Genomic DNA, 70,543 nt, shown 5'->3' with positions numbered 1-70,543 from the left:
GCCCTCACCCCCCACTGCCCCCACCACCCCACTCCTGCCCCCACCCCCCACTGCCCCCACCCCCCATCACTCCTGCCCTCACCCCCCCACTGCCCCCACCACCCCACTCCTGCCCCCACCCCCCACTGCCCCCACCCCCCATCACTCCTGCCCTCACCCCCCACTGCCCCCACCCCCCATCACTACTGCCCCCACCACCCCACTCCTGCCCTCACCCCCCACTGCCCCCACCACCCCACTCCTGCCCCCACCCCCCATCACTCCTGCCCTCACCCCCCACTGCCCCCACCCCCCATCACTCCTGCCCTCACCCCACTCCTGCCCTCACCCCACTCCTGCCCTCACCCCCCACTCCTGCCCCCACCCCCCACTGCCCCCACTGCCCTCACCCCCCACTGCCCCCACTGCCCTCACCCCCCACTCCTGCCCCCACCCCCCCACTCCTGCCCTCACCCCCCACTGCCCCCACCCCCCATCACTCCTGCCCCTTCGTCCATCGTCATCTCCTCTGAGCCGGCTGTGAGAAGCAGGGGAGTGGACGGAGCAGCGGCTGCCTATAATGCCCCATGCCTGCATATTCCCTGGGCTGATGGGAGGACTAAATGGGAGAGGCGGCCGGTGACAGCAGTAATCTGTTTAAAGCGCCGGTCAGCCACTGCCCACATCATTCCAGGCGAAGGGGCCCTGGCTGATATTTAATGCTGGCCTAAGGCTGGGGAGTTTGGAGACAGACAAAACTGTGCAGACACATACATACACACACACACACACACACACACACACAAACAAACACACACACACACACACACACACACACACACACACACACACACACACACACACACACACACACAAACACATACACAAACACACTCACACATGCACACTCAGAAATAAAGACAGGCACATCTGCAATGTAGTCCCCTCTTTCCAGGCCATACTTCCTCAAACCTGTCAAGTCAGTCAAACTGTATTTGTGTAAACATAGCTCTACCCCCCCCCCCCCCCCCCCCACACACACACACACACCAGGAAAAGCACCCAAATCCACTTAAAAAAATCAAACAGGAATAAATGGCTTGCTATTCCGTTCAAAAATTAATGTGATTAATAGTTAAATGTGAGCAAAGACACAACCTTTCCCACCTGTCCTAGTGTGAACTATCCTGTCTTTGCCAGTGCTCCTTCCCAGAGGTAGCTTCAATCTCAACTGCACCTGCTGCATCTTTATCAGCAATATGGACTGAAAATAAATAAATAAATAAAATAAAATAAAATATTACACTAAAACTGCACATGTTCTATGATTACCTATTTCCTTACCATATTTATCCATTTTATAATGGACAGTGATTTGGCTATAGAACATTTTTTAAGGGTGGACATAAGTGTAAAAAAATAGTTATGTCAAAAACATTATGACAATTTATCTTTACAGCTAGGATTTACAGAACTACTAATGGCCTACAATAGCTATCCTTAAAAATCCATGGGGCATTTGGCAGCTTTGCAAGATAACATTTGTAAAGCATTCAGCCGTTGCAACTTACAGGGTATTAATCAATTAGTGGTCTGCTCTTTTTATATACATGCGGCTCAATTAACACACACACACACACACATGTGGCTCAATTAACCATACATGATGACTGCCTTAACTAGCACTGGCAAGAGGCTGCCATTCCATCTGTTCTATCAAAACAGGAATATTTCCTGTTCCATGAATTTCATGACTTTCATGTTGTCTTCCTCGCTCTCTTTCTCTCAATGTCTTAAGGGTCTTATATGACAAACATGTTTTCACTTTCTGGGTCTATGCCTCACCCACTTCTGTCTCTTTTGTAGGGTCTTGCATACCCTGCACATTTTCTCTTTCTCTCCTCTCTCTCTCTCTCTCTCTCTCTCTCTTTTTGGGGGCTTGAAATGAGCAAGCCCACTAGGTTGGAAAATGACATATGAGGGGGAGGCCCTTGTTTGGGCACAATTCAAAAGAGGCAGATTTACACTTATTTGATTGCCTTTCAATAGCTGATGGCTTTGGGCACAGATGACCGGCTGCCATGGTCCGATGAGCGGGCCTGAATCGCTACGGCCCGCAATCCCCTTTACAGCAAACAATTCTCAGGGCCCTTTTCCATCAACCGGGGGCAGACGACACACAGACACACACACACACACACACACACACACACACACACACACACACAGACTGAGAGAGGGATGAATGAGTAGTGCAATATTTCTGAAGCGGCTGTTAAAAACGAGAAAAAGCACGGATCAATAGAGAGAGACAGAGGCTCCAGAGACTCTAGGACGGCAGCCCATTGGACGCCACTCAACATGGAGACTATTGCTTGGATATTGAGACCTGGACAGTGATACTTCACCTTGAGACAGCGTAGCACTCCTAGCTAAAACCCAGCCAAGCGAGGCTTTAATTCTGCCACTCATATTAACTCATGCAAGCTCTTCATGTGATAATAGCCATGTTTGGCGTATCGCTAATATGTTGCTGTTAATATGAAATACATGTATCCATTTCACAGAGACCCACAGCACTGTAGACATACTGTAGTATACAGAGCTTTTGATAAATGTATGTGGCCTTGGTATTTTACCTGTTTTTGAACTACTTTTCTTGAAAGAGACCACTAACAGTCTGTTAATTGTCCCACTAAGTGTCAGTCTATTTTATCCTCCTCCAATCTTATCTTTTTTTAAGAAGAAACACATACACACACACACACAAACACACACACACACACACACACACACACACACACACACGCAAATCACTTGAAGAGTGGACCCTATGATATTTGCATGTGGTACTTATCCCTGTGGTTGAGTGCCACTGTCAGGTTTCATACTAATGTGCAGCACATCTCCCATGCAGAGTGATTCATGCTGCACTCTCACAAGCCTCTGCTTTTAGTGGGTGTTCTCCAGCAATCAATCATGCCAGGGCAGTCATCCACAAATCCTTCATTTGTACATCGTCGGGAGTCAGTCAATATCCGGTTTGAAATGGGGGAGGTTAAGGATCTGATTGTTCTTCAGTCGACCTTTCCTTTGATGAGAATCAGCTTGCTTTGCAGCATTTGAGACGGGAGTCACCAGATGCCTGTGACTTGCCACAAGACCAGAATGTTTGATGATCAATACAGCGATTAGCAGATCAGACGACGCAATTACCGCCGGCACTCAATCAATGTATGGCACTTTAATGTGCCTCGCTCTCTAGCCTCTCCAGCACAATGGCAGCAATTGCTTACTCTGTCGGTGGAAGCGTCGAGTTATTTGAGAGTGCGCACTGTTTAATTACATCACTAATTATGCACACTACGATAATGGATGACACCCTGGCAAAATTTTCACATGAAATGTCTCCTCTCTACACACACATATATTTACCATGAATTCCTAACAAAGGTGGTAAACGATTATGAGGAGGAGGCTATTAACAAAGCGTCTAATGCCTTTGCACCGCCACGCTAATGCAGAATGTGATCATTCTGCACAAATGGCTTCCTCGGTTTTGAGGATTTAATGTTGCTGCATTTTGACAGCTGTGAACGCTCAAAACGAAGTCTCCAATCTATCTTGGTGCTGGTTATTTCATAAACCACAACCTAAAGTCCTTCCTTTTCCTCCGTGTCTGATTGGACATTGCCAAGCCCTAAAAAAACAACATCCATTCCATTCAACAGAAGGCTGTTTGTCTTTACTTTGGCTGGATGATCTTACACTGAGACAGTCATTAGAAGACCGTCTGCAGTCCTGTGAATTTATAATCCTCTGTGCAGTGAAACACAAGCTTGGGAGATCACAGTTGAGAGTGTGACCGATTTTGATTCATCGCAATGGGTTGTGATTGGTGTATGTGTGTGTGTGTGTGTGTGTTTGTGTGTGTGTGTGTGTGCGTGCGTGCGTGCGAATGTGTGTGTGTGTGTGTGTGCATTTTCACTATTGCTCACTATTCTCTATCACATAGCCAAAACCAAGTAGCCCTTTGAACAGAGATGTCAGATACCAGCTGAATACTTAACCCTGGCCCAAGTCTGGTGTGGCACAGAGCCTGTCTCTGGCTCTATTGGTTGCTATGGCCAGGCTCTATAAGTTCCTATGACCAGGCTCTATTGGTTGCTATGGCCAGGCTCTATAAGTTCCTATGACCAGGCTCTATTGGTTGCTATGGCCTGGCCAGGCTCTATTGGTTGCTATGGCCAGGCTCTATAAGTTCCTATGGCCAGGCTCTATTGGTTGCTATGGCCAGGCTCTATTGGTTGCTATGGCCAGGCTCTGTAAGTTCCTATGACCAGGCTCTATTGGATGATATGGCCTGGCCAGGCTCTTTTGGTTGCTATGGCCAGGCTCTATAAGTTCCTATGGCCAGGCTCTATTGGTTGCTATGGCCAGGCTCTATAAGTTCCTATGGCCAGGCTCTATTGGTTGGCCAGGCTCTATTGGTTGCTATGGCCAGGCTCTATTGGTTGCTATGGCCAGGCTGTGGCAAGGCATGGAGGGCAAAGCTCTGAGCAGGGGAAATGTGGACTCTGTGACAAAATTCTTTTAAAGCACTTCCTGCTCTCCTGAAGACAGCTGAGGATTACCAAGAGACTGAGAGGAATATATCCCAAAGGATGAGCAACTGTGTGTGTAGTGTGTGTTTGGGTGTGTATGCTTGTGTGTGTGTGGGTAGTGTGTGTGCATGTGTGTGTGTGAAGTGTGTGTTTGTGTGTGTGTGTGAAGTGTGTGTTTGAGTGTGTGTGTGTGAAGTGTGTGTGTGTGTGTGTGTGTGTGTGTGTGTGTGTGTGTGTGTGTGTGTGTGTGTGTGTGAAGTGTGTGTGTGTGTGTGTGTGTGCGTGTGGTGATTAAGTTCAGAGGAGTTGTGAGGTGAGGTACCAAAGCCGTGATGTGTGTGTGTATAAGAGAGCAAGAGAGGTGATTGGCCGAGATGTAGTGGAGTGGGTTACGTTTTGGAAATATATCATAGCAGAAGTATAGTGGCGTTTTCCATTCAGATTCCATTTTTTCCATTCCATCTATTAACCCCTTTTGAATGATACACCAGTCTTTTCTATGATGGCAGGGTGCTGGTGCGGTTGTGTGTGTGTGAGTGTGTGTGTGTGTGTAAGAGAGAGGGTGTGTGTTTGTGTTGAATGACAGTCTTTTCTATGATGACATTAACTAGGCGCCATTTCACTGAAGTTGTCAAACTCGATCCAATATCACACCCAATAACAAATAAGTATATTTTTTAACTGCCCCACAGGCTCCAATTAAAGAAGACACTTCAGTATAAATGCAGCATGGCACCAATAAACCTACCCCTGGGGACATTTCATCTCCTGCTTTTATTTATTTGTTATTAATTCAGGATGACAAGAGCAAGCACATAGCAGTAACTCACAATAATGTATATTTCACATGCATCAGGAGAGAGACGCAGTGGCACCTTGGCTAAATTGCGTTTTTGTTGTGTTTTGGCTAAATTGCGTTTTTGTTGTTGTTTTGGCTAAATTGTGTTTGTTGTTGTTTTGGCTAAATTGTGTTTTGTTTCCCAATTCCCTACTCTGCCACCTTCCCTGATTTTGACAATTCTAAGTGGAAAAGTGGGTATTTGAACTTAGGTTTGCAAAGTGTAAAACAGTAAAATGAATAAATAAATAAATAAATAAATAAATAAATAAATAAATAAATAAATAAATAGCTATGGAGGTTGCAAGTAACCAAAGCAGACTTGACAGGAACACCCTGGGCATTTTTAAAATAGTGCTTTCATTAAGAAAATGATACAGTGTTACCATGGCATCAGTGGTTATTAAGGCTCTATTTCATGCTACTCTGGTTGGAGAAGAGATCTGCAGACCGCTGAAGTTCAGCTGCATTCTGTTGACTTACACAAACTAATTCTAGTTCTTGCATTCGTCAGCACCATTAGCTATTGTGGCTGTGCGTTTTATTTCAACAATCAACCCATTTATATACATTATAGTCCACATCCTGTGGTACCAGGATGTATCTGTAGTACATCACATTAACACACACACAAAAATATCTGTCTGACATGTATACCTTTAGGGCATGAATAATGCCTCAACAATCATGCACAAACCAATGCTTGAGAAAATATACACTGATGTGCTTGTTCAAACACAGCTTAACTTGTTCTATGCACTCTGACAGCCGTAGCAATGCAAGCACTGCTCTGGTTTGTTTGTTCACCGTGTTACGTTTTGCTTTAGATAATATTCTCTGGTGCATGACTAATGGTGTATGTTACAATGTATCAGCCCACAGTGGCTGCATCAAAGATACACACTCTTTTTGGAACACTATATTCTTCTTCAACAGCATCATTCTCATCATCAGCAGCAGCAATGTCATTTGTTGTTGTTGTTGTTGTTCTTCCTCTTGTTCTTCTTCCACCACTCCTCTCCTCCACCACATACAGCGGAGGAAATAATTATTTGATCCCTCTCTGATGTACGATTGCCAGATCCCCAAGCTGGAGTGATTCAGGTCCTCTGTATTTGGAAGCAAGGTAAATATCAGGGCTGTATGTTCAGGCAGTGCATATGGAAGCAAGGTAAATATCAGGGCTGTGTGTTCAGGCAGCGCATACAGTATGTAATGTTGAGCTTGGGGCTGGTGTAAATAAGAAAAGAGGGACAGTCTTGCTACTGAATATGTGTGTACAGTGGAGGAAATACTTATTTGATCCCTCACTCATTTTGTACTGTAAGTTTGCCCACTGACAAAAAAATCTACATGTAATGGTAATCTAATTGTAATGGTAGGTTTATTTTAACAGTGTATCAAAAAGAAAATAAAGATAAAAAATATTTTGTATTTCATTGAGTCAAATAAGGATTTGATCCCCTATCAAAACATTACTTAGTACTTGGTGGAGGTCAGAACAGAGGTCAGATGTTTCTTGTAGTTGATTACCAGGTTTGTACACATCTCACAAGGAATTTTGGACCTCTCCTCTTTGCAGACCCTCTCCAAATCAAAGATTTTGAGGCTGTCACTTGGCAATTCAAAGCTTCAGCTCCCTCCACAGATATTCTATAGGATTAAGGCCCAGAGACTGCATGGCTAGGCCACTCCATGACCTTCATGTGCTTCTTCTTGAGCCACTCCTTTGTTGCCTTGGCTCTAACATTATGTTTTGGGTCATTGTCGAGCTGGAAGACCCATCCATGACCCATTTTTAGTGTCCTGGCTGAGAGAAAGAGGTTGTCACCTAGGATTTCACGGTACATGGCCACATCCATCTTTCCCTCGATCCCTCGTTTCCCTGAAATCAACCTGTCCCTTTAGCAGAGAAACACCCCTAAAGCATAATGCTTCCATCTCCATGCTTGGGGTGGTGTTCTTGGGGTCATAGTCAGAATTCCTCTTCTTCCAAACACGGCGAGTCACATTGATACCAAAGAGCTCGATTTTGGTCTCATCTGACCACATCGCCTTCTCCCAAGCATTCTCTGAATCATTCTGGTGTTCATTGGCAAACTTCTGACAAGTCTATACATGGGCCTACTTGAGCAGAGGGATCCGGCGCTGCTGGATTTTAAGCCATTACGGTCTAGTGTGTTACCAATGGTTTTCTTGGTGACTGTGGTCCCAGCTGCCTTGAGATTATTAACAAGCTCCTCCCGTGTAGTTCTGGGCTGATCACTCACCTTTCTCCTGATCATTGATACCCCACGAGGTGAGATCTTGCCTGGAGCCCCAGATAGAGGGAGATTGACAGTCATTTTGTGTTTCTTCCATTTTCGAATAATAGCACTAACTCACCCAGCTTCTTACCAATGGTCTTCTAGCCCATTCCGGCTGTATGCCACCTTGTCCCTGATGTCCGTAGACAGCTCTTTGGTCTTGTCCATGATGGAAGTTGGAGTCTGATTGATTGATTCTGTGGACAGGTGTCTTTTATAAAGGTAACAAGTTGAGACAGGTGTCTTTTATAAAGGAAACAAGTTGAGATTAGGTGTAAAGTGAGTAAAACTTTCTTAAAGCAAGAGGACTCATCTGTGGGAGCCAGAATGCTTTATGGTTAGTAGGGGATCAAATACTTATTTCAATCAATGAAATGCAAAATAATTTATCTTTTTTAAATGTGATTTTCTGGATTTTCTTTTTGATACACTGTTAAAATAAACCTACCATTAAAGTTATAGACTGTAAATGTCTTTGTCAGTGGGCAAACTTACAGTACAAAATGAGTGAGGGATCAAATAAGTATTTCCTCCACTGTACACACATATTCAGTAGCAAGACTGTCCCTCTTTTCTTATTTACACCAGCCCCAAGCTCAATATTACATATGCACTGCCTGAACACACAGCCCTGATATTTACCTTGCTTCCGTATGCACTGCCTGAACACACAGCCCTGATATTTACCTTGCTTCCGTATGCACTGCCTGAACACACAGCCCTGATATTTACCTTGCTTCCATATGCACTGCCTGAACACACAGCCCTGATATTTACCTTGCTTCCGTATGCACTGCCTGAACACACAGCCCTGATATTTACCTTGCTTCCATATGCACTGCCTGAACATACAGCCCTGATATTTACCTTGCTTCCAAATACACTGCCTGAACATACAGCCCTGATATTTACCAAGTTCAATATTACATATGCACTGCCTGAACATACAGCCCTGATATTTACCAAGCTCAATATTACATACAGTATGCACTGCCTGAACATACAGCCCTGATATTTACCAAGCTCAATATTACATATGCACTGCCTGAACATACAGCCCTGATATTTACCTTGCTTCCAAATACAGAGGACCTGAGTCACTCCAGCTTGGGGATCAGATTAATATCTAATGTCTAACCAGTCCTGACCAAGAGTTGACTCAATCTGCATCGCTGAGTACCAATGCAAAGAGTCGAGATTGAGCTCTGAACAGCAAGACTGGCATAAAATGAGACTCGGCTGTTAGTTTTGTGTGTAGCTGTCAGGAAGCACCCCCACCCCCAACACCTCAAAATCGGCTTGCCTCTGTTGAGTTATTTAATCGGAGGAGGGGGTTATGTAATACCTCTTCCCCATGCATACATAAACAGAGGCTTCTGTGCCAGGGTTTAGAGCACATGGCTTTGACAGATATCTTCGTTAGCTGCACCAATTTCTCACACCCCTCCTCCCTTTTCTCTTAATCCACTCGTTCGAGACAGGAGGAGGGGAAACCATTTTGAGGGAATATGCCCCCCCCCCCCCATCTCTCCACTCTGATGACTACCGTTTTTAAGGAGTTTTGTTTGTTGCCTTAACACTCCGCATTTAGGGCTTGGAGCCTGGTGAAGCCGCACGGGAGAGTGTCAACACTGGGAAGCTTTAGGAACCCATGTGCCTCGTTTGTCTCATCTCTCCCGTGTGTTCCCCTCCCTCCCTCTGTCTGTTTCCTCCCGTTTGTGTGCTTATTCCCGGGGGCCCGATGCTCATTACTAGGAAGGCCCCCTTCCTTGTGTCTTGCATAGAGGGGGAGAGAGAGAGAGCATGAGAGAGAGAGAGGCAGTTTGGATAGGGTTTAAAAAATTCATTAAGAGTCTATTGATGAGGCCTCTGTCATGTGGAACTCTGTTTACCCAGCGCTGTGGCCTTTAGTCGGCAGCGGGGCGCCACACGCTGCCACTGTGCTAAAGTAGGATAAATGACATCACAATGGTTGCCGTGTTACGAGCTTGGTTGAGGGGGGCAGGGGGCAGGGGTCAGAAGGGGAGAACGGGGCTTTGTGGTCTGGAGCTGGGTAGAGGGATGGAGTCAGGGGTGTGTCAGGGCTCTGGAACGCTGATGGACTAGAAGTTGAGTTTGCGGGTAACGTTAGCTTTCTCCAGATAGTGTCCATGACAGTGTGGTTCATCTGCAGTCACTTCACATAATGTGAATGCATGTGTCTCAAGGGGATTTTTCAAAATTTACATCAACAGGCACCAGCCCATCTGTTGTGATGCCAGTACAGGGAGAAATAATATGTTCCATATATTAAAAAATGCTTAAGACGTTTAGCAAGGTTTCAATTCAATCTCAGCATCACTGTACATGATTACAAACATATATCACGCTGTGATAAATGGCTTTGATAAGACTCTGAGGGTTTGAAATAGTCTGTGCAAATAATCAGAGAAGCTCATTTCCCATGCCAGATGTATAATCCACTTCCTCCTGCCTTTGACATACTAGATATTGTGGACCGGTTGTATGGACTATACAGCACAGAGTCTTTGCCGTTGTGTTTCCTTGGAGACAAGCCTTTGATGTCATGAAGGGTCAGAGTTTGGGCAGTCTCTGGCAGAGTTTACAGAGGTTACGCAAAATCTTGGACTTGTGACTAGAGCACTTGGGCTGAAAGTGTGATGCCTTAAATAATTAGAGAATACATTTGTTGGAATAAATAGGCAAAATTCCCACCCGGTTTGGAATAACAAAACAATTACATTTTGACATTGTTGCTTTGGAATATTTTAACAGAAAATATGAATTTCTGGTAACACTTTACGGTAAGGGTACATGAATTATCATGAATTCATGCATGAATTAATTCATGATTTACGTATTACTTCATTCCTTAATATCTCATGAATCATCAGCAATTTACATGAGTTCATAGTCTGTCATTCATGACCTCATACATGAACAACACATTAACTAAAGCATTAAAGGAAAATTCCGGATTTTAGCACTTTAAGGCCCTGGTTTGTTTCTGGTTTGTTTTGGATGAACTAAAGTGGTGGACACCGAAATTTAGACGATTGGTCCTGTCTCGACTTTTCTGACTCGTTTTGAATCGCCTTTGACTGCTCAGGGTGGCTGCCAACAGGCATACTGTAGTAGGCTACTCAAACACCACTCAAACTCCACTAACCACTCGGTGAGTTGCACAGTTTTGAAAAACGAACATTAAGGGTTGTTTTAGGACATGTTTGAGTAAGCTACAGTATGCCTGTTGGCAGCCACCCTGAGCAGTCAAAGGCGATTCAAAACGACAGAAAAGTCGAGACAGGACCAATTGTCAAAATTTCGGTGTCCACCACTCTAGTTCATCCAAAACAAACCAGAAAAGGGCTAAAAACCGTAATTTTCCTTAAAGTATGGTGAGCACATCATTATGACTTATGATTTATTAAGAATGATCATGATGATTTATTTTTCAAAAATGTTGTCATCACTACTCAAATTCTGATTTGAACACAACTTGTGCAGTTCTCTAAACACATGCCATTGTTCACACTTTAGTTGAGGGGCCACAAACATGATGAACTCATGAGTAATTAACCTGACATACATGTAATCATGATGATCATGCTTAAGACATCATAAATCATAATGATGGACCCACTGTACCTAATGCTTTAGTTGATGTGTTGTTCATGCATGAGGTCATTAATGAGAGACTATGAACTCATGTAAATTGCTGATGATTCAAAACATATAATGGAATGAAGTAATGCATAAATCATGAATTAATTAATGCATGAATTCATGATAATTCATGTACCCTTACCGTACAATGTTACCGAATTTCCTTCACTTCTTGTGTCAGTGTCTTGTAATGTGTCTACATTTTTTTACCATCCAATAGAGAGTAAAATTACAACAATTTTAAATAACAAAGCAGCTGTTTCAACCGCATCCCTCCTTGACAAAAAATACAAGACAGCAAGAAGACTCCTTCCTAACCTCATCGTCTAAGTGCTAATTCACTACCTACAGTACTGCCTTAAACATCTAGTCAGAAACACAGTCCACTTCACTACTGTATGTGGAAAAAGGCATTAGTAGACATAAACTCCAAACACAACCAACACCATGACATTGTTAAATGATAGCATGCACCACTGGTCTCTATATACACACGGTCATTAGTGGGAGTAAATGGAGTATGACTGGCTTTGACGGATGATGCTGAACTGTGAAGCAGGTGAGAAAATATTGGTTATTGATTGCAAGCTCATCAGTAGGCTTGCCCGTGTACAGTTTGATATTTAGACAGAGACAAGGCATTTTGATAGCAAATATTTCTCCCAGTTATGGAGCTACTCTCAACAGCACATAGCGCAGCATGAGAGAGTAGATCAGAGGTGAGAAGGTGTTATGCAGAGAGACATCGGTGGGGGAAACTACACACTTGATGTGCAACACATTTCCCCAATATTACTTTTTTTCAATAGGCAGTGAAAACATAGCTCTCCTAGCATTATTAAATCAACATATTCACAAGCCTTAGGCATAAAGTAAAATGATGTTATCACCTGGTGAAAAGAAACAATATAAGATATTAAACAATATCAGTAGTGACGTTGAGCATGTTGCCCAAAATTCATATAATTCTTTGTTAAGGTTATTGAATTTGGGTAAAACCAGAGGATTGCTCCAGCACCCTTCTGACACTTTGTCAGCCACAACCTTGTCATCGATAATATCATTCTCAAGCCATTAGAAGGGTCAAAGGTCAAAGGTCAAATCTCACTTTAAGCCAATCCATTGGTGCCTGTAAATTCGTCTAGTGACAAGCCTGGCTAATCAGGATAATCTTGACTTGCAATTAAAATGATTTGTGTCTCCTATGGTAACAATAGCCATTGGCTTGACTAATCCAAATTGCACCAGTAGTGTGGAGTTCCAGTCAATAGAAAATTAAGAGTCAATTAAGGTGATGTGGATAAATGCACGGGTCATTTTGTTCACCACGTCCATTGGCCACTGAGAGAGGAAGAGAGGAGACTATCCATCAGTTTGGGGGCAGCTGCATTAGCAGCTTTACAGTCACTGCCACAGGCATTAAGTTCCCTCTAGCCGATTTAAAGACACTCAGGATAGGGTTTCATCTGCGAGGATTATTCATTGGTATGTGTTTGTGTGTGTGTGTGTGTGTGTGTGTGTGTGTAGGGCTAAATACTTTGGTGTAAAAGGATTGTGAGGTTAGAGCTCAATTTCATTCTGGGATACAAGCCCAGATGCGCTGAATACCTTGTGCAAAAGGAATTTGCAATAACAGTAAAACAATACCAACTTTCCCAGAAACGACGCAATAAGAAGTCGCCGGTTTGATCACCACCGCAGGTGAAATATTTTTAGGTCCTCTCATCAGCATAATTATGAGAGGCTTGGAATAAACATGATCCACATGAATGATAAACGATGAAAACAGGCTATTTATGTAATTTCATTCCAGTGGTGCAAAACAAAATCAAATGCATTCAAATGACATCCAGAGAAACACAGACTGAGAGGGAGGAAATGTGACGCGACTTAAATGGATGCCGGCAGGCGTGGCCCAACCTCATGAGTTAAGTCAATGCAATTAATTTCCATCTTTGGTGTTTCATCCTGTAATGTGCTTTCACATTTGCCCGGCTGTACTGATATGTGCTTGCAAAATGACTTAAAGCTAATTTTATAGCTTGTCAGGATTGTTCTCTTATTTTGCACATTACGTTTGATGAAACAAGAAGCGCAAGTGAATTCAGCATGCAAACATGAAGCCCCTACTTAGTGGGTGGCACTCAGCTAATGTAAGAAAGCAAAAAAACAAATAACCTAACCACTGAGACAAAGGCTCCTAAATGGCTTTGACAGCTGCACATATCTTCAATCTTGAGGCTTTATATTTTCAATGCTGGGTCCATGCTGAATGTTGATTGTGTACTAGGTGGTGTTATGTTGGCACACTGGAAGCCTTTGGAAGGATTTTTCTTATTTTTTTTCTGGGTACGTTCACTTAAAAACATCAAAGAGTGACTAGATGTAATGGTACATTAATTTTGAAAGACATGGTAATGAAAGGATCTGTACTGGTTATGTGTGAAACAGTGAAGTTAGTGTGATGTGATACTTAAAAATAATGTATTGGCTGACAATTACTGAGTAAGGTCACATACCTGAATGACCTTTCTAATAAAGACATACAAGTAGGTAACTATCCATTATAATTGTTGTTAAGTGAGTCATTAGTACATCTATACTCAACTCTAATATCTCCACAGGATCAAATGTGGTGGAGCTTTATGGTTCAATCCCAATTGAGAATAATTGTCCATAAATTAACTAATCAATGTGAGTCTAAGCTCTCAGGGTCCTAAATTAAGTAATTGCACGCATAATTTGATGCATTGTAGTTAAACCCTTTTGAGTAAATCATGTAGATGACCAGAGATACACAGGCAGAATTATGCAGCATCTTTCCATTACTGTAATACACACCTCTGTCTTTGTTAATAGGTGTTTTGGCATTGTACTGCTCTGGGGTGCGTTTCTGCAGAAGTTAGCAACAACGTTGCTGAACCACCATGGTACGACACAATTTGCGCTCAAACACCTTTGTAACACCTGTTTCTAGAAAGCATCACACTTGTGTCGCAATTAGCTACTTCCGGCGTTCAAACACCGTAGTTCCAACAACGTTGTTGATGATGCAGTGATACATATCATTGGTGGAAACAGTGGCAACATGTGCAATACCCCACAATACCCCATCCCCAAATTCTCTGCCAACGCCTATGTCTGTGTCGACATTGTTCTAGACCAAAATGCTGGCATTGTCTTTACCATCAGCAAAAATCTAAACCTATTATTTACTTAAGCCGGCCAATATTTGTCATTTTTTGTGTTAAATATCTGTGATGGAGCACTGAGACAGGTGACCTTATTATGATACATAAACTACATACATGTACTCTATATGTACCTGTATATGAGGACTTTTAGTTAACTAATTTTGTCTTGTAAACTACTTTTCAGATTATTCTACATTCAACTGCTGCCATTAGAGCTGCAGCCAGCCAGAAGCAGATGGGCGCCCCCTATTAAGTCAGGTTCTGCTCAAGGTTTCTTCTATTCCGGGAATATGGGAGTTTTTCCTTGCCACTGTTGCCATATGGTGTGCTTGTAGGGGGTTAAGGGTTAAGGCTGCCAATCTTCCGGTCCTTGTATTAAGAACATACGGTTACACTTTACTTGACAGTGTCAACATAGTGACATGACACTGTCATAAACATGTCATAAACAAGTTATAAACGTTTATGACATAACACTTCTGTTATTAAGTGACATTTGTTTTTTGTCATAACAAGTTAGGATTAGGGTTAGGGTTAGGTTTAGAGTTAGGATTAGGGTTAAGATTAGGGTTAAGGTTAGGTGTCATGTGTCATGTCACTCTTATGTCAATACTGTCAAGTAAAGTGTTACCGAACATACTAAGGCTAGGCAAATACTAAGAACATACTAAGGCTAACCGCTTAGAGTCCACATGAACAGGGCTTAAGCATTTGTTAGCCTAAGTATTTGTTAGCAAAACCTATACTACCGCAACAACTTGCTGTGTTAGCCTCAAAATGTATTATTGTTATTATTATTTTCTTCTCTATTATAGTGTTATAAGTAAGGTTGGGTTCATGCTGGGGAATTCTCACAAGCCTGTAGAGGTAGTTGTGAAGACGAGGATGCTGCCATAGCTGTTAAATATCTCGGGGAACTCATGACACCCTCAGCGGCCTTCAGATGAAACACAGAGCCTGCAGGAGTGCTCTACAGGAGGCCTCCGCAACGCTTCTGTCATAAATACAGAACCCTGGAGAGAGATTTTTTGGTGTATACAGAAAATGTGTGCTCATTTTACTGCATTGTGTGCCCTTTTTACTAAATGTGCTCTCATTTTAATTTTTGTGAAATTAATATACCGGTAGTAAAATGTGTGCACGATTTACTAAATGGAGTGCACAATCGAATTAAATGGACCACAATTCAGTAAAACGAGAGCACTATAGTAAAATGAGCACACAATAATCTAAATTGTGCACACAATCTGGTAAAATGAGACCACTCTCGATATAAACAAATATCTTTTAATGACACCTCCCAGGCTGCGTAAATCTAAAGGATGCTAGAGGAAGTCATCCTGCCAGCTGCCATCTCCTTGTAGAACAACTCTCCTCTGTGACAGCAGGCGAGACTCGTATATATTTCTCACAGATTAAGCGGTCTCTTTAGTCTCAAACTCTATTTCCATTATGTTTGTATGCTGCGTAATTTTACATGCTGTAGTATGTTTAGTATACAGTTTATTTTGTAGCTGGCTTTAGCTGTACAGCATTGTGCTAGCAGTACCATTTCCATTTGGGGATTGATAAATCTCTCTCTCTCTCTCTCACTCTCCCCCTCTCTCTTTATCCATCTATCTATCTACCTGTGTAGACAGCTGGTCTCCCTGATTTGGCCCTCTGTACATAATGAATTCCATGAGGCAACAGGGACACAGGAGAAGGCGCGATGACAGTGTGTCTGTGCTGATGGCATTTCATTTCTCCAGGCGTGCCGCATCACCGTGTGAGTGGACCTTGTTTCCTCGTCAGTCCATGGGGCCTCCTCATTAATTATTTCAGTGATATTTAAAATGTGAGTACTCCCTCTGAAGATGTCTGCAAAACAAAAATAACATTTTAATGAACAGTCTGTTCATCTAACTCTGAAATCTCCAAATAACTGCTAATTAATTACTGTCTGAGAGAGAGAGAGAGAGAGAGAGAATCATTCTATTCTGGGATCTTGCAAATCCCTGCATTATGGGTTTCAATTGTCTTCAATTGTTTCCCCACAGCAAAATTTAAAAAAAAATAATACAAATAAAAATTACAACTTACTAACTTGGCCATTCACAACACCCAGTGCTTTAACAGACACTTTGTTTACTGTCACATAGCTAATAAATAAAAGAAGTACTGCATAAGACTTCCCCATTTAAAAACAAGCAGTGCCAGTGAGTGAATATTCTCTATGGGCCTAGGTCACTTCAGCAGGTTGTCTGATATGATTCAAACTAGCATAGCGTGGCTACACACAGTCGAACAGGGAACCCACCTGTCAGAAGGGATATTGTAATTGCAAACCTCCTGTACTTGGAGAACTTGCATCTCTCCTGTAACAAAAATAATTCATGGAGCCCTATGAGGTTATTATACCAGAGGAGATTGTGTTCAACAAATGTGAGTCGATGTTTGGAGTGTCTCTTTGGGGGAAACACCAACTAATGTGGATGACATTACAAAGCAAAGATTTTTAAAGTACAAAGTCATAAACATAGTTAATTGAGAAAGTGTCAGGTAAACTGTGAAAGTGTCTGTTGTTTTGAATAATTTTGATCCAATTTTAGAATTGAATATGCCTATTTCACCATTATGTTTTTCACCAAAGTAAACAAATAAAGTTTTATCACAATGTCATTTCATGCTGAAAACACAGTAGCCTGTGTCTGAAAATGTCTTGAATTTCCCCTTGGGGATCAATAAAGTATCTATCTATCTATCTATCTATCTATCTGTAAGCTTGTGTAATTACTACAATTCCTGAATATGTATAAAGAATTAATATCTTAAGAAATAATTTAGAAAATATAAGGATTTTATAATGTTAGTAAATGGGGAAGTTCATGTCTGTGATTAAATGTTTACATCACGTGAGGGAACTAGGAAGTGACAGGCTGTGTGGAAGGAGACACGTGTAGAAACTGAGTCGGAATTAAACAGAACTGTTCCTGAGCATATCCATCTCTTTCTTGTGTCTATAACGTGAGGATTCCACCTGTAGACGAACCCAGGAGTCAGGATTTAGTTTACATATCTATCTATCTATCTATCTATCTATCTATGTATGTGTTGTAGAAGGTCAGAATGCCTATATACCTCCTAAACACTGCCTGTCACATGCTAAACAATGTTCTTGTGTATGTGTGTGTATGCATATGAGTGTGTGTGTGCATGTGTGTGTGATTGTGAGGTGGTGGCTTTATGTGACGTGCACGCATTGCGGTGTAGTGTCAGCACAGCTGTCATACTGCTATCAGTCCATGAGCTCCGTGATCTGTGGCGTCCCGTCACCTGTCAGATGGGCTGGCTGACAGCATTGCTGAACGCGCTGCTCAACCTCTTCTACGCGTCTATGCAAGACAGGGCTTCCACTGGAGGTACTGTCAATCCCGGTGCAAGATGCATGGACCGGATGAAGTGTCTGTGCCACAGGCCTCTGAAGTGTGTGTGTGTGCGTTTGTTTGTTTGTTTGTTTTTTACGAGGGATGTGGTTGTCCAGCACCTGTGCTGCGATGTGTCATTATATTATATTATGTTATATTGCATCAGTATTGAATAAGCATCCGCTCACATGGTGCACATGACAACAGCACTGACAGACACAAAATAAACAACAGTGTAAACATAACCATCTGTTTTTATTTTCTTTATGGACTATTTTTGTTCGCGGCCGGTGGGGACAATGCTGTCATTCATTTGAGTTGCTATCAGAGACTATTCATAAAAAAAGCTGTTTTGTTGGTCTAATTCTTCTCGACATGAGAGGTTTGATCAAAGAGCCCGTCAATGTCATATTTGTGCTGAACATTTGAAAGAGACAGCTTTGGGAGACGGCTGTGAAGGCAGGAAATAGGCTCATATTACTGACTTCATCGTTCCATTCACGACTTAGCCTAGTCAGACACAACAGCATGAGACTGTAGAGGATCAAAACTAAAATGGAGTCAAAGCTACTGATTTCAAACCAGTTGTTTGTTTAAGCCGCTATAAGATGCTGTGGGAGGGAAGGGTATCAGATTCACTTCCAAATGCTTTCCCTGAAAGGCCGTGGAAAGTTCGCCACATCCAGCGAGGAGGGATTTCTTTCTGAGGTTTCAGGCCCCGGTTAATGGAGCAATACCTTTTTTTTTCCCATGGTTTACTTTCCTCACTCTTTGACTCTCCATTTCTCCGGAGCCATTCATCACAAAAGGGCATGATAACAAACAAAGATTGATTGACTCAGCATGCTCAGAGGCCAGGTGCCAGTACAAATACTTCAAACACGGAATTTAAATGCTAATGCCCCAGCCAGCCAAGCAGCCAGTGCTGAGGTAGAGGCAGAGGCAAAGCTCGCCTAAAATCCAAAGTTAAAGATAGAGAAAGGAAGTGAATTGTGAATGGACGGAGAGCGATAAATAGATTAAAAGGGAGAAAGAGAGAGAGAGAGTATGACTAAATAAGAGTGAGTCCATGATAATTCTTGAATTATGCTGTATGTAGAACATCTCTCTCAAGGCACCTAAGGATTACACATACAGACAAAAAAGTACACTTCCTACATGAGGGCAGTGCAAGTGGAGACTGTGCTGATTATTGTAGTGATCATAAGCCGGTCACAATAGATGATTCATTTGCTGTAGAGTTGCAGCAGACCTCAGGGTTATCATGTTTCCCCGGGGCCTTGACACAGGCCAGGCTGACACGCAGTCAGTGACCGATCCAGAGAGACGTTATTGTTCATTGTGAAGTGTGGAGGGGCAATCAGCAGGCTTGTCATCAACCTTGCTACTGGACAAAATGTGTCACCAATATGTCTGAGAGGGTCCAGCTTTCACATTTGAAGCACTATCTACAAACTGCATCTAGCACAATGCTGTTATTATCTTTATTATGTCACAAAGTATAAGCAAGTAAGGATATATATACTCTTTTGATCCCATGAGGGAAATTTGGTCTCTGCATTTATCCCAATCCGTGAATTAGTGAAAGACACTCAGCACACACTAATCCCGGCGCAGTGAGCTGCCTGCAACAACAGCGGCGCTCGGGGAGCAGTGAGGGGTTAGGTGCCTTGCTCAAAGGCACTTCAGCTGTTCCTACTGGTCGGGGTTCGAAGCGGCAACACTCCGGTTACAAGTCCTAAGTGCTAACCAGTAGGCCAAGGCTACTCCGTATGTGGATGTTTGTCTAGTGACTGACAAGGTTGCTGTTGGTTTATTTGTTTGAAACATAGTACCTGCTGTGTACATTGGTTGTATTAACATCGACTGTGTAAACTGGGTGTACAACTAAAATGTTGAATTAAGTATTTGTTGAACTAAAACAATATTGAATCAGTATTGAATATTTATATTCAAAACATCAATTTAATTAAATTCTCTAAGCCATGGTAATATCTGCGTTGGTCCATTCAGATTTCTTCCCATATGTATGGGGTATGCCGATCATTTAGAACGCTAAGCTTATGTGTCTCAGAACTCCAGCCATGTTGTTTCACACCTGACGTATGATGTTTTGGTGGAGTCTCTTCCCGGCAACTCTGAAAAGCATAGCCCCTGTCTTCTGTCTCTTCACAAAGCAGCCTATGCTAGCGTGGCACATTGAAGCGCAATTAGCCGCGAGGCCTGCTGTGCTAGCATCCACCAACAGCTTCATCCTGTGAGAAAGGCACATTAACGGCACTCAGGAGGGACTCCTCCAGGCAGAGTGGAGTGGAATGCATACGGCTGCCTGCCTGCACTCTTCTGTGAGGAGAGGGAGGGAGGGAGAGAGAGAGAGAGAGAGAGAGAGATAAAGAATGCAATCTGCAGTGTGTGATGCCCCTTTGCTGTTTCCTTTCTGAAGGCTTGCTGGACAATCTTCCTCTTTGTGATTGTGTCTAAGAGAGGGCTCTCCTGAAGGCCAGTGGCTAATTAATCTGAGGTTTGGCATATGGTGCATTACCCCCTCAGGCCATCCTTTATTTAAAGATGGACAGAATAAGAGAGAGAGAGAGTCAGAAATAATATCCCTCTATGTTTTTATGCAGACATTTCTACCTAATCTTCCATTCCTCACTGTAGTAATATCTTTCCTTCGGTTTTCCTTCCAGCCCTCCTGTTGTGCCCTTTTTTATGACGGTGAGAGGACTGAGGTGGGGACAAGAAAGGGGGGAAAGGCTCATTTGTAAACAGAGTTTGCAGGAATGCTTTCCTTAACATATGGTAATGCTCCTCAAATTCATTCCCTGCTACATTGCACCTATTGCTCATGTGTAGACAGACGCATTAAAGCCCAGGAGGCATGACATTGTGAATGCATCTAGGAGGGATGTGTGTTTTCACACTTTCATGAAAACAAAAGCAAAATGACTCTATTAGGGCATCTGATAACCTGACACAACTAGGAGCAATTGACACTCACACACGCTTTCTCACAGGCATGTAGATAAAAGGCTGACGACACATGCAATCACTCAGGAGGGGTGCTGTTATTTATGAGCCACTGTTTACATGTTTATCCTTTTAATGACGTGTGAATCGACTGATAGTTTACCGCCAGCTTGTCTTGTGAGGCTATTTCCCCCACCGCCGCCGTGTCGTGATTGATGGCTACTCGGTGGACAGGAAACATGCTTATTACAGTCTCACTCCTGTCTCACGGCAAAAAGAAAAAAAATGGCTCAACCACATCAACTTGGTAGAAGATTAGGAGACAACACCAATGAGGCAGGCAGACAGACAGACAGACAGACAGACATGTGCTGGGTTCATCATTTCATGGAGGCGAAAAAGAGAAGATCCAAACACACGAGAGGGAAGACTGTAAACTTCATCTGCTGAAGTGCCCTTGTGTTGGAGGGCATGCTCGTAGCCATCTATCAGTGCTAATGCTATTGATCAGGATGATCATTTCAGCGAGTCGCAGTAAGACTAGAGTGAGGGGGTGGTGTTGGACAGGGGATGTTTTTCAGTAAGCAGACATTTACGATCCTGCGTGGAGTTGCTGGATGAGGGGCGGGGGTGTGGGGGCGGTGATAGTGAACTGATCGTTCCCATTAGCCCACAGATGAAAAGGAGTCTGCGGACAAGCAGACAGCTGCTTTCTGGTGAAGGGGAGGCTGCCGTACTGTTACGATGCAAATGGGTGGCAGAGCAGAGTAGCAGTGCTGCGATGCTGAAGGTGATGAAGCGCCTGTCTCACCTGCAAGGCAACGCGACTAGCAGCCTGCAATTAGGATGGAGAGACAAGCCTTCTGCTCTCCAGAAGGGAGAGCCATCTTCAAAGATCTAACCATCAAACACTGCTTTTCTTTTTTTTTAAAACACCCACTGTTTAGTGTATGTACACACACAACTGCTCATAATACACACACAAACACACACAGATGCACACACACACACACCTACCCTTAATGCCTTTGTTTAACAAAAACCCACTGTGAAACAAATTGTGTTTTGACAGCACTTTTCGGCCTTGCAGGAGGCAACCTGAGACATTTCCTCATCAAAGACCTGTTGATAACTTGTTATCAAAGACATGTTTTTTCCTGCTCGTACGCCAGCGGCACTCCGGGGTTCCGATCGCTCGCACACCCTCTTTTCGGACCGATAATTTGATGCTCTTACATCTTTTCCAGTTCCCTGGCTGCTTATGTAATATGGATTGTAGGAGCCGCATTTGAGTTTATTTTTGGTTTCATAATTTACTTATAGTTGTCTTTTTTGTTGCATTGGAGAGTGCTCCTTCTATAGGTGGAGAGGGTGCTACCCTATAAATTGGGGCGTGTAGCGCATGATGAGGAGAAGGCGTGCCAGCAGATACGGTCTTTGACCTTTGACCTCGGCCTGGATCTGCATTACCGGAGCTTGGCCTATACGGAGAAAGCTGAACTCCGCTCTAAAGACATATTTAAGGACATTTAAAACAATTTGCAACTTTATTTTGTTCTTTATGTTTATTTGCAATAAATTCCGACAAACTTTCAACGACAACATTCTTGGATTTTCTTGGATTCGGGCCGCGAGTCTGACCCTGTACCCGCATTCTCAGTAAGAAAACGGGGTTACAGGAAAAACCTAAACATTGTTTTTTGCCACTACATGGATTGTAGTAAACAGGGAGGGATTTGATCCTCTTTTCCGATTTCCTGTCTCACCATATACGGCTAACAGAGAATGTGTGTCCCTTGCAGGCCAAGTTCTCCCCCATGCTGACTCTCTAGTATAGTCATTAATGATAAATAATGCAAAATGCACCTCAGTAGTGTTCTGACAATCGGTCGATCCGGGTTCAAATCAACAGCGCTTTGGATTAAAGGGTGCTAATAGTCAGGGGGCCTATGTGGTTTCTGTGGGTTTGAAATGTTAATTTTTGGAGAGTGGTTGGACTGTCTTTAGGGGTCATTGAACATGGAGAAAAATTATGTCTCAACCCATGTTGTCTCAACCTATGTTTCAACCCTATTTTTATGAAATTGTATATTTCACTGTAATTAACACCATACATTTCGCCTAAATCATTGGCTATGTTGAATAAAGTTCACAAAACAGTTATTTTCAACAATGTGATTGTATGTCAATACTATGATTGTATGTCAAACAATTAGAGATAAGATCAATAACCAATCAGAATTCACCAAATAGACATACTCCATTGCTGAAAGATAGTGAAAACATAACAGAATCACAGATGAGACCTCAAACAACATTTAATTAATTTACATATACAAAACATATTAGATCTCACCTCCACAACCTCCTCATCAAAATCTACAACTAGCCTACTAGACCCTATTCCTACTCACCTTCTTAAGACTGCTCTCCCCTTCCTGGATAATGTTTTGCTCCAGATTATAAATAATTCAATGCTATCAGGGCATGTACCGCAGTCGTTTAAGACATCTGTTATTAAGCCATCAATCAAAAAATCTAGCCTTGTATCGATACTGGTCCTCCTGGACCTCAGCGCTGCCTTTGACACCATAGACCATGACATGCTACTTAGGCTTGAAAATTTGATAGGCATCAAATACTCAGCACTCGCTTGGTTTACATACCTTCCTAACCGTCAACAATTTGTACAGGTCCATAATAAACCATCTACCCAGATTATGGTAAAATATGGAGGGCCTCAAGGCTCAGTATACTGGGGCCCCTGTTGTTTTTATTATTCGTATGCAGATGATACACAACTATACCTCTCCATAAAACCTGATGAATTAACCCCGTTAGCCCGTTACACATGTATAAGAGATATAAAGACATGGATGACGAATAATTTCCTGCTTTTGAACTCAGATAAAACAGAAGTCATGGTTTTAGGTTCTAAAAAGATGAGGGATATCCTATCCACATCACAGGCTATATAGTGATCTTCCACTGACCTCATCCACAAGTGTTATAATTGACCAGGACCTAGCACTAAATAATCACATAAAACAGATCACCAAAACGTCATTTTACCATTTAAGGAACATTTCCAAGATAAGGAAGTCCTTATCCTTACCAAATGCTGAGAAATTAATCCATGCTTTTGTCACCTCAAGGACAGACTATTGCAATGCTCTATACGCTGGCTGTAATAATACCTGTCTAAAGAGCTTACAGCTTATACAAAATGCAGCTGCTCACACACATAAAAAATATGAACATATTATTTCCCCCATCCTAGCATCTTTACACTGGCTACCTGTAAAAAGTTATTGACTTCAAAATATTACTTAAATTGGTTGGTTGGTTGCCTGCATTGAAAGATTACACCTCATGAAGATGCTCTTTTGTCTGCTTCTGACAAAAGAAGCATTTATGCTGGCAGCTGCTGCTGAACAAGTGTACAAAGTCCTATGGACTTGATGCAGTTGCAGGTGTTGCTGCAGGTTCAGAAGATGGTCTACCACGTCTTTTCTGAAGCCACTGAGTCGTGCCTGCTTAACATGATTTCTAGTAGCGAATCTTAGCATGCTGCAGATGCTCACTGATAACAGAAGACAAAAAAATTGGCATATGTCATAGGGTCATTCACCAGTCCACACATATCTGGCACTGGATCTGTTTCTTTTGCTGTAGAGAATATGTGTGCCATCACCTGACTAACAGAAAGACACACCTCAGAATATAACCTAACTAGACTGTGCCACCATGAACTATGAAAATGTGCTTGCTCAAATGTAGAAGGCTAGAAGGTCACTAATATCACCAACCATGAAGAACAGAGCACTATGTGTTATTCGATATTCTAAATTCTATAACTGCCAGCTATCAACAGCCAACTGTCACTGCTAGTGTCTCTCTTTCTCTTTCTCTCTCTTACACACACACTCACCTGTCTGTTTGTCTATCTGATCCTTTTACTCCTTTCTTTTCTTCACACTTACATAGGCTACGGAAGGCCTTACAGACTTCAGCTGGTACTAGCTATGTAAAAGTCTATTAAACTTGATATAACAGAGATCTCTGCACTTTGTGCTCTGAATGGGTGTAGACAAGAACTGGCAGAGCAGGCTAGGCCTACACTCAAGCACACAAATAGGCATTAATTGATAGTATTGATATTGAAGTATTATTTTTTAAGCTGACAATTTTGAGCATTTTAGGCACAATGTCTTGTTAAAGAGATCAATCATCAGCCTAAAAATGTTTTATAATGTTGTATTGGTCCATTTTTGTATAATGTGGTCCATTTTTGCACACTACCTGGTAGAATAGCCTATCTTTGCTTTTTGGCACCAAACCCTATGCTATAATACCAGCAATGTGAGGTTTATGGACAAAACACCAAATTTGACCTTTTCTGAATTTGACCTTTGATTTGGGTCCTTCAAAACCTTCAAAAAAATGGAGACATGTTTTTTTTTTACTCTTAAGAACCCCTAGCACAAAGATATAATACTCTCCAAAAATTAAAATGCGAATCCCACAAGCCCCCAAATTAGACACATAGCCCCCCTACTTATAAATATCAATCTAGTTTAACCTTAACTTCTTAAAAATACAGGAAATATGTATCATACTTTTAAATTGTCTCAACAGTACACTAATATAATAGTACACCAACATTACACTAATACAAAGTATACTAATTAGATTAGATTAAATTCAACATTATTGTCATTGTGTTGGGGGCTTAGTTGATTGGTTGTCACTGGGATGCAGAGTTAGAGTTCAGTCACAGGAAAGAAGCTTCCTTTGAACCTGCTGGTTTGGGTGCGTAGAGACCTGTAACGCCTCCTGGAGGGTAGTGGGGAGAACAGTCTGTGGTTGGGGTGAGAACAGTCTTTGATGATGCTGCGCGCCTTACACAAGCATTGCTTGGCCTTGATGGCCTCGATGGAGGGGAGTGAGGAACCGGTGATGCGTTGGGCTGTTTTCACCACCCTCTGCAGTGCTTTTCGGTCGTGGGCAGAGCAGTTGCCATACTGTGTGACAGCGTGATGCAGCGGTAGAAGTTCACCAGGATCTGGGGAGACAGGTAGACCTTCTTCAGTCTCCTCAGAAAGAAAAGATGCTGTGAGCCTTGTTGATCAGCAAGTAAGTATATATACTCTTTTGATCCCGTGAGGGAAATTTGGTCTCTGCTTTTATCCCAATCCATGAATTAGTGAAACACACACAGCACACAGTGATCACACAGTGAGGTGAAGCACACACTAATCCCAGCGTAGTGAGCTGCCTGCATCAACAGCAGCGCTCGGGGAGCAGTGAGGGGTTAGGTGCCTTGCTCAAGGGCACTTCAGCCGTGCCTACTGGTCGGGGTTAGAACCGGCAACCCTCCGGTTACGAGTCTGAAGCACTAACCAGTAGGCCACGACTGCCTCAAGGTAAGGTAGAGGTGTTGAGGATCCAGCATAGATAGATAGATAGATAGATAGATAGATAGATAGATAGATAGATAGATAGATAGATAGATAGATACTTTATTGATCCTCAAGGGGAAATTCAAGGATCTCAGTAGCATACAGAAATAACACACAACATGCACTTATAGCAGAAATGGTAAACATAAGTATAAGTATAAACATATAACTAAACTCCACTGTACAATAAAGACAGTAGAAGATAAGAAAGATAAGAAAACTAAGAAAACTAAATACTAAATACACTATATAAGTTAAATTAAGAAAGTCCAATGTGCTTGAGGGTGATCAAGCATAAGACGCTTGTAGTGACAGGGCCGGGACTGGTGAGGTGCTAAAGGGAGTGAGTGTCATGGTGAAGGTGCAAACAGTAGTCCAACCATAGTCCTTAGTTATGTGTGCCTGGCAAGGTGCTCAAGAGAGTGAGTGTCATGGTGGAGGTGCAAAAAGTAGTCCAACAGTGCAAGAGTAAGGTCTAGAGACTAGTAAAGACTAAAGGTCTAGTAAAGTGTAATGTAGACAAGGTAAAATAAAAAACTATTTCATAGTGGTAATAGGGTTATAGCCATTCATTCATTCAGTATTGTATCAGAAGCCTGACCGCAGCCATTGATCATGTGTGCTAATATAGCATGAAAAACAGTGTAGCAGTAAAACAGTAGTGAAAACATTAGGCTGTGTACAATAGTAAAACAGTAGTAAAACAGTAGTAAGCAGTAGTGGGCAGTCAATACACAAAAAACATGGAGAGGGTGGAGAGGCAGACAGACTAAGCAGAGAGGTCTATCTCTCCTCTTCCCTTTAGTGAGGCATTGAACAGTTCAATGGCCCTAGGAACAAATGACTTCCTCAGCCTTTCAGTTGTGCATGGCAGTAAGCGAAGTCTCCAGCTGATCAAGCTCTTTTGGTTTTTGATAGTGCTGTAGAGCAGATGGCATTCATTGTCCAAGATGTTGATCAGTTTGTTTAGGGTCCTTTTGTCAGATATTGAAGTGATGCACTCCAGTTCAGCTCCCACTACAGAGCCAGCCTTCCTTACCAGCCTGTCAAGTCGCCCAGCATCCTTCTTCTTTGTGCTTCCTCCCCAGCATACCACTGCATAGAAGAGGACGCTGGCCACAACAGACTGGTAGAACATCCTGAGGAGCTTGCTGCACACATTGAAGGACCGCAGCCTCCTCAGGAAGTACAGCCTGCTCTGTCCTTTCTTGTAGAGTGCATCAGTGTTGGCTGACCAGTCCAGTTTATTGTCCAGGTGGAGACCCAGATACTTGTAGGTGCCTACCACCTCCACATTGACCCCATCAATGGAGACTGGTAGCAGAGCAGGCTTAGACCTTCGGAAATCCACCACCATCTCCTTGGTCTTTGAAGTGTTTAGTTGAAGGTGATTGAGTTTGCACCACTGCACAAAGTCCTCCACCAGGCTCCTGTACTCCTCCTCTTGCTTGTCCCTGATACACCCCACAATTGCAGTATCATCAGAGAACTTCTGCATGTGGCATGACTCAGTGTTGTAGCAGAAGTCAGATGTGTACAGGGTGAACAGGACTGGAGAGAGCACAGTTCCCTGTGGCGCTCCGGTGCTGCTGATCACAGTGTCAGAGAGGCAGTTCTTCAGTCTGACGAACTGTGGTCACTCGGTCAGGTAATCTGTAATCCAGGTTACCAGGTGAGCGTCCACACCCATCTGCAAGAGCTTGTCTCCCAGTCTGAGGGGTTGGTGTTAAAAGCACTTGAGAAATCAAAGAACATGATTCTCACAGCGCTTTTCCCCTTGTCTAGGTGAGAATGTGTCCTGTGTAGAAGATAAGTGATGGCATCGTCCACGCCCACTTTCTCCTGGTATGCAAACTGTAACGGGTCTAGTGCATGGCGTACCTGGGGTCTGAGCATACCTAAGACCAGCCGCTCCATTGTTTTCATCACATGTGATGTTAGAGCGACAGGCCTGAAGTCATTAAGCTCGCTGGGGTGTGGTTTCTTGGGAAACGGGGGTGAGACATGATGTCTTCCACAGTGTTGGAACTTGTCCGAGACGTAGACTCCAGTTGAAGATGTGCTTCAGTGGCTCCCCCAGTTCAGCAGCACAGGCCTTGAGCAGCCTTGGACACAGTCTGTCAGGCCCGGCTGCCTTACGAGGATGGAGTTTTTTTAAAAGATAACTTACTTGGTCCACTGAAATGATGGGGGGATGAGGGGAGGAGGAGGAGGGGTGCTTCTGTGAGGGTTGTCGTGTGGCTAGAGACTGATGGCCATTGGCTGAAGCCATTGTTGCCGCACTGCTCGTGGTCACCATGTGGGGGAGAGGTGCAATAGCCTGATCAGCAGTGATGATGGAGGTGGGGAAGGGAGGGGAGGGGGGCAGCATCTGAGGTCTGTGTGTCTGATGGCTGTTGACTGAGGTCGTTGTCACCTCTTTGTTCGTGGTCGCCATGTGGGGGAGGGGTGCAATATCCAGTGATGGTGGGGGTGAGTGTTGCCCTGGTAATGAGGTGGGTTGGGGGCTGGGCAATTGAACCTGTTGTAAAAGTGGTTCAGCTGGTTCGCCCTGTCCAGGTCTCCCTCCACAGAGCTGCTGCTCTTCTTAAGGCCAGTGATAGATTTCATACAGTCCCACACCTCCTTCATGTTGTTATCTTGCAGCTTCTGTTCCATCTTCCTTCTGTAGTCCTCCTTTAGCCTCTTTCAGCTTAATCTTGAGTTCCCCCTGTACTCGCTTGTACTCGGCCTGTAAACGCCATCTTTTTCCTATTGAGAAGGGTCTTGACATTACTGGTTATCCAAGGCTTGTTATTTGGATAGCAGTGTACAGTCCTTGTGGGAACAACAATGTCCGTACAGAAGTTCAGATAGTCAGTAGTGCAATGTGTGACCTCCTCGAAGTCCTCTCCATTCAGTAGCACACTCCAGTCAGTAATGTGGTTGAAGTCACCAGAGATCGCAAAGAAGGCATCACTGTGCTGAGTTTGGAGCCTAGCGACTGTAGAGTGAATGACGTCACGCTGTGTCCGGGAGGGCTTGAGGCGGCACGTAGACACAAACAACAATGGCGTGCGAGAACTCCCTCGGCATGTAGTATGGTCGTAGACTGACCGCTAGTAACTCCACATCCTTACAGCATACAGTCTCCTTCACTGTAACATGTCCGGGATTGCACCATCTATTGTTTATGTATAGCACCAGTCCGCCTCCCTTCTTTTTGCCAGAAAGTTTATTGTCTCTGTCCAAACGAGCTACACTGAAGCCGGGCAGCTCAACGTTAGCTGGGGGGATATGGCTTGTTAGCCACGTCTCCGTAAAGCATAACAAACTAAAATCCCTGTACAGTTTCTGATTTCTTACCAGGGCAGCTAGTTCGTCAGTCTTGTTGGCCAGTGAGTTCACGTTTCCCATAACCATCGAAGGAACTGAGGGCTTGTGTTGCCACTTCTTCTCCCGACGCCTCGTCCTCACTTTAACTCTCGCTCTGCACCCTCGAAAGCACCACAGCTCCTCCGGGATGTTTACGTGAACCCTACCAGCATTCCGTCGTATTGCAAGCAGCTGATTCCTTGTGTACACAAGTTTGTTGCCGCTGGAGCATTGTAATAGATCCATATCCATAGGATAGAATGAAAACACTCCTCAAAGCCACCTGGGCTAGTGACAGATTACATATGTCAGTCCAAACCTCAGTTAGCTGCACAGCACAGGCCCTGAGTACGCGTCCGGGGATACCATCAGGACCAGCAGCCTTACGCCCCCTACATACTCGCCACTCCCGACCTGTAGCGTGATAATGTGACGTCACGGGACCGGCGTAACCATTTATACTCGCGCGTGGTGGTCGCGACACTAGTTGCAATATTCTCCTGAACAGAGGTGTCACTGTTGTGAAAAGGCTATCACTACCTACTTTACACAGTAGAAGCAGTCAGTAGCATTGGCAGTAAAAGCTAACCTCTGTAATGATACTTCAGACTTCAGTTGCTGCTATTCACAACTACCATCATTACCATCTAGTTTCCAATGTGTATACAGATAGATAGATAGATAGACAGATAGATACTTTTTTTCATCCCGAGGGATATTTTAATAATTTAAACATTTTAGCTAGCTGGCTGAGTTTGTGTAATTTGGTGGAAGTGGAAAGAGATTTTGTTCAGGTCGCAGCAGATATCCTTTGCTTTAAAAAAATAAATAATTGATATTCTTTCCTCTTAATTCCATTTGATGCAACTCTCGCTGGTAACTTTGTTAACTAATCCAGCAAACTATTAAACATTCACGACTGTAACAAAACAGACCTCCAAACTGCAACTCTCGCTTTCCCTCGAACTAGACCATCTTCCGGTTTTCGCTTTGTTGCGCTCAGCTGGTTTTAAAGATTTTAATTTCCCCTTGGGGATCAATAAAGTATCTATCTATCTATCTATCTATCTATCTATCTATCTAGCTGAAAAAAATCGAGTGGTGCGTGACCTGGCCAAAATGATGGCACGCCAGCAGGAGCTACTTCATTTTGATGTCACTTTGTCGCGCTACCGGTCGGGAACGTCGAATATGTAATACGCCTTACGTGCATTAGTCCTGCTCAGTGCCGCACACACATTGGGGGTGGAGAGTGTGAGGGGCTGGTGATCTGCAGAGTCCACTGCCTTGATGGCCACCTCCTTGTTGTCCCTGTCAAAGCGGCCATAGAACTGGTTCAGCTCATCAGACAAGGAGGTGTCGGTGACAGGGGGGGCGGAGTTAATAGTTTTGTAATCTGTGATGGCCTGGATGCCTTGCCACATGCGTCAGGGGTCAGAGTTGTTCTTGAAATTATCCTCAATCCTTAGCTTGTGGTTGTGCTTGGCCTTCTTGATGCCCCTTTTCAGGCTAGCCCTGAATGAGCTATAGGCTTGAGCATCACCTGATCTGAATGAGATGTCTCGTGCCTTCAGCAGGAGTCTGATCTCACTCTTCATTCATGGCTTCTGATTAGGGAAAGTCGTAATCCGTTTGAGGGTGGTGACACTGATGTTGGAGTTGATACAGTCAAAAACGGAGGAGGCATATGAATCAATGTCCGTGTGGGAGTCATGTGGAGTTAGCTTTAACCTCGCTCAAACTCCTCCGCGAGACCCCCTTTGTTTACGTCTCCTCCTGGACCACCTGAAGTTCCTTTCGGTCTGTTCGTAGGACTCGTTGATTTAGCAATCTCCGGGATTACGCTGATAAAGATGTCGGGATTGCAGGAACCGATGTCCAAGTCGAGTGTACGATATGTACGCTAAACTGTTTGTACCGAAAATACTTGAAATAAACAAGTATATTACCACTAATTTGCAAAATCCGGAGAGACACAGGGCGTCGCGATGTGTCCGCGCCGCCATCTTGGTCTGTGTAATAACATTCCAACAGATATACATGTATATGTTTCCATTAGTATTGTGCAGGATATACAGTTATGCACATGCTGTTTTGTCACTATACAAGCCATTCTGTATGATGATATGATGATGAGCTAGAGCATGAAGAGCAAGAGATTGAATTAGGACATTGCAGGGGAAACACGGACACGACAGGCACCAGAGATAGACCAGAAAGTGGTGGGTAGAAAATAAATATATAACCGTAGATATATAAATATAAAAAGTGCTCACGTCTGAGCCGGCGGGGGTTGAAAGCGGGCCGGGTTGTGATAAGGACCTAATGAAGAAAGAGAGTCGGCCTGTAAATAACTTTTATCGCCGCTGCGAGGCCCTTGTGCAGGTCTGCGAGGGCCAGACCTGGTGGGTATCGTATCTGGAGAGCTCTTTACTCCACTGTTTCTGATCGGAGAGAGAGCAAGCTGCGTCCGAACTGGCACAACGGCAGGGACGCACGGCTGAGGGCCCTTGTGATTGTGTGTGTGTGTGCGTGTGTGTGTGTAGGTAATGAACATAATACCCATCCTCCCTAGCTCTCCTCACACTCTCTGCTCTCATCACTCAGGTGCTTTGTTACACACAGACGCTGATTGCAGGAGGGGGAGGAAGACTCTTTATTCCATGTCTGTGGGAGTTAATGAAACGAGGGGCTTCATCAAGTGATTCTTCTGTGCAAGAAGTGAGTTGATTTCATTTAGACTGTATGGCAGACACAGAGAAGAACAAGGTAAGACCAGGCCATACCATATGCCCTCGCAGAAAAGGACACAGGCAAGGGCAGAATATAATAAATATTACACACACTTACACACACCGAGACCTTTATACTGAGGCACACATATGCACCCTTTCAGTGCTCATTGGCTCATGGTGAGGACAAGAAAGGCCAGTCACATCCAATCTGTATGAAGAGGGGAAAAAAAAATCTGTGACATACAATAAAGTATGGAGTGACAAAAACAAAGGCACAACAGAATACACACACACACAGACACACACAGACACGGATTGTTAATAAAAGTTTAAGAGTGAAGCTACATTTATGGCTACATTCATGGCTGCCTTTTTGAGATATATTCTGCCTAAGCCATGTTCAATGCATGCAATGAAAAGGGACTGAAGGTGACATACAAGACAAAGACTAGGTGGCAGGTCAATATGTCTGAATATAAACTGACACACACGGTGCGAAGAGAAGCTTGATAGGTATATTACGCCTGTCTGCTTGCCTGCAGAAGCTTCCCCTGGCAGTGCTGTGTGCTGATGTTTTCAGCACAGATGTTGAACTCTCGGGCACGTCCAGTCTCGGATGGACGGGCATGTGTCGTGGCATTTGTCAGCCATGCCATCCCCAAATGGCAGTGCCCTTCTCTTAGTGTCCATCTCCATTAACCGCAGGGCGTGTGGTGTGGGTGACGCACTTCGCCATCACCGTCACAGATGCTCACGCAGTCAGGGGAGAGAGAGCGAGTGAGAGACAGAGAGGAAGATAGAGAGAGGGAGGGTGAGAGAGAGAACAACATTGAACTGAATTGAGAGGGGGAGGGAGGGAGGGAGAGAAAGAACGCTTTTGGTTTTAGCTGCAAGGCTGTGGGCATGATCAGGGTGGGTTGTCGTACCTGTAAAGAGAGGGTGGTAATGTGTGGGCTGACTCTTTCTCTCTCTCTCTCTTTCCTTCCCTCCCCCCACTTACTCTGTCTCTCTCAGTGCTCTTAGTTCGGTTTGCCTCTTTGCTCTGGGTGGTCAAGTGGCAATCCGGAATGAATGGGTAAGTTGGAGTACCGGTGGCTCACCAGTCGCATATTTATTCCCATATTATCCTAATAAAGCAGAGGCAGGGAGGAATGGAGCGCTCTTTTCCCAGCTCATCAGCACACAAGCTGGCGGAAGTCAGGGAGATATGATGAGGGTGGGGGTGGTGATGAGGGTGCAGGGAGAGGGTGGTGCAGGGAGAGGGTGGTGGCAATTCATTTATCTGCCATAATGGAGGTCATTCTTAGCCATTGGGAGTGAAACAAAACAAATATTGTGAGGAAAATGTATGCATCCTTCTTAAGGGAGCAAGTCAATTATTCATGAGAATGAGATTGGGAGGCTTTCAATTTGATACCGGGGCTGCGTACCAAGGGAGGGAGAGGAGCCTTGGTAATAAAACAGCTATGGTAGTCAGACACTATAATCCTCCAGGATAACAGAAACAGCACACAAAACAGTGACCTCTAAGGCAAGTGTAAGATCAGTCAAATATCACTCAAAGCAACAGAATTATCCCCCCCCCACCACTCATATCTCTATGTATAATGTTCACTTGAGCAGGGGCAGAGTGTGCTGCCTGATCCATATGTTTATCCCTTTAGCTGCAATCTTTAGACGGACAAAATGGCCTGACATTTTCCTCCCTTCTCGAGTTCATAATGAGATCATAGCCACACTATTGCATGTGGCCAATGACCTTCGGTTCTGTTTAGGACAATACAGAGCACAACTCGCCATTCAGAGAGAAGTCCTTTGAGGATGGTGTTGGTGTGTGTGTGTGTGGGGGGGCTCCTATGTGTTGATTGGTTAACCCAGGCTAGGATGAAAGGAAGGTTCTCCATGTTGGAAAAGTTAAACTCAATTACAACGCAGGTCACTGACCAACCTACACACATACACACTTACGGTATATCTTCATTAAGCCTATTAGCCAGGCTCATACAGGCAAACTTCTGCTGACATCTACTCCACAGTGACCTTTTTGTCTCTGCGCTATATGTCATTTCTTTCTCTTTTTTTGCTTGCTAAATTGATAGTAGGCAGCGCCTTAGTTGACAGGGTAACAAGCTTCAAAGTGAACTCTATATTTCTGATGTTGTTGACCTTTCAGTTAAAATAAATAAATAAATAAATAAATAAATACATCTCCTTGTCTGGGCGTAATTGGGTGTATATATCACATTTTTTCCCTATTTACTTCTGGCTTTGTGAAGGGTTGGACTTTTACCAGACCAAACACTTGTTGGACAGAGTTCCAGCAGTGCACCTCTGACAGTAGCGCGTCAATTGTGTGACTTTGTGTGAAGTTGTTGGAGAGAACCAGGCAAATATCAACCCCTTCCCCACACCCTCTCTCAGCCACAAACACACACACACCAGGGATGGAAATTAGCCACCCGCCCCCCGCCAAATGCGGGTACCGGTAGTTTTGTGCACTGGCGGGTGAAATGTATCATCATATGGTAGGTGAGAAATTTGACTTACTACGATGTGGATATACTGTAAGTTTCACTGGAACATTACAGGGAAGATACACCAGGCGCGTAACTGAAGCGTTCCATTCGCGACACCTAAGTTCCATTTTAGACGAATGGCCTGGTGTACCTACTCCCAGACAGCATTTACATCTGTGCCAGATCCGTTTTTGAATCAGCAGATTCGCGCAGCAGTCACACTCACTATGCAGATCTGCACCAACTTTGCGCCAGACTTGTCTGTAGCTTCTGACTGTGACAGTCCATCCAGCGGGTGCGGCGCCTATCCGGGGCAGCTTCGCAGACCAGACGCGCCACAACTGAATTGAGTCCGCCCGGCGGGTGTGGGCCAGATCCGCAGGAGCTGCGCAGACCTGACGCGCCACAACTAACGGAACACTTTTCCCCCACATAAACCTGCAACTCTACGTTATGTGATTATGCAGAGTGGAAGACTACAGGCTGCACCGTCTTTGTGATTATTGGTAAGTACATTATACAAGTATCATTTTAAATGTAAACTGGTGTTGATGTCATTTTAGTCTGCTAAATATTTAGGCCTGTATTAAACATGAAAGTTTACAAACTTAGTTTACTCTGAAATTCTGACAACCTGAAACGTGCCAGACAAGCTGGGTAGTAGCTACGGTTAGCTTGTAGTCTAGGTTCTTTTAAACATGCATCCACAACTATGTGAACATGAGCTTTAAGGCTAAATTGGTGAGCTTTGCTTATTATTCACCAAAATCGCTTAATATCGTGTCCATTAGTGCTAACGTTACCCACTTTGTCTGTAGCTAGCCTTGCTGCTAGTAGCACTGCAGGTATTGCATAGACGGCCAGCGTTTTTTAAGCCTGTTTAAAATGGATTTAGAGTGGGAAAACTTGGCTGTAAACACTAGGCTTTTTATCGAAGGTCCACAAGAATTGTCGCTGTCCTCCAGTTTATCCGGTTTGGGATGCAATGCGTTGTTGGCATACTATACTGATATAAAATAAATAATCTTTGGATGTTGAATCTAATATTTACTTTGTTTCTTTACTTTGTGTGCTTTTTGTACGTCTCACAGGAGCAGTGAGGAAGAATCGCAGGTTGATGCCTAACTTTAACGTTAGTCCATTGGGCTAGTTTTTGCCCTGGTCCTCTGACATCCACCCGTGAACGGTGCTGCTATTCACCGTCTGCTCGAAAATATTTCTCAGGACAGCTACTAGCCTCTGCGAGAGATCTGCCGCGACCAAGGAACTGCTGCTGACCTGCCATGATAGCAGCCTGCCCTGCAGTCTGGATTGAGTAGCCTAGCTAACGTCGAAGAACTCTCACGAAACAACAGTCGCTGTCAAAGTCCACCGACCCGCTGATCTGCAGGATCGCCCAACTGTTCTGTGCTTTCAGTGCTCCCCAGACTGCCAGTAATCTTCCTCCGACACAGCTGAGCGCCGTCGTCATCATCATCGGGACATCAGCCGGTTAGATGCAACGGACTATGTTACCATGACATTTTCTTTCAGTGCGTTTAGCGGAGTTTGTTTATCAACATAAGCCTTATATTTCACATATTGGCTTGTGTTATGTTGTAGGCCTAGGCCTAAGCTTAGGCTAGCGGACACAGTGTTCTCTTTTGCCTTTTTAAAATAAAAAACTATTTTGAAAATTACAAATTGTGTGGGTCTTAATTGTCTGATAGCTTAAATATGAATCACAGACCAGGACCAGATGAGCCCCAGATGTAGAATATGAGTCTGGGCCAGATCCGCACCAAATGCCATGGCAATATTAACTGTACTGGGCCAGTTCTGGCCCAGGTCTGTCTCTGATCCGTAATTCCAACTTGTTCCGGTATTGGCCCGTTGGAAGAAATGACCCCGGGGCAGGTCCGTTTAGAGGATCTGCGCCAAATGCTAATGAAGATCTGGACCAAATCTGGCCCAAATATATTTTGCTGTCTGGGACTTCCATTGATTATAGTGGAAGCAGACGCAACGCGAACGGATTGCTTCAGTTACGTCCTTGGTGTAGCTTAGCGCTTACGGTACCGATCCACTTGCACGACACTTCATTTTGTCGTGTCGCATTCCACTCTAGTCCTATGGGTGACGTCAAGCGACTTTAACGCGCCCGCAAAGCATTCCGGGAAGGCAGCGCTGCATTTGAAAATATGTCGCGCGTCAAAAAGCTGGGCGAAGCCCATCTTTATGCAAATGAATCCGTTGAACGCGAGTCGACTCTCCAATGAAAGGATGAGGTTGTAGGTCCTTTGTTCTACCACAACGGTGGCTGTGAAACTTTGGTTCCGCTTACAAGACAAATAATGTTTTAACGATCTCTTCCATGACCACCTAGTAGTCCATAAAACAAACGAAACTAGGATTTGGATGAATATATTGACTGTTGGTGTTTCTGGTGAGGATTTGAGATTGCATTGAGTAGTTTAAATAAAACAAGATTTCCAAATGGCTTGCATAGTTTGTTTAGGCTATTAATGTGTTGTATACTGTTAAGTGCATGCCTAAAATTGTGGTCCATTTGTGGAAAACCACTTAAGATACGTTTAAACGAACTGAGTATGAGCTGGTAACTGACATTTTAAACAAAACGCCCACACGCGACTGAACGTGGGGAGGCAGCGCGACATCTATGCGACACGACAAAATGAAGTGTCGTGCAAGTGGATCGGTACCGGTAGTTTAGTGACAGATTTATTGGATTCATCGGATTTGATTGGGCATCATGTCTCCAACAAGAACACTGGACAAGGAGTTCAAACTGCAGCCTCACTACTACAAAATGAAGGTAAGAAAATAACCTAGCTAACATTAACGTAAATAGATTGTATAGCACATTGATTGTGAGATAGTGAAAGCTACGTAGGCCCTAGGCTATTGGGTCGTTCTAGGCAATCCGTCACCTGTTTTGGTGGAACGACAGCCAAACCCGATCGCTTTAGCCTACTCCCAGTTACTGGTTTTGACGTTACACAAACAACAGCCGCAGAAGGGACTTGTTATGATTTTGTCTGAAACGCTACTAAGTCGTGAGTCGTGACCTGAAGTTGTAACTTAGGCTACGGGTTAAAAATTGTGTCTGGAACGCAGCATACTGTATGTGTACGTGACGTGAGCGTGTTGACAGTTAGAGAGAGCGCAGAGTGAATGAAAGTTGGAAAAAAAGCACTTGTCAGGAAAAAAAAGCTAAAAAGGTAAAAGACTAAAATAAATGAAATGTGCCGCTTCATATCTGGAGTGAAAAGGACGAGAGTGTAGCAGGAAAAAAGTGATAGCCGAGCCGAGAAGCGACACTTCCCAGAGAGATGGAGGATAGCAGAGGACGGAGAGCACAGGCACTGGCTTGTTCATGAGGAGGGAGTGATGTTTTGTGTCGCAAGGTCGCATCAGACACCCAGAAACAGTTTCATTGCAGGAATGAGAAATCTTAAACCGAAGGCAGTAAAGGACCACGAAACATCAAAGTGATAAAAAGTAGTAGAAAAATAGTAAAAAGAAAATCTGCAACTGACGAAAAGCCAAGCTATGCGAACTCTCAACAGCCTAAAGATAGCACAACTCGAAAATATGACCATATTATTCCGCAATGCCCACGCCATAGCAAAAAAAAGATCATTCAAAGGTGATGAATGGCAGTGCACATAAGTGTTTATTTACTACATTTATTAGGCTAGCTATTTGGAATTTGGTCAGTCAGTGTTTTCTAATTACACAACTGAGTTTCCAGCTGCCCTTTAGATGCTAGCCCAGAACACTTAGCTGCTATGTTAAGAACAAGATCTGAGGGGAAATTGATGCCTTTATTCCTACAGCTGAACTACACTGTGGACTAGCAGCACTAGGCTACTTATCAATACAAAAGGCTGACAGGCTTTCTGTCAAAAAAGATGCCAAATTATTGTTTTAGGCAACATTATTCTGCATAACAATGTAATTCAGATATCCATTAACATTTGTAGCAAATTGTATCATTCATTATTTCTTTTCATTGTGTTTTTAGGTTAGACCAGAAAAAGGGTGTAAACATAGGCAAGACCTATATCAACAGAAAGCAAGCCAAGGTGTTTATTAAACACATACTGTAGCTAAAGTAGAGAGGGCGACCCTACAGTCCATGGTGGCAGAGACCAAATTTCTGTCAGTCTTGTCAGATGGGTCAACAGACTCAGCTGTCTTGGAGCAGGAGATGTTGTATGCATGGTTCTCTAATGGAGGGAAGGTGGAGGTTCACTTTGTTGGCATCCAGGATGTGGAGAAGGCAGATGGAGAGGGTATTGGTCAAGCCATAGATGTCATGATGCAGAGGGTCAATGAAGAGTGGCAGACAAAGTTGGTGGCCTGTTGCACTGATGGTGCCTCTGTAATGACAGGGGCACACAATGGAGTGGTAGCCAGGCTAAGGGGGACCAATAAACATGTCATCGGAATTAGGGGTGGGCGATATATATCGTCTGCGATAATATCGTGATTGTTGTTTTAACAATGTGCAAATTGACATTATCGAGTATTTAAATTACTTATGGGGGAAAAACACTCGAAATCTCGCATTGAAGACTCATACATTCCCAGGAGGTGTATGCGGGAGAAGCCCCTAGCTGCAGCAGAGCATGTGTCAAATGATCACTAGTGGGTCACAACGTTGTCACACGCACGCCTAATGTTTATTTTGTGCAGCGAGAGTAGCCTACTTGGGATTTTATGCGGCTACTTCTGTTCAAGTAGCATTGATGAGACAGTCACGTTTTTTCCTACACGGTATTATATGGAGAGAAAACATTAGCCTTTGAGTATTTTAATAGTCAGTTGTAAACAAAGAACTGTTCTCATGTAACTCTTTTGTAAATGGACTGAAGTTCGCTCTAGGTTAGGTTATTGGTTATTATTGTAATGATGCTATTCATAAATGATGAGCTGTAAAGTAACTCAGACTTTAACAAAAACAATTTTTTAAAGGATATAGACTAATTATTGTTATCGTCAAAATCACAAAAAGATATAATTTTTTGTCCATATTGCCTACCCCTAATCAGAATGCACTGTATAGCCCATCGGCTAGAGCTAGCTTTTAAGGACGCAGTCCAGAAGTGTGCCTTGGCCAGGCAACTTGAAGATCATTTAGCAGGCCTAGGGCTGGGCGATAAAACGATAGCGATATGTATCGCAATAGACATGTAATCGATATCAATAAAAAATACGTTCGATAGAACATTCGATAATTAAAAACAACCCCCCCCCCCGCCTTATGTTGTCCATAAATAAATAGGATAAATATTTCTTGCATTGTAGCTAGTATGTGCAACTCTACCAGAGTAGGCGATAGAAGTAGGCCTACCTCAACACAGACTCTCAATGAGTCCTTGTCCCGTGCACTCTCTCTCTCCCTCTCAACAGGCGCATCCCTCCTCAGCATGCACATGTAATCCAAACATTCACAATCGTGCAAGACGAATTGCTGTTAAATCCGGTTAGCATCATTAGCACGCTGCACAAATTTGTTCAAAACTGTTGCATTCAAGTTGACTGCTAAATTCTTATAATTTCAATCCCGATGCAAATAGAAAAGTATTTTCCAAGACTCAAACAGGCCTGTCCCAAGGAGAAACTTATTAATTGGAAACTTAAACACAACAGTCTAACCAGTAGACTATGATAAACTAGCAAATTAAGCTACTTTGCTTACAGTATTTCCAGACTTCAACCAGTGCTGCTTTTCATTCAGACTTATGTGCACATTTATTTATTTGAGTGTTTTTCATGATTGTGTTGCTATTTCTTTTCCCTGTTTGCTTTGATTGATAACTGAGGTGATTAAAATCAGAGGAAGGTTAAGTTTAAAATAAAAGTGTTTAAATATAACTTTTTTTCTCTTCTGGTCCTTATCTGAAATAGATTTTTTTTTTTTTAAATCAATACTTATCGATATCGACTGATATAAAATACTTATAATCGTGATACAGTTTTCAGCCAAATCGCCCAGCCCTAATCAGGCCAGACCTGTCAGGGTTGGTGGCACCAGGTGGGTTTCCCACCTCCTCAGAGCATTGCATTGAGTAGACACACCAGTCCTGGGGTGTGATGGCTGTGGGGTCTGGGATGTAAGGTCTGTCATCCCAGCTCTCTGGGGCAGTATCCTCAGGTTCGGGTTAGGGTTAGGATTCATGTGTCATGACTGTCATGTCACTCTTATGTCGATACTGTCAAGTAAAGTGTTACCGAGCAGATTTAGACCAGGTATCGGTGATGCATAGGCCACATGAATTCTAATGACTGTAACTACTTTTTTAGTTAAAAGGCCAATTAACTAAAACGTCCTGTTTGTCTTGATTTTGTCCATAGGTTAAGTTACCCAATGTGGAAGGTGTAAAAGAAACAAAACAAAGTGTGCGGCTACTTGATAACGTGCAGAGACCCATAGCTCTTATGTTCTGCAACTTCATGCATGACTGCCTGGCTCACCTCAGTAGCCTCTCCAAGACTACGCAATGTAGGCTAACAAATTGCTTTACGGCACTACACGCATACACGCCAGGCACCGGCTATAATAAGGTATCCATGGAATTTCTCAGACATTCATCATGGCAGAGCAAGTGAAAAGAAGCAGAAAGCGAGTAAACCGTTGTCGGAGGAACAGGGAAACAGGAAACGGCAGACTGACCAAGTGAGGAGTGTCGTAAAATATACTGTATACTCTGTAGGGGGAGCTCTGTAGAGAAAACTGTGAGCAAAAAGCAAGAAAACAGGGAAGAAATTGCCAAAACGGAATAGGCCCTTCAAGGCTTCCTCTTGCTAAGGCCGGGTGTAAATTTTACACCTATTCAGTACCAGGCGTAATTCTCACAGTCGTTTCTACAGCTGCAAACTACACGGCAGCACTCAGCACCTGATATGCAACCTCCTGCTCTGTCTTTCTATGAAATCATGAGAGATGAATGTTCAGTGCATTAATAGACTGGAATGAGCAAATGCATGAGTGGTATATGCATGGTAATGGGCTGACCCTTGAAAACTGACTGATTTAACTAATAATGGCAAAGTAACTGAGCCTGTGTCTCGGAAGAGGCGTCACATGACCTGCATAGCCAACACATTTTGAAAATGTCACATAAAATAAGTCTAAGGTGTCACCCCTTCTTTGATACAAAAACATCACTCAACCTGTGTATCCCTGTGGAGAGATGCAAAGGGATAACATTAGGCTAGGCTATTCTCATTGGTAAATAAATGCTTACAAAATATCACTACAACTATAACACTACACGTTGGCTACATTGTGACACTAGTAAATGGAGGACAAGTAAGTTATTACTTACCATGGTGTGATGGTGGTTCCTTGCACAGAACTGAAAACATGTCACACAGCCATCTGGTCCTGGGGGGAAAAATATTATAAACAGTATTATTTCACTTTTTTGCACAAAAGTCAGTCAGACAGTCTCTTCATCTATCTCTGTATAGGCAGTCAGACGTTGCCATTGATCTGCTCCAAGAAAATCGTTGTGAAAGACGAATAGACAGTCAATCTGAACACTTGCGTGCTGGGCCTAGCAAAAAAGCTACTTAAGACTACGATCGTTGTCACTCATTTAAAATCTTCAGTAGTAGGCCTACGCTATGCAGCATCCCACGTTATCAGGCCGTCTATGCTGACTATGAGGGCGGCGGGAAGTGAAAGTAAAGGGCTGCGATCGCTCAGTCCAGGCTATAGGGCAAAGTAAAAAAACTTTTACAGATAACGAATCCCGATTACTCCGCTACTGTCTGGGTCTTTTGCTAAATGCATGAAATTCAAGCCTTACAGTTAAAGACGGATAGGCTACCTTCTGATCCTGTAATTAACAAAAGAACTGGTTTATTTTAACACAGAGAAGAAGGACGCATTTGGCGCTCGCTGTAGCCTCGCAAAAATAGTTGAGCGCTAGAATGTCCTAGTCGTAGCCTAACAATAATAATTCAATAGGACTATTTTCTGCTAAAACATTGCTACATATTTTACGTCCAATGTAGGCTACAGGCCTGCGAGACATGTAGGCTACAAAAAGACAATTACACATTCACGTCACCATAGACATAATATACATAGACGCCGCATTGGCTGCTGGAAACAAGAAATGCGGCCGCCATCTTGGACCTGTCATACTCCTCATTGCGTTGCAGCAGAAAACACAAGATGACAGCACTGTGCAGCATGTTCCTGCTCAAATCGGCGGACCATACTCGGGGGGATTTACTTTTCACAAGTAAGATTTAACATTACCGTACTATTGGTTGTATTTTGTATTTTCGAACAATGTGGCCTGTATCATAGCTACATGTATGACCTTTGCAGCAAAAAAAACCGCGTGAAAATCTGTTCGGTATTCAGTGAGATATGATTAATTAAGTGTGCTGACAGCTCATTGCACCGGCCAAACAGATTACACTGAGTGGAGTGGATGACCGGTCCAAGATGGCGGCTCCAAATCTCGTCAGCGCTAGTAGGGAGCAGCGGTCGATGCGGCGTCTATGTATATTATGTCTATGCACGTCACAGTCAGGAATTATTTGAATAAGATGGTAGTCTTTTATTTTATAAGACGGTAGACTACTACGTGATAACTGCTTGGCTGACAGCCTTTAAAGTAGGCTCAGTTTCATTTCCAGGGAAAGGCTTTAGCCTGTTACAGCAGGAATTAGTGACTGGCATGTGGGGGCGTGGCATCACGATGGTTGCTTCCCATCGTGATGTCTGTCAACCATCACGAGGCGGCACAACCCTATTCGGAGCTACAACTTGGCTTTCTATCCGTGTTAACAAAACTGGAATTGACGTTAATATAAGACATATGCTATTGCTGCAGGGTTATTCTTCAACTATGGTACTCTTTGACCTGGTAATTTTCAGAAAATGTAACATCTTTCAGTAAAAATCTTTTTGCATGGTTTAATTATCTACTCTTTCTAGAAACTTGCCCTAATAGTGGCTGTAAAGATTACATATATAATATAATATATATTTTTGACATTTTATTCCAAAAGTCTAACTGTCATTGTCACTGCATTTATCCCAATCCGTGAATTAGTGAAACACACTCAGTACACAGTGAACACACAGTGAGGTGAAGCACACACTCTAACCCCTGCTACAGCCACGCTCGGGGAGCAGTTAGGGGTTAGGTGCCTTGCCCTCCGGTTACAAGTCCAAAGCCCTAACCAGTAGGCCACGACTGCCCAATCACACGTTTCCAAAATACAACAAAACGTGTGTTTTCAAGCAAAAATAACATCTACTGTTCCAAATGTATTTGATTAAATATTACACATATCAGCCAAAATATTAAATGTATTAATTTTCCAGAAATGCATGTTGTATTATTTTTACATGTTTAACTTAAAATAAGTGCTGTGATTAGGGCTGTAACGATATACGATTCGAAACCTAAATCGCAACATTCATATCCACGATACTGTGTCGCGCTGTGAAAAGGCAGATTCGCGACACACGCTTTCTAGTGTTTCACACAGTGCTTTGCAGCTTAGGCGGCAACCCACAACTCCCGCTTTACTTATCGGTAGCCTACGTTGTCCAAAAACAAATAAATAAATAAATAATATGCTTGATATATAAATATAATATCCTTGCTTTCATTGTAGACTATGTGTGCAACTTTACCAAACAGTATAGAAGTAAACCCCCTCTCTCTCGCGCTCCCTCCCTCTCACTCCCTCCCTCTCCTGCTCAATGAACACGCGCGACTTAAATAAAACATTCACAATCGTGAAAGCAAGGACGCATAGATGACTAGCTAAATTACTATTAAATCCGCTTAGCATCATTAGCATGCTGCACATATTTGTTTAAAACTCTTGCAGTATCAGTCATTCAGAAAAAATATTTTTATATCAGGATATAAAATAATAGATATATTACATTGTAATCCTCTGGTGTTCTAATCAAAAGGAGGCTATTAAAATGTTATTTAATAAAATGTCTAGCCCCACCCCCCCAAATCGTATCGATTCGTATCGAACTGTGGGTCAAAAATCGTGATACAAACCGAATTGTAAGGTTGGTGTATCGTTACAGCCCTAGTTGTGATGGAAATGACAAAGTGTGGTGGAGATGACATAATGACATAGAAAAATTTAGGATTGAAAAGCATTACGATTTAAAACAAAAAAAAAATGCGTCCCTGCCATATGTTATGTAACTAGATGTCCCGCAGAGCGGTACAAAATATGACCGCCGCCCAGTCCAGCACATTTTTTCCACAAAAATAAATCACGCTGAAAGGCCTATATGATTCTAACTGTCTCACTAAATTGCATTATCCACACTCAATTCTCACTGGTATCTGCTAGACAACAAGTACAAAAACATGAGTAGTTCATAGATTTCACATGTAAAATTCATTTTATACAATCCCACCCCCATCTTGCCTGTTCATAATTCTGAGAAATTCTTGAATTGTGTGCGTGTACATGTTTATGTTTGTGTGTGTGTGTGTGTGCGGGGGGGCAACAGATCAACGATGGTTCCATGCTATCCATGTGGGATTACATGCCCACCAAGTTTCGTGTAACCCGGTCTTTCAGTGTCCCGGGAATCCTTGTTGGTGTACGGTCACTAAATGTACACATACATTATTTTATTGTAAGGCCCCCCATGAACGAAAGTTCACAAAACTTGGCATGCTTTTCGGAGGGTGTCATAATGATCCTACACTTTCAATTTCGTACAGTTTTGACCATGTCAGCCAGAGATATTGTGATGAAAACACTTAATTTTTTGCTTTTTAATTTTTAACTAGGTGGCGCTATACATGAAATAAGTGGTAATGGGATAGGTTGACATGCCCCCTTAAGACCAACATACAAAAAAAAGGCCCCCCATGAACGGAATTCCGCGAAACTTGGCGTGCATTCAGAGGGTGTTACAATGATCCTACACTTCCAATTTTGTGCAGTTTTGACTATGTTAGGTCACAGATACCTGCGATTACAACACCTCATTTTTACTTTTTTGTGTTTAACTAGGTGGCACTATACAGGAAATGAGTGGTTATGGAATGGGTTGACATGGCCCCTTGACATGAACATACAAAAAAAAAATGGTCCTCCTAAACCCTATGGTTCTCGAGATATTCACAGAAAACTGTGTCTGCCCTACCCTCCTTTCGGGAGGTCCAGTCCAGCGGGGGGGCTACAGATCAAAACGAAAAACGATGGTTCCATGCTATCCATGTGGGGTTACATGCCCCACACTTCGCGGCGGTCATAATTATGATGTTTTTTTTCTACTAGATTCTTTAGTAGGCCTACTATGAAGCAAATAAACTGTGTTTTTAGGGCAATGTCATTTCCACCACGTCACCATGTCATTTCCACCACCAAAAATAAAAAAGTACTAAATCTTTTTTAGTTTTTCTTATTTCTTCCAAGGATAAGAAAAGTATCAGAGTTGAAGAATTATCCTGCAGTGTTAGTTTGCATTACATCTAGCAGCTAATGCGAACCATATAGCTTATGGCAGCTAGGTAGGCTACTAATAAAATGTTTAAAAGTGCGCTGCCTGTTTGTGCGTGTCATGTGTTTGATTTCCAACTTCTGAAACGTTGCTTTGGTGTCTAACCTGCGCGGCCAAAGTAGGCCACACCAGAAACGGTTGATAAAGGATCTTTGGTAATGCTAAACCATACTGTTTGTCTGTCCAGTTTCCACTAAAGTAGTGCAACAGGCTGGCTGGCTGGCTGGCTGACAGCTCAGACAACAAACTTTAGTTAACTCGCAAAAACATGCAGCTAGCCCGCCAAAGGTCTCTCTTACATAGCCTACACTTTAGCTGAGATCTGCCCGCTGGAAGACGGTACACAAATAAATAAACAAAGTACACCTACATTAAGGCGCGTTCTTACCTTTGTGTAGAGGCTATAAGGCTTGCAGTCTGATGATGATTGATGGATCATCTCACTGATTGCTTGCAGCTTGCCTGCCTACATCTGGGGTGCGCAGCAGTCCTTGCAAACAATTAGTCTTAGGCCTACAATGTCAAAGTGTATCAATTTACAACTGCCACAATCGATCGTAGACTCGTAGACTAGATCATTCAACATATATTGGGATTTCCGTTTTTATTTATTGGTTTATGTTGGTTTGTGTAGGTTATTTGCCATGTTGATATGAACCTAACCAATGAAGTTGCACGTCTTTATTACGTCAGACGTAATTTCAATCCACTCTTGAAAGAAATGAGTTTGGGGGTCAGTTCTACTCATATACTAAGAGATAATCTTGTCAAAATAATCAATAACTGGGAAACTAGTTGAGTGAACTTAAAACTTTTGTGGTGCCTGAACAATATGGCAGCTTTGAGTACAGCTCTGCAATTTTATTGAGTTTACAACACTGTTGGGGAATACAGTGTACATGTTTCTACTGTGGTCTTATCTCTGAAAAGATAAAGCAACACATTGTGTTTACTTTGCTTATTCCATAAGAAGATACCAAGAATATATGTTAACTTTATTTATTATCCTGTGCGCAACTTCTAAGCATTATAACAGCATATCACACATTCGCCTCCAGTCGCCTTTACCGCTGTTTCCTCCGAGGATGTGGGGGGGGGGGGGGGGGGTCACCCTAACAGACGGCAAAGAATCTTTGCAACTGGGAAATTAATACTTGTTATTGTTCCGTAGGCATTGTGTGTGCATCGCTGAGACTGGGCATAGTTAAGCCTAGGTGTAAGTTCAGTTGGTGCAACCAACGTAGGTTCAATTCTTAAGACTGGTCTTAACAAACACCAACTTAGCAGTTAGGACCAGGCGTAGCAAAGAACAGTTGGTGCAACCGGCCCCAGGACATTTCTCTTTTCTCAGAGCAGGGGGTGTGGGCGCATCTCATCAGAGAGGGCCTCAAATATCCCAGGTTACAGAAACATCATATGCATTAACTTTACTGTTCTACAACTGACAATACTGGATTTCTCGCATGGAGACTTTTAAAATGATATCAGACGTGATAAAATTATACATCAGTTCATGTATTTTCCTGCGATCCAGGAGAGGCCTGGGTCTGAGTTAGGCCCTCAACAGGGTAAGGAGAGCCAAGACCAAATAGCAGCTGAGCTGAAACCAGAAACGTTCTAGTTCACTGTATGTATAAACAGGGGTGCTGCTGGTTACAAAAGCTTCTCTCAATATAATACTTTTCCACTGGTTTAGGAAAATTGCTGGCCTTACAATATGAAGGATGCCAAAACAAACCTGCTTATATACTTCAGCCTTGCAATCATGGAAGGGTTGGATTACAAAAAAACAGAGTCAAATTAAGGGCTCTTAACCTTCATTAACCTGCTTTGCATTGGTAATGGTTTGTTTGTAATATTCTGACACTCACTATTACGTATTTCTACACAGGAACACTTGTTCAGTGCTTATCCAGTTTCCAAGCAACAGCATTTCACAATATGGATTACTCAGAGCAGACATTCAGTGCTGTGCATTGCTTATACAGGGGACACACTTCCGTTTTAACATTCCATATGTTATCTTAATGCAGAGGAAGTAGATTGGGAACCAAATAGAACGTTCAAGCATTGTTTTTGTTTTTGTTGTTGAAAGGGTCTCTAGGGGACACATCAGGGTGCTCAGCTGGAATAGAATCAGAAAGGTGTCTGGATTTTGTGTGGGCAGATTTATCGATCACCTTCCAACCCACCCTACCACCGTCCCCCTCTACTCATTATCCTACACAAGCACAACCCCTGGTTTGAGCCTTAAGGCTTTGCATTGAGAGGAATTGGCCCAGACTCCTGTTGCCATGCACCACCCTTATACCCCAGACCAGAGGAGCTGGACTGCGTGAATAGACACAGGGTCTCCATTGGCACCTGAACCAGATCAATGACCCCGCTGAAACAAGTGCCTGGGCCGCAGAGGTTCTTCAGGTGGGCCGGGGCCTGGGTCGGCTCCAGAGGTTCTTCAGGTGGGCCGGGGGCTGGGTCGGCTCCAGAGGTTCTTCAGGTGGGCCTGGGTCGGCTCCAGAGGTTCTTCAGGTGGGCCAGGGCCTGGGTCGGGGGTTGTGAAGGGGATGCAGGAGGACCAAGCACTGAGGCAGAGGCGCCTGTGGGAAATGAATGGGGATAATTTAGTGCAAATTACTTTACATTTGTCTGTCAAATATATTACATGGGAGGTTATTGGTTTCCAGGATTGCCAGTGAAACACACAAAATACCTATTGTGACACACACACAATCTCTTTAACTATCTCTCTCTCTCTGAGTTTATGTGTGTATTTGTGTGTGTGTGTGTATGAGAGAGAGAGTCATACAGATTGACAGTACTGAGGGAGACCTCAGCAAAATGTTGTGTGGTGTTTTGTTTTGCTGGGGAAATGTCAGTGCTCATTCCCCTGGGGCTTTCAATCACCCCCCCACCAAGCCGAGCGGAGGAGAACAGAACCTGCTCTTGATCGTAAGTCATCGTTTAATAGAGCTATTCACCAATTTCATCTCTTCCTCTTTCAACGTCCACTCAGTTGAATATCAAAGTCTGAATATATATATATATCAAAGTCTGAATATATAGGTCAAAATCTGAATATATATATATCAAAACCCTGAATATATATGTGAATTATGGTGTTTTACAACCTTTTATGTTGGCATGTAAATATCCAGTCCAAAACTAACATTAGCAGAATGATTACTACTGGATTTGAACCAACAATCCTTGGGGTCAAATTGCACTCCTCTAACCACTGCGCTACCACATTTTCATGTACATAACAAGATTGCAATAAGTTTTAACACTTAAAAGCCTCGGTTGCTAGGTAACGATAAACAAACTCAAAGATCGTAATTCTTGATTTCGCTTACAAACTGACGGTTTTATGCGTTCACTAAACAAGAATATGGAAGTTACAGTAAACACCACTTTTCCATCAAAAAGCTTGTTATAAAAGGCATACTGTAATTTGTTAGATTGAAGACCTAGGTTCGCCAGCTCTGTGTAGAACCCGCATGAGAGATGTGATGCAGGACGTAACCCCAAAATTGCCCCAAATTGTATGAGTCCCTTTTGACATATATTCTCATGTTTTATATATTCAGGGTTTTGAGATATATATATATATATATATTTAGATTTTGATATATATTCTCATGTTTTGACATATATTCAGACTTTGATATACAGATTTTGACATATATTCTCAGGTTTTGACCTACATATTTAGGGTTTTGATGTATATGTGTGTGTGTGTGTGTATGAGAGAGAGAGAGAAAGAGTCATACAGATTGACAGTACTGAGGGAGACCTCAGCAAAATGTTGTTTTGTTTTGGCAGTTATGGCATGCCGTTTTAGCCTGGCTAGCGCCACCACTTCTCAATGAGACGTGGTCTGGGAACCAAACGTTCATTTTCTCGTATTTGAAAAAAATGCCCAGATCCGTTTATTGGGTGCCACGGATGTCTATCAAATGCGTCTGTGCATAGCTCATCATCGTCTTGCTTTCCCCCTGTTCTGTGATTGGTTCCCTATCTGAGGCAAAAATTAGGGCGGTAGTTTCCAGGCTGCCTTAGCAGCTTGAATCAAATTGCGTGCAAGGCAGCATGGGAACACCCAGGCTAATGCCGTTTAGGAAATATATATGGAGTGAAAGTTTGAATATATATATCAAAACCCTTAATAGGTCAAAACCTGAATATATATATATATATAACTACCCTAACTAGTGTTATGGGGATGTGTGTCCTCCCTTTAGTTTTGTTTGATCACACTTTAAAACTCAGCCCTTATCAGGAAGGTACAGTATACATTCCAAATATAGCCAACCCAGTGCTGTAGCGCTGTTTTCAATGTAATTACACATTTGTGTCTTGTTTCACAATTATTACATTGGTGGTAAAAAAATACTAAACCTACTTGTCGTCACCAGTGGAGGGACTGAAGACATCACCATGGCCCAGTTTCACCCCGTCATGGACACCCTACATGTCACAGCACGATGTTGTAATTTGCCACCATGTTGTGCTATGCTAGCCCCTGTCATTTGGTCTCCTGGTTTGATCCCTTTATTTGTCTCAAAGCAAGAGCCACTGAGACTGAGGGTGAGGGGAGGATAACGCCCCCTCTTTTCCCATCTGAGCGTTGTCTCAGCACACAGTCTTCTTGTGTATGAGAGTGTTTGTACATGAGATGCTGATACAATTCCATTGACTAAACAAAGCCATGTTTAGACAAAGCGGCCTCTGTTTTATCATCTGACAGTGTCTTTTTTTCCCATCCCTAATTTCCATTTACTCCAGAGTGAGGATCAAAAGCAAACCCAGACAGCACTCCAACTCGGCAGGGCCCACGGCGAGTTTATTGAGCCCCTACCAACACCTACTCCCCCATCCAGCGTTCGGAAGGCTTTTGTAGAGTCACAATGGCAGCGGTGTTGGGGAGAATCTGTCGCCCAGGGAGGCTCTGCGTGTGGGCCGCAGTGGCCTGCTGGGCCATCACAACCCTGGATGATGTCATCTGACAGGCAGCTTCACAGGCTGGGGCAACTTCACTTCATCTCTGTCTGTTTCACAAGCACACAGCTGCATGCAGCATACAGTAAGTACCAATGAATATGTATTCAAATAAACAGCTGCGAGCACAGTTATCCTTAATCAAATATGTGTATCTATTTATGATATACATAATGCACAGATACACATTACAATATAACAATAAAGCCTAATTAAAGGACAGTTTATTTTTGTTTTCAGGCCATATTTGGGGAGCCTTTTTTAAACTACTGCAAATGTCAAATATGGTTAAACCACTAGTTTTACTATATGCCAACACAAGGAGGATTTTAAAATACTACTTTCGGGTAATATCAGCTTCGCTAAGCCTGAGATATAAATAACACAGAGACATTCATGGAGACAGTCTGTGCAATTAATTCAACATGATAACCATGGCCTTTTCAAAATAAACCCTGCCATTAGCCATGGATGAGGAGGATATCTTATTTTATTTGATCCCACTCACGTGGGAGCTTGCCATTTATAGTGGTAGTAAAAAGTAAGCACTGAAAACAGTAAAATATGATGATGCTAAACTTATGCATATTTATATGCACGTTTATACATGTTATAAACAAGTTGTGAGTTTACCGCATATTTACTTACATAAGATACCATATGTCTACAGTATATCTGCTTTGACATGAACTGACCCATGCTGGCCAACAAGACCAGTAACTGTGCTAGATTCCAGGTGGTGGCATCACTTTTCAGACAGTAATCTCTCTTTTTTATCTTTACATTTCCATTAGCAAAATCAGGGTTTCACACACACACACACACACACACACACACAGCTGCACTTATCCTTTGTCATCCTTGTACTCGTCTCTGTCTAAATAAAAAGAGCACCTTTGTGAAGAGAATAGTTAGTAGACATCTCTTGCAGTGCTTTGCCAGTGTGCTTCCACAATGTGGCTTCATTATTAAAGCATCTATACCATTTCACACACCAACTAAGATGGCTATAATGCATTTAAAAATGTTTTGTACAACTGCCTTGTTCTCAGTGAAGGGAGTAATTTGTTCTCTGTTAATTCTGCATGCATATGCCTCTTTTTCTTTTGACTTCACTGCTTAAATAACTATGAATACTACACACACACACACACACTGAAAGCCAAATCTAGCTCCCTCTCTAGGTGGCCTATTTAATAGATAGGCACCAGTGGCCAAGTCCTTCTCCTACCGTCGCTCATCTTTTATGCAGGGACACAAAGATGCATGTGCCACCACAAGTGCAACTATCGCTTCAGTGACACTCTCTCCCAACCTCACTGTGCCGTAAATTAAATATGAAGCTCAAATTGAAGTAAATGTACATTCCTGCAAGGTTGCCACAGATTGCAACACACTGCTGGCGTTGAGCTCCTTCCCCCTCGTCATGACACAGTGGGAAAGCAACTCTCATCAGCTCTCTACAACTCTCATTTCTTGTCTAGACATCTCATTTCACTGACATTACCTACACTGTGTAAGTGGTTATCATCCTCCATATCTATATACCTATCTATCTATCTATCTATCTATATATATATATATATAAATACACACGTGGTAGCGTGGGATTGTATAAAGTGGACAAAATCTGTTGTAAAATGTCAACTGTCACAGCAATTAAGATTCAATCCATCTGTTCAAATGAACTCTAATCAAATGCATGAATGAATCACGTAGGCAGGGGAAAGAGTGGGTCCCTACAAACCTCCAGTAAGTCACCTCACCTTCACAGAGTCCACTCTCTGTCCCCTACAAAATGACTTGCAAATGAGACAAGCCAGGATCCCAGACAGAATTAGATCCTAAAAATGATATAATGCCTTTAAAAATAAACAGGTCCTTTTTTATTGGTGTTGTCAGTGCTCGGGAAATATGCCTGTCACGTGCTAAGTACAATCTGAACACACTGCAGAACAAAGTATTTAGTGCTAGCATCCTCACTCTGTTTAGAAATAACATACCTTGGCTCAGTTAGCTAAACTGGATGTGCTCGATTCAGATAAATGACCAGGTGTCTGTGCTTTAGCAATGCTGAGTGACATGCTGAGTAGAGGAACGTTTACTGACGTTTAATGTGCCCTTGTTCTCAACATTGTTCTTGATAGGTAATAATGGAAATCCACTAAATTGATAAATTAAGGCGAGACACTACAGGTGAATAGGGTAACATTTTTAACAAGCACATATCACTATGAAACTTCCCCAGTTGATTACTTACATTAATATGAGAAAAAAATGTATTACAAGTTTGCTGTAATTTAATGTTTACATATGCAAATTAGGCATTATCTAATTAAATATGCGCTAATTTGCATACATTTTAAGGCACGAAACCTGAGCATTGGATACAGCCAAGTTCAAAATTATGTTTTCATTGTGTTCAGATATTAGATGGGAAAACATTTACAGAGGGATTTATGAATATCTACTTTTGTTATCCTGTAAATCAGAAAATTATGTCACTAGCCCTAAAAAAATCGCTTTTTTCCATGTTTTTAGGCATAAAATGTCATGTAAGTCAGGCTAGGAATAATATATCAACAAACCCCTCTGTAGAAATCTTCGACATATAGTTAGGCATAAGTCTAGAAAGTTTGGTGTATGTACGTGCTTCTGAAGTGGAGTTTTTGAGCTCAGAGTGTGAGCGGAAACTCATTTTGAGAAAACAGCCTTGAAAGACAGCCAATGAGATTCCGTTCTCAGCCTAGACTCGCCTTTGAACTTTCGCGATTGGTTACTGATACAAAGGAAGTGTCCATATATGGATCACATAGCGTGATACAGGAAAAACAGAGCTTTCCAACGGTAGTACACATGTTATGTTTTGGACCACGGTCGCGGGAGTGCATGCAAGGTTAGAATGCTAACTTTTGCTGAATTTAGGAGAAATATACAGGCGTGAGTATACACAATATAATGAAATAAACACCTAAATGTGTAAATCGGACTTTTTTGTTGTAGTAGTGTGATAGAATACATGCTAAGGTAACATACTAGCTCAAAATCTCGAAATTGACCAGTGCATGAAAAAACGATGTTTTCACCTGCCGTGTCTCACCTTAAGTTTAAAATGATAAAACCAGTAACACTTTCTATGAAGGTTGTATTTATAACGCCCTATGAATGTATTCATAATGTTTTATAAGGTGTCTATAAAGCATTGTAATGCTCATTATTACCATCTATATGTATTCACAAGTCGTCATAGCCAACTTCATGAGGCATTATGACAGCTAATTATGAATGATTTTAATCTGAATAATGCATTATAAATATGTCAAGATCTGCCTACTCACTTGTCAGTTTTATGATGCTTCATAACTACTTTGCTTTGCTAAATGTGTATAGTGATGCATAAAGAGTTTTGACTTCTACTGTAGTCCTATATATCTATAAGTATATGTAATACATGTATAATAATTTATACATCTCCCTATAGCACACAATTATAAACAGCTATGGAATATCATAAGTGTTATTTGTCAGCTCTAAGTAAAGTGACAAGAATATGACCCTATTATCCTACAATGAAATGAGAGCCAGGACAGTAAAGACAAAAGGAATGCATTTAGTTCACTTTATTTTCATTTAAACCAAAGGTCTATTTTGATTCGAATGATCTTTCATAATGTCCCAAGATAGATTTCAGTGGCATTGTGAGTTTTATTCCAATAATAACCACCACCACAAAATATAGGACCATGCCGTGCCACTTTTTTGGCCTGTTTCATTGTGTTTGTGTAATGTGCTCAGAGCATTGATAATCAGTCTGATTATGTGTGTTGGTTTAAATGAAAATAAAGTGAACTAAATACATTTCTTTTATCTTTACTGTCCAGGCTCTCATTTCATTGTGCCTCATATTTGTTTATAATAACCTTATATCTATTTATAATAGGGCTGTCAATCGATTAAAAAAATAATCTAATTAATTAATCACAGAGTATATAATTAATCTAAATGAATCGCATATATAATTTATGCTGTGAAAGTATTTTAAATATTTAAATCAGGGGTCTCAAACACCCGGGCCGTGGGCCAAATCCGGCCCGCGTCCAGCCCGCGACGTATGTCAAAATAATAATGTAATCCGGCCCTTGAGACTTTTTAATTGTGACAAACAACGATACTGATTAAAATAGACGATAGTTCCAAGTACGGTGACAAATCTCATTTGTACTCTGCTCCACTATGTGCTAGACATCCAGAGCTTCATTCAAACCCAAAATCGCTGCGCAAAGTTTTCAGGAAATACTTGTATTACACGCGAGAAACACAAAGACGTGCATTTGTAATGACGCGGAAGCGATGCAGGCCATAGTGTTGCTTAAATTGAAGCAGAAATTAAGCAGAAATAGGCCTACACCAAATGTTGAAAAACGTTTACGTATGATGAAGTCTATGTTATTCACCTATTCTAAATCTGAAGGAGAATATCCTTTTGGAGATTATGATCGATCGTCTATTGAATGGAGGTGCGTCTGCGTGTATACGACGGTGTCCACTAAGCATACCATGCATATTTCGACCCTCTGCCCAACGTAGCTTGGAGGTTGCAGTGGTAATCGTGATGATAGTGTCCGTAATGGACGTGGTACAGACAGCAGGGCTAGTAGAAATAGGGCTCTGAACTACAAAGTCACCCGCAACATGATGCGAACTTCTGGCTACTCAGATTACCCGCGATAGGAACTGATTTAACCAGAATACTTTATTGTAGGCCTTGTGGTTTAGAAACCATATACATCTTAGGTGTTGGTATACATCTTAGGTGTTTTCCTGTTAATTTGTTATGTGGATAATATGAAAAAAGTAAAGTAAACCTGCTCAAATATGTTCATCCAGTATTTATTGAAAGGTGCATAATTTGAGGTGCTTGCCATCCAGTGGCAAATTAGATGGGTAAATTTACCCCCTTCATAAACTTTTGTTTTACCCAAAGATTTTTACATTTACAGTAGGACTTTATCTCTGACCACTTTCAAGCCATGGCCTTTTGAAATTTTGATATAAAAATCCAATGGTGTTGCTTTCTTAACCCTGACGCCTATAGTTTGCCAGGTTTAAAAAAGTTATGAGAGGAAAATATTTTTATTTGGTGTGAAACACACACATACCTGTTTTTATGCTTTTCATTTGTTTTATAATTTGTATTAATATTTATTTTATCATTATTTTATTTATAAGCTAAGGTTGCTAGCACAGGTGTCTAAAACTAGATAAAAACACTTGCACTTTCTGTTTGCAGTTTTGTGTGGTATTTGAAAAAAAAGAACATTGCATTTTCAGAAATAGCCGGCCCTCCAATCAGATGACGTTGGCAGAATTGGCCCCCAGCTCATTTGAGTTTGAGACCCCTGATTTAAATTCAAATGAATCATTGAATAATCAGCATTAGTGACATTAAAGTTCAAAAACTCTTTTATTATTATTTTTAGTGTTCAAATAATTGCCATAATAATCTATGATATGACCTAATATGCTGAGGAAATAAATTCAAAGTGCTTCAAATTCAAATAAATTCAAAATAAAGTGCTTCGGGAAGAAGTTTTATTTTTCACATACAAGGCATTTCAGGCCACAGATATAACCTAGGGGACACAATGAAAATAAATGAACACTCCCCTTAATGTCAACATTTATTTCTTTGCATTGATGTGTGACTATATAGTTGATGAACTCCGGTGATATGCAAATGCCTTGCTGCAGACATTGCAGAGGACTTTATTTTCAACACTTTATTTTTTATCAACACCATCAGGCCATTTTTTAAAAGTAAATGTTCCAATCAATGATCCAGGCAGCATGTTTTCTTCTCTCTCCTTCATTTTACAGTCTAATTTTTACTGACTAGAACGGCTCGGGGTCAAAGGTCATACAGAATCGATTAATCTGCACTAATTTTTTGAATCAGTTATTTTTTCTCAAATTAATTAATCGAAATTAATCAGTTATTTGGACAGCCCTAATTTATAACAACACCTCATTTGCTCTACTTTACCTAAAGCTGACAAATAACACCTATGACATTAACATGGTGATTTATAATATTGTGCATATGTGGTACAGATGCTAGACTCGGTACTTAGTTCATTGCACCCTGTAATTACTCAGTGAACTTATATCTGTTAATAATAGGGTCATATTCTTGTCACTTTACTTAGAGCTGACAAATAACACTTATGATATTCCAGCTGTTTATAATTGTGTGCTGTACGGAGAATGTATAAATTATTATAACTTTATTACATATACTTATAGCTATAGATATAAATAGGACTACAGTAGAAATCAAGACTCTTTATGCATCACTATACGCATTTAGCAAAGCAAAGTAGTTATGATGCATCATAAAACTGACAAGTGAGTAGGCAGATCTTGACATATTTATCATGCATTATTCAGATTAAAATTATAATCATTCATAATTAGCTGTCATAATGCCTCATGAAGTTGGTTATGACGACTTGTGAATACATATAGATGGTAATAATGAGCATTACAATGCTTTATAGACACCTTATAAAACATTATGAATGCATTCATAGGGCGTTATAAATACAACCTTCATAGAAAGTGTTACCATAAAACCTAACATGGGTGTGAGTTCTTCCCTGGCAGGGCTCTTCATCTCATTAGATGCCCCTATCGTTAATGTCACACAGACAAAAGGGCTAAGAGAGAATTAGCTGAATCCTATTGATTTTGCTATGTAGCTACAGCAGTTACCATAAGTTCCTGTTTTAGACCACTAAGACCACAGCAACTTCCTGTTTTAGACCACTAAGACCACAGCAACGTCCTCGTACAGGTGTACGTACTGTATGTGGATGAGTCTTATTTAAGATGAGGAACAAATTTCTCTTCTGATCCACCCAGTCATAGATCATGATGCACATAAATGGCCATGTTAGAATGCACACATGTTTATACCTTGAAGATCTGTGTGTGTGTGTGTGCGTGCATGTGTGTGTGTTCTGTTTGATTGCAATGTCCACAGAATCCTGCATACTAAAAGATGCAATCTCCTGGCGTGAATCTGACATGCTGCAAAATATTCTGCCACATGTGATTGCCAGGGCCTGGCCTGTGAGCTCTACGCCTGGACACCTGAACAGGGCTGGTCAGTACACTCCTCTCTTACTATAGTCAAGCGCTCAGTATGCAGAATCGGATAATCTGCTGCTCTTTTAAATCTGCCTGCATTCCTTATGGGGCGCCAAATGTAACATGCCTTATTTCGTGGACAGAATGACTTTTGTGTGACGAAATACATATATTCATTACGAAACCATGTTACATCGTAACACCTTTTGTCCATGGAATGCACAAATTGGTTTGCATTGTGTCCACGAAACACTAAGAGAGCACATCATTTCGTGGATGAAATTGACTGGTGGCCTTTTCCTTTCGTGGACATAATGCTGAATGCACTATTCACTGTCTTAGACGAAATAAACTCTTTTTTTGGTCAAAAGTAATTCTGTCTACAAAAATACGGAATGCACCTACACACATCATTCTGTGAATCCCATTTCAATTTCGTCCACGAAAGTATTGTGTTACAGAAGGCATTCCGTCCATGCAATAGTAACTTAATAACTTACGAAATGCATTCAGTGACCTATGCTTTCATTCTGTGGACGAAATGCATAATAGAATCACGTACAATACATTTCGTGAGTCAGCAGTTTACAAAATTAATTATGTGTCACGATCATTTCATTACGTGGACAAAATGCATAACAGAATCACAAAATCAGTTTTGTGACCTGCTACAATACATTTCGTAAGTCAGCAGTTTACGGAATGAATTATGTGTCAGGATAATTTCATTACGTGGACGAAATGCATAAGAGAATCACAAAATCAGTTTTGTAATCTGCTAAAATACATTTCGTGAGTCAGCAGTTTGCGGAATGAATTAGCCAGTGGGTCCCATTTAGAAGTGGCACGCGCCTCCAGTTATTCACAGCTGCGTGAAATGTATTGCAACTTTTCGCCACGAGGTGGCGTCTTAAGTCCGCTGTAGCACGTGTAAACGGGGCAGCTGGCTGCATTCAGAGGCTTTGCAACGGTGATTGGCAATCCGCGAACCGATGCCAGGCCGTGCTGGACCTAGCCTAGGTCCGCGAGAAGCAATTATCTATGGTCTATGATCTTCTGAACTATGAGCCTCTTCGACGAGTAGATTGCTGGTCCACTGGACCACGAATTTAGGCTAGATTAGGCCTATGCCCGATGCTTCTGTCTGTTAATGTTGCGGCACAACTGCTGAAACCGTGGACCGAAAGAAAAAGAAACTAAATGTTTCCCAGATCAATGCATAGGCCTCCTTCTTAATTCATCAAATATAGAGGCATAACATTAGCCTGGGTGGTAGTGGTAGGCTGTCAGTGCTCATTCAAAGTCTATGCGTGTCTGTGCAAGTGAAACTGACAAACTCGTGGGTAGGCTAAGCAACTATATTTAAAACAATCAAGACGTGGATTCCTGTAATGTTCATGAAAACAGTATAGCGATTGGATAGCATAATAAATCGCGACTTGTTGTAGGCCTAACAGTAGGGCTAGTTTATATCGTCTCGCTGGAGTCTGTGCATAATAGGCCTAATCGCTATGCCTACTTGCCCGTCCAAATAGAGGGCTTTCCTTTGTTTCACGGAGCTCTGAATAACGGGAATGAAGTGGCCACTTCTAAATGGTAGCCCTAGGCTACCCACTGGCTAATTCATTCTGCAACCTGCTGACTCACGAAATGTATTTTAGCATTTCGTAAGTTATTAAGTTACTATTGCGTGGACGGAATGCCTTCTGTAACACAACACAATACTTTTGTGGACGAAATTGAAATGGGATTCACAGAATGATGTGTGTAGGTGCATTCCGTATTTTCGTAGACAGAATTACTTTTGACCAAAAAAAGAGTTTATTTCGTCTAAGACAGTGAATAGTGCATTCAGCATTATGTCCACGAAAGGAAAAGGCCACCAGTCAATTTCATCCACGAAAAGATGTGCTCTCTTAGTGTTTCGTGGACACAATGCAAACCAATTTGTGCATTCCGTGGACAAAAGGCGTTATGATGTAACATGGTTTCGTAATGAATATATGTATTTCGTCACACAAAAGTCTTTCTGTCCTCGAAATAAGGCATGTTACATTTGGCGCCCCATAATTCCTCTCATTGAATTTTGTGGAAACAAAATGACAAGTACCTGGTCAGTTTCTGGCCCCTGCTCCCCCACTGGCGCTAAATCGATAGAGTGCATACATTTCCATACATCAGGGCAGGACATGAGTGTGTGTGTGTGTGTGTGTGTGTTTATTTGTATGAGCAGTAGGGTGTCATTCTACTGCTGCCTGACAGGCTCTCAGCCCTATAAGCCCCCCCAACCCCCAACCCCCGACCTCCCTCAACTCGTCTCTAAACTGCTCCCTGATTGCCTGCCCTCTGAAGATACACACATGACGACTTGCCAAATTGGCAATTGATTAGCCGATTGAACCTGGCTGTAAAGTTGGCCCCTCTCCCCTGAAATCTGAGAGTGCTGCATCCTGTCATCCTGTATTGATCGGCTCATCTCTGTCACTTCTGTTAGACCTGTGAGGGAGAGGAAAAGAAAGACCTCACACCTGTGACAGATGACCACTTATAAAACTCAGCATTACATTTGAACATCACCATTAATTAGAGTCAGTAAGTTTTCTAAGTTTACTATAGTTTAAGTTTTAACTTTTCTAAGTTTACTATAGGTGCATTTCGCTATGTTTTGCTTTTGTGAGGCTGGATTACTTGTATCTAAGCTAAAGCTGTGAACAGACATCCCGATTTGTAAGCCCAATTTTGAAAGGATGGAACGTCCGTGACAATCATGGGTAGTCTGAGGGGGTCAACGGTAGTCACGATGCTCATTCATGGCTGGAATAGTTGAGTTTGGGTGACAGATTTGCATCCTTCGTGATTTTTTCCATAGTTCACGCAATCAAGATTCAATCAAACATGATTGGTATTTTCTTGACTGATCCGTTCTATGGTTGCCATGGTTATGACATTAAACAGCCAATAGTTCAATCGTTATGTTTGTGGTCATAATGTTCTAGCTTCCAATCATATCAGACTCTGTCTGTAGGTTTGGTCTATTCAATCGCATTCTTATACGGTGCGAGGTCAGCCTTGCAGTACCAGATAGCATCTTCCCATTCCAGCGGGGCTTTGTAGTCCTTCTCCTGTTATTAGTGTAACCTGCGTTGTGTTGAACCTGCGCGATTCATTCCTGCACACGCCCGGACTCGAACCCGCGAACAGCAGCACCTCGGATCGGGAGGCGAGCACGCTAACAATTGAGCCAATAGCCCAGGCTACTGGCTCGCATGCCAGCAGCACCCTTGAGGCGTCGGGGAGTGAGGTTTACCAACATTCCACAAGCACAGCTAAGCTAGATGGCATCCGTTACACTAGCATTCCAGCTGGGCTTTGTAGTCCTTCCCATTCCAGCTGGGCTTTGTAGTCCTTCTCCTGTTATTAGGTGTAGTGTCGTGCACATCTATTCTGGCACGATTCTAAAACATGGGAGTGCAGTGATGATTAGAACTGAGGGGAAAGGGCGGAGCAGCATTCTGTGAGAAGTGTAAGTTGGTTCATGTTAAACAAATGTGTGGAGCTGGTGCTGAGGTTGGCTTTTGGGCGATGGCTCTTCGCGGAAGCACTTACGATAAGAGTTTACGATCCCTGTGCTGATGCAAACCTGGCTTCTTAGTGGGAAGATCAATGAAATGATTAATTAGTATGAACAGTGGTATTAACCACAGGCTCTATGGCTGTAAAGTCTTGGAGGGGCTGAGACTGTGTCTGTGTGTGTGTTTGTGTGTATGTGTGTGTGTACTGTATGTGTTTATCTGTGTGCGTGCTTGTGTGTGTATGTGTCCGTGTCTGTGTACTGTATTACTGTATGTGTTTGTTAGTGTTTCTGTGTGTGTCTGGGAAAGGGTCTGAGTGTGTGTTAACGTGAATGTATGAACGAGAGTGTGTGTGTGTTTATTTCTAATTACATACCGGAGGTAAGTTTGCCTATTTGCTGCTGAGTCTGCACGCACCATTAATATCCCTGTTTGCCCTTAGATCAACTACAGAGCAGAAATTTCACACGATTACAGAGGAATGTGCCAAATGGATGTGGTGCCACTGAAGCACTCACACTCTAAAATAGGACTAAAAAGCACTGGGAGAGTGAGTGAGAGAGAAAGAGAGAGAGAGAGAGAGGGAGAGAGAGATTTACAGCAAGCCTGTCCTTATCAGCATCTCCATGTCATAGCAACATAATAAACATATCTTTTTTTTATGTTAGTAATCCTCATAATAGTAGAGCTAACATGCTAACATGGTGTGTATCACTTCACATTAAGTTGTGTGTATCATTCTACATGAAGTTGTGTGCATCATTTTACATGAAGTTGTGTGTTGGAAACCTGAGAGGCTACCTTATTTTTCATCAATGTTCAGAATAGCTTGCCTTTGCCTGGGCAAAGCAAAAGCAAAAGCTCACCTCCGCAGTCATATTATTCCCTGGCGTGATTTTCAGTAAGAGGTGAATGGGTGAGTGCGAGGGACCTTTCAAGAGCTTCCTACTCTTTCAGCTGTCAAGCTTCTGATTGAGCCGAGGCTGCTCGAGTGACAAGGAGAGCAGAAAGAGGGCAGAGGAGGAGGACGAGGCTCAAAAAATGACTGATGGCTTGATTATAAACTACTTTTTGTTTTAATGTTTCAAATGTTGCTTGGAAACAGGTACTGCAATTTTAATCATTCAGTGTCACTCCACATTATTATTATTATTATTATTATTATTATTATTATTATTAGTAGTAGTAGTAGTAGTAGTAGTAGTAGTATTGTTATTGCTGTTGATGTTGTTATTATTTATCATTTGTGAGGTACATAGGCATAGAAATATAGAAAGGGAAAGAAAGAGAGGATGAGATGGAGAGGTGAGGAGGTTGAGAAAGAGAGGATGAGATGGAGAGGTGAGGAGGTTGAGAAAGAGAGGATGAGATGGAGAGGTGAAGAGGTTTAGGAGGTTGAGGGCGTAATTGCAGGGAAGTTAAAGAGGCCTAGATTATGCTAATAGGTCCAGGCTCCAGTGCGCGTCACGCCTGAAGAGGGAAAGCACCAAGGTCACCTGAGGTCATGGCGGCTTTAATCCGACAGCTCAGCCGTGGCACGTGTCTAGCTCAGCTCTGGGGGCAGCGATGATGGCCTGGCACCGGTCATAAGACATGTGCCGCTCACCGGGGGAGTGGGTGAGGATGGAGAGCCGTACTCCAAGAGCCAAGCAAAGCCGCCCTGGAGAGACCGGCCGTCAGGATGGAGCCCTGGCAGCTCAGCCCTCTGCCTCAGCCCTCTGCTGTGTTGTGTTGTGTTGTGTTGTGCTGTGCTGTGCTGTGCTGTGCTGTGCTGTGCTGTGCTGTGCTGTGTTGTGTTGTGTTGTGTTGTGTTGTGTTGTGTTGTGTTGTGCTGTGCTGTGCTGTGCTGTGCTGTTGTGTTGTGTTGTGTTGTGTTGTGTTGTGCTGTGCTGTGCTGTGCTGTGCTGTGCTGTGCTGTGCTGTGCTGTGCTGTGTTGTGCTGTGCTGTGCTGGGGTGTGTTGTGTTGTGCTGGGGTGTGTTGTGCTGGGTTGAGCCAGGAGCTTGCATGGAGTGGAGAGGCTTTGGATGCGGACGCGGCTCCACGTTCCAGAAAGGAAATGTGCAGCGCTGTGGCTGAGCGAGAGGCCAGAAACAGATCTGTCCATGTGGGGGTGTGTGTGTGTGTGTGTACAGCGCTGGGGCTGATCTGTCCATGTGGGGGTGTGCAGGGAGCAAGTGGAGAACAGGGACAGCAGCTCAGCACATCTGCCTACATGAGAGAGAATGTGTGTGTGTGCAAGTGCAAGAGAGAGAGAGAGTGTGTAGGTGTGCGTGTGTTTCTGTGTGTGTGTGCGCGTGGCATGCGTGTATGAGATTATATCTGAGTACATGTTTACATGTTGATTGTTCTATCAAAAAATTACCATGTAAATTGGAAATATTTGAAGGGCAAAGTATTTAAGTAAACTGCTGTATAATGTGAGAAAAATACAAGTGCATGTTGAGTGTTTTCACAAGTGCACTGCCTTTGATACAACTATACCACAAGCACTTGTGAAAAGGCACAAAGGAACAATTCATTGTATGAAACAGGAGAAGCACAACTTTTTTAGTAAGAATCTTTTTTTAGTAAGAATGTCTTTTTAATGGTGACTGTGATTTTGTCTGTGTACTGTGTGCCTGTGTGTGTGTGTGTGTGTAAACTTGCAGAGCCAAGTCCCCAGGGGAACTCTTCTTACGAGGAGCTTGTCAGTGCATGCCAAATTAGACACAGGATCTTAATAAATGACAAGGCACTCACAGATGGGGCACAAGCAACAGGGCTGGAGATGATCATGCCATCTCTAATCGCGCTTTGCTTTCCCAATTAAGAGAAGGTAAGACAGCAGGAGGCACTGGCACCTTGTTCTTCTAACCTGCACTCTCCTAACTCATAAACAAACCCCCTTTGGCTTTGGGAGGAAAAGGGAAACAGCTTCCAAACATTGTCTGCATGCACAGCACCCACCAACAAAATGGCTCCTTCCTGGACCTTGCCACGGTGAAGAAGCTTTTGTGTTCCTAATGGGGCAGTCGTGGCCTACCAGTTAGGGCTTCAGGCTTGTAACCGGAGGGTTGCTGGTTCGATCCCCGACCAGTAGGAAGCGGCTGAAGTGCCCTTGAGCAAGACACCTAACCCCTCACTGCTCCCCGAGCGCCGCTGTAGCAAGGGAGCTCACTGCTCCGGGTTAGTGTGTGCTTCACCTCACTGTGTGTACACTAATTCACAGATGGGATAAATGCAGAGACCAAATTCCAAGTATACTTGGCCTAGACACTTGATTTACATTGATTTACTGTGACCCCTAGAGCTATGCTGGACAGGTCGAACGGTAGGATCCAGACAAAGAGATGTCCCTGGTCCTCCAGGTTGGGGGTTGAGTTTAAGGCTAAAAACCTTACCTCAGAATAAAAATATCCGTTACAGAAACCAAGACCAGAAATGGAGGCTTTACAGGGACAAGGGTGCTGTGATTTTGCTTCCCTTCAAGACTGAATTCTCCTTGTTTTCAACTCATCAAAAGATTATTTTTTATACCTTGTTTTACTCATCTGGGTGGCATTAAAATGTTGAGAGTGTTGTATGTATGTGTGTGTGTGTGTGTGTGTGTGTGTGTGTGTGTGTGAGAGAGAGAGAGGGAGAGGGGGGTGTTGGAAAAAGTGATGTGAGGCATTTTTGCACTTACTTTTCATGTGAAAACATCTTTGTGAGAAGTGTAAATTGTGTAGGTGTACATGAGCTTTATATTGTGCATGTGTGTGAATTTAAATTAGTTGTAGAAACACCAATGTTGAAATTTGTCTGTGTGTTTGTGAGTGTGTGTTGAATCAAGGGGGACTTGGCTAGTCAGCAGGTGTTTGGGTATGTGTGTGTGTGTGTGTTGGGGGGACTTGGCTAGTGTGGTAGGGCTGACTCAAGGTGCCGCCACGCAGATCCAGGTGCTCACGCCCTTTCAGAGGTGGTAACATTATACGTAGCTCCCTCCTGGCAGACAAAGCCGGTCTCTTTGGATTGTTTGGCGTGCAGGTGCCTGTTAGTGTCCGTCGCTGGAAGAACTCTGGTAGGTTTTATGCTTCAATTTGTTCCTTAAATAGCATGGGAAACGTTAAGGATCATGCCAGAGATACTGTGATTTGTGTGCTTGATCAATGCTCTAAAGTTCTGACCAAACATTCTATGTTGCAGTCCCGTTGTAAAACAGCTGATCTTTAAGTGCGTTGCTGCGGTTGTGCAGGCATATTTGCAGTCTTTTAAAAGCCGTAAGTTGTGCGTATTCTTATCTCGTAATGTTACCGTATGTATGTGAGTCACCCAATGCGATCAGTGACATTATATGAATTTATAGCCGTTCTCTTTCTTTCATTTCAAGGAGGAATGCCATAGCGGCTTTCTTTCTATCTCGCTCCTTCTCCCGGCCTCTCCCCTCTAGGGATTGGCTTGATGGTTGTAGCCGGACAGTCGGAAGGTAGAAATGTTTTTATATATATAATAAAATGTATTTGATGTATGGCGGAGATCGCATAGATTACTGACCACAGTAACATGCTTTTATGACTGTTTATCTCAATGTCTATGCCTATGTACTATGCATTTGTGTATCAAATGAGCTGGACTGATTTGGCTCTCTGCGTGGTTGTTTGTGTGTTTTAGTGATTCACTTCGTAGGCCCACTTCAGGCCACTGTTCCCCAGGGTTGTTTAAATCATTTCAACCGTGTTAGCTACCCTTAGCTAGTGTGGTGTCTTATTGTTTAACATTCCTGTTTACCTTATTTCATTTATTTGTTGATTTTGTGTTGTGTAATTGCATCCTCCAAACGGCCATCCAGTCGCTGTGGTCCGTGTAAGTGGCAGTGTAACCGTATTGGCATGCACCGTGTGTCACTCTCCCCCTAGTTAGTCTACTGTGTGAGTCTGGGGCCACTCTCCCCCTAGTTAGTCTACTGTGTGAGTCTGGGGGCAATCTCCCCCTAGTTAGTCTACTGTGTGAGTCTGGGGCCACTCTCCCCCTAGTTAGTCTACTGTGTGAGTCTGGGGGCAATCTCCCCCTAGTTAGTCTACTGTGTGAGTCTGGGGGATTGTGGTGTGTTGGCTTGCAGTGATATAAGTTTTGTGGCACCTTGTGTCCCTAGCTTGGCTTTAAGGGTTTGGCTTTGCCGTACTATTATTTGCTGTGAGTATTGACTGACCATAGTAGTCCGTTGTAATTGTTACCTGTAACTGATTCTTATGGCGAGCAGCGCTGGTTGTTGCGTGGTGGATGCTTATTTATTTTGTTTGTCTTACCATTGATCCCACTGTACTGGCCTCTACACTGTTGTGGCCCTTGGTAATTTCTATACATATAACTTATTCAACTACAAAATACCAAAGAGAAAGAAGAACAATAAAATAAAAGAACTACTATATTTCTGTAACCCTTGCCTCTTACTACATTCATTTAATTGAATAACCTAGGTTCCCATCACAACTGTTACACTAGTCAGCAGGTGTGTGTGTGTGTGTGTGTGTGTTGAGGGGACTTGGCCAGCTGGGGTGTGTGTGTGTGTGTGCGTGTGTGTCTGTGAGTATGTGTGTGTGTGTGTCTGCGTATGTGTCCATGTGTGTGTGTGTGTGTATGTGTGTGTGTGTGAGTATGTGTGTGTGTTGAGGGTGCTGGGGTGTGTGAGTATGTGTGTGTGTTGAGGGTGCTGGGGTGTACTAATGAGAAGCACAGGTGAGCTCCGTCCAGCTCGGCCCACTCCCAGCACCGATGTTTCCGACTTTGTGTCGCCCAGATGCTCGGGGCCTAATTGAAATCGCTGTGGCGTGCACTGTCACCACGGGAACACGGCTACCGCCAGCTCGTCTTGAGCATGCTCATCAGTCTTTCCCTCCGCAAGCTGAGCCTCGGCACTGTGGACACACGTTAGCATAGTTGCCGCTAATGTGGCAGCCGAGGTGGACTTAGGCTATAAAGAAGACATGCCGTATTAAATGATGACACCGTTAAATGGGCCATAGTGTGTGATAGTAGACTAAGACTACATCGCAAGTCCTCCACGGCAGCCCTGGCCGAAGTGAATGGGTCACAAATGTGATATGTAGCCACTGATGACTGTTGCACAATGCAATTCAGGGCCTGCACATGTTCGAGGATTTTCCCTGGCAGTCATTTGGAGAGACTACAGCAATGACACCACACTGACAGCAGAGTGCATTTAACTTTACACTGTGAAACGAATGCATTCAGTAGGTTGTAACCACACACTGCACTCGGGCACATTTGCATAATCTTAGGAATAGAAAAAAAGCCACTAATAATGCCATTTGCAAACGTTATGCCGTTTATGTGCTAACAACGTGCCGGACGGGAGCAGAATCACTCCCTAACACGACTGAACTAAAGTGGATTTGAAAAGAGTCAGCCGTCAATGAAGGGCTTTTAGGGACATACGACTGCTGCAGTGGCTTTGCCTAGGCAGAACAAAGTGTCTCAGGAGATGAAAATGTGTATTTCTACCTAGGAATTGTATTATGATTGTCATTTCAGTAGTGATAGGCAGGAATGGTGTATTTCTTTGTAACAAAGCAAACATGTTGGTGGGCAGATGCTGTCAGTATCTCAGGAGCCAGTGTAATACATGTAGCAGCAACATGAGTTTCTCAGGGAACAAACTGTGCTCTTATTGGGATCCATGGAAGAGTTACACAACTTATGTTGCATGAAGTAATGTGTCTTTAAAACATTTTTACGGGGGCATTCAATAATAATAATAATAATAATAATAACAATTATAAGGATAAATATAATTATAAGTATAATTATAATAATTATCATAATAAAGTTAATTTAGTAAAAAAACATACAGCATTTTATTTGAGAGGTCATCTGTTAGATTTGTGTAATTTAAGCATTATGTAGGTGACACACGGAATGCATATAAACACAAGGGGCGTTGTGTACACAATTCTCTGTCATGGCTATGAACGTCATTGTAAAATTACTGTCATATAATTTCCTGTGTCATGCGCATAGTACTTTTCAGTAGGTGTGCTGCCGAAGCGAGCACAAGAGTACTTTCCTCTCTTCCTCACTGCTTGTGTGTTCTCACCTCCTGAAAACAGTGTTCTAATACCCCCATGTGTGTGTCAGCCGTTGGCCAAACTCAGCAATGCTCTCTGTTTTACCGATGAAACATGCCGGAATATGTGTGAGCCGTTGGCCAAACTCAGCAATGCTCTGTGTTTTACCGATGATGGAACATGCCGGAATGAGGAGTACTGCCGAGTTAATGCCGACTGGCAGCCGGGGTCAGTGGCGCCTACTGTTGAGTTTAGACACACACGACCTTCTCTTTACATGCCTGGCCATTGGTACCCCTCGCCAGCCCAACACAGCCCAGCACAACCCGCCCGCCAGGCAGTCTGTCTTTCCTTGTCCTCCATCTCTGCGTCAGCCTTTGCAAATGAGCTGAACGGTTTGTCTGTTGGCCTCTCTTTGGGAGAACAAAGGGAAGGACTGACTTTGCCCTTTAGATTGTCTTTGCCATTTGCCTCTGTGCTGTATCTCTCTCTCTCTCCTTCTCTCTCTCTCTCTCTCTCATGTGCTCTCTGTGGTCCCTTCATTTTCCAGAGATCGGATGGCGACACACACACATCTGAGACCCCTTGGCGACACACACACATCTGAGACCCCCTTTGCCCTCACTAACTCTCTCAGACTTACCCAGCAGTACCACGTGACAACAGAAAAACCCTTTATGATGCGGCGACGCCAGCACAAGTGCTGCCCTCTGAAGGTCTTCCACAAGTGTGCGCACGGCGCTCCAATCGGATAATGAATCTGCTGCGTTCTTTTTTCTTTCTCTGCACCCTCTACTCTCCTTCCTTGTAAGGATAAGAGGATGATAACCAAGAGACCCTTCGGTGGAAATTCAAACATGGCGTCAGCGTCACACGCCATCTCAGTCTGTGCAGCCTAAAGGACTCCATAAGCACACTAATGTCTCTTACTACTTCATTCAGGATAATGTACCCCCCCCCCCCCCCTCCTCCTGCTTTCCCCTCTGTCTTTGTGTGATCTGTCAGTCACATGAAAGATTAGAGACTGTTCTCTCCTCAGCTGAGATTAGGACACTTTCCATTTCAGAGGATTGGGGAGTTTCGCGTAAAGCTCTTTTATTGTATTGTCATTTGTGCCATCGCTGTGCACTGATCTAGAGTCATTTACAAAAGCTCACAAAAAAATACTGAAAATAAAGATGTAGAATAATGCCTGATGCATGTATTCACTCAGACTTG

At 42.8% G+C, this 70,543-nt stretch overlaps 1 long non-coding RNA gene across 1 annotated transcript; it reads right to left on the bottom strand.

Annotated features, from left to right (window-relative positions):
• Positions 1-12,522: 12,522 nt before the first annotated feature.
• On the bottom strand, positions 12,523-36,100 carry LOC121681753. The gene is made up of 3 exons (XR_006022272.1): positions 35,839-36,100; positions 21,899-21,903; positions 12,523-12,534 (listed from the first exon to the last, which is right to left on the bottom strand). It is a non-coding gene; the product is annotated as an uncharacterized LOC121681753 (long non-coding RNA).
• Between the last annotated feature and the right edge of the window lie 34,443 nt (positions 36,101-70,543).

This window comes from Alosa sapidissima, chromosome 14 (genome assembly GCF_018492685.1).
Source record: "Alosa sapidissima isolate fAloSap1 chromosome 14, fAloSap1.pri, whole genome shotgun sequence".
Taxonomy (NCBI): Eukaryota; Metazoa; Chordata; class Actinopteri; order Clupeiformes; family Clupeidae; genus Alosa; species Alosa sapidissima.
The sequence above is the reverse complement of the archived record's forward strand: the minus strand, read 5'-3'. Positions and strand labels throughout refer to the sequence as shown.